The 72089-nt window shown below is 31.6% G+C and overlaps 4 protein-coding genes across 7 annotated transcripts; 3 read left to right on the top strand and 1 right to left on the bottom strand.

Annotated features, from left to right (window-relative positions):
* The first annotated feature begins 4456 nt into the window (after positions 1-4456).
* LOC120067109 (protein BPS1, chloroplastic) lies at positions 4457-7373 on the top strand. Of its 3 annotated transcripts, none has more exons than XM_039018525.1 (2): positions 4457-4611; positions 6056-7373. In XM_039018525.1, the coding sequence occupies exon 2, from the start codon at positions 6101-6103 to the stop codon at positions 7100-7102; it is 1002 nt and encodes a 333-aa protein (XP_038874453.1). In that variant the 5' UTR covers positions 4457-4611; positions 6056-6100; the 3' UTR covers positions 7103-7373. The 3 variants fall into 3 exon arrangements, with proteins under 3 accessions (XP_038874453.1, XP_038874452.1, XP_038874455.1); XM_039018524.1 differs by lacking the exon at positions 4457-4611 and adding an exon at positions 4619-4819; XM_039018527.1 differs by lacking the exon at positions 4457-4611 and adding an exon at positions 4829-5543.
* Positions 7374-19622: 12249 nt separating this feature from the next.
* On the top strand, positions 19623-24243 carry LOC120068255 (mitogen-activated protein kinase homolog MMK2). Its single transcript, XM_039019968.1, has 6 exons — positions 19623-20153; positions 21461-21590; positions 21950-22087; positions 22741-23073; positions 23235-23418; positions 23837-24243. Exons 1-6 carry the CDS (start codon positions 19999-20001, stop codon positions 24007-24009), a joined length of 1113 nt encoding a protein of 370 aa, XP_038875896.1. The 5' UTR covers positions 19623-19998; the 3' UTR covers positions 24010-24243.
* Positions 24244-31489: 7246 nt separating this feature from the next.
* Positions 31490-33369, top strand: LOC120068033 (probable receptor-like protein kinase At5g24010). Its single transcript, XM_039019703.1, has one exon. It carries the CDS (start codon positions 31658-31660, stop codon positions 33062-33064), a length of 1407 nt encoding a protein of 468 aa, XP_038875631.1. The 5' UTR covers positions 31490-31657; the 3' UTR covers positions 33065-33369.
* A 10870-nt stretch (positions 33370-44239) lies between these two features.
* LOC120092996 (guanine nucleotide exchange factor subunit RIC1-like) lies at positions 44240-60374 on the bottom strand. 2 transcript variants are annotated; one of them, XM_039051283.1, is made up of 23 exons: positions 59972-60374; positions 59617-59724; positions 57480-57628; positions 55297-55378; positions 54708-55123; positions 54042-54474; positions 53737-53960; positions 53254-53449; positions 52952-53094; positions 52702-52876; positions 51387-51440; positions 50609-50788; positions 49816-49928; positions 48767-48952; positions 47627-47684; positions 46707-46808; positions 46499-46623; positions 46220-46355; positions 46056-46133; positions 45598-45714; positions 45122-45184; positions 44934-45005; positions 44240-44807 (listed from the first exon to the last, which is right to left on the bottom strand). In XM_039051283.1, exons 1-23 carry the CDS (start codon positions 60116-60118, stop codon positions 44781-44783), a joined length of 3384 nt encoding a protein of 1127 aa, XP_038907211.1. In that variant the 5' UTR covers positions 60119-60374; the 3' UTR covers positions 44240-44780. The 2 variants fall into 2 exon arrangements, with proteins under 2 accessions (XP_038907211.1, XP_038907212.1); XM_039051284.1 differs by lacking the exons at positions 57480-57628; positions 59617-59724; positions 59972-60374 and adding an exon at positions 56998-57415.
* Positions 60375-72089: the final 11715 nt, after the last annotated feature.

Genomic DNA, 72089 nt, shown 5'->3' with positions numbered 1-72089 from the left:
TAATTTATTAAGACATATTAATTATCGGTTAAGAGGTTACTCTCACCTCCATACCACATGGCTTTGAGCTTAATATATATAAAACTTGATCTTGATCTTCTGATTCTAAATTTTAAAAAACACAGACTAGAAAGAAAGTTTTAAAATCTTAATATTTTAGTATAAATTAAATATTATTTTGAAATGAGTATAAATTAATTCTTTTAATTTAAGATAAATTAATCAAATAATTACTCCCTCTTTCTACATGGTTTAACTTCAAATGAGACCTTTTTGGATAAGGAGTTGATAATTATAGTCCTAGATTATTATAGTTGGGTTATAATAGTTTGTGTTTGAAGAGTAGATTATTTTAGTTTAGATTATAATAATATGTATTTGAGGTGTAAACTATTTTAATTTTAAAAGGAAATAGTAAACATTATAGTAAAAAATGATAAAAGTAAAATAGTAAATACTATAGTAAATTGGGGTTTTAAAATAGTGTTAATTATATCCGAGGTGGTTATTATAGTTTTAAGATAGTCCTTACTCCAAACGTCCCAAAAATGATATGTGTGTGTTTTTCTTTTACAATAAAAGTGGAAGATTCAAACCATATATAAGTTGATGGCTAAGACATATGTATGTCGATTGAGCTACATGTTCACTTCAACACCTCTGGCTCTAAGTGATATATTGTCACATTATGTTCTTTTTTTTTTAATCTAATATAAAGAAGAAATAATAAATAACAATGTTCAAAGAAAATGTAGTATATATTGAACATCACTATGGTGTGTATTTTTCCTTATATTTAAAGTTAATTTCTTGGATGAATCAAGTGTTAGTTGAGGAAAATATGTGGTTAATGGGTCATAAGTGAGTAAAGATGAGAATATCTTTCTTACTTTGAGATAATTGGAGTTAATATAAGATATTTGAGGGTAAAAGATCCATTTTAGTATAGGCTAACCTTAGTTTGATCTTTTGCAGGAAAACTGGATTTTTGCTTCAATGCATTTGTATTGTTTCAAAATCTAATAGGACTGCAGCGTGCTCAAAACTGGTTCAATGGGATTTTCATGGTCAAAACAAACTTGTTGATTTTCGGGTCCTAAGTTGATCGTGTTGGGTTGAAATCCCGAGCACAATGAAAAAAATTTAGACCATTTTCAGATTTTAATAACAAATTAACAGACGAAATAAAATCTTGAAACTCCTATTTTCATGGATGACTCTAAGGGTTTCACCAACACGATCTTGATTCTTCTATTGCAAAATAAGTGAACAGCACCAAAAAGATTTCACCAGTATGAGATAGAAGGAGGTGAGATCTTGGACGGAATTTTCTTCGAAGAAAAAACTCAGAAGACCAAAAACATATCAAAAACTAATTCTATGATTCGGAGAGACCTAAGAGAGATGAGGAAGTTAGGGAGAAATCTCTCTCCCACCTCCATATAACTCCCACGTTGGGGATTTGTTATAACTAATTTATTTAAAATTATTGTTCGTTTAATTAATAAATTAAATCTATTCATTAAAATACATTAAATAATTATTAATTAATCATTATTAAATATCTCATAGTGCATTAAAATCATATTCTAATACATCTCTCTCATAACCTATAGTTTTAATTAAATCAAATTAATTAATTGATTGATTCTCTAATTAATTAATCATTAAATTAAATGTCACATATTTAATTTAACTTTATAATTGAATCACATTCAATTATTTTACTCTCATATTACCTATAGTTTTAATGTGCATCTAATGCGCATTGACTTTAACCTATAATTTTAATCTGAATTCTATTAGTATTAAGTATTTGAACTCCTTCACATATTTAATTCTCTCATTAAATTAATTTCTTAATCGAATTCAAAATAAATTTATATTATAGAGTTTAATTAAAATATAAAGTTTATACTATAATGTATCACCCTACATTATATTCTTTCCCTTAGTAAATTTGAATATTTCAAATTACTTTAATTGCCTCAATACTTTTTTATGAGCTACCAGTGGAACCTAATGGACCTACAGATCAAAAGCTCCAACAATATGAGATTAATTGGCTGAACTCATTAACCAAGTTAATCAATATTCGTTAATTGTGGGTACACTCCATTATAGACCCACAATTGCACTCTTCTCACTACAAATATATTTCTATCTCCATGGATATTGACCAATAACAGCAAGTTAGTCCTTCACGAGTGTTCGTGACACTATTTGGGTCAAATTACCATTTTACCCATAGGTTACCTCTACATGCTTAAGTACCAATGCTCCTCTAATTAACATCCTGTTTGTGGTTCAACCATTAAATAGAAACTCCTATCAGACCAATGAGAGGGTAGAGTCTTTTGTTCAAGTCTCGAAGACACCACTTAATGGAATGCTCATCTACTTACCTAAAGTCAAGAAGGAGTGAATTCCATCTTGTGAAATTATGTTCCCAACTCTTCACTCGGTCTTGTTCCTAAAATGGTAGGCTTATTGAGCCAGCGAACTAACTACTCTCACCGACACAAATCAAAGGACAATCCCTCATGAACAGGAGTCCATAACTCACTTAGGATTAAGACGAAGTTACATAGGTCATCCTAGTGAAATAAAAACTTGACTAGTCAACAGAGTTACATCTAGTGGTTACTTTTTCGTGGTCCCATCTTATGCAAACTTATTGCATAGGATACCCCCTCGCATGTCCCCTACACAAATTCGTTTGATCATTGCGTTTGTATCAAATACAAAGTGGGTTATATCCATAGTACCACCAAGATAAGGTACCCAGCATTATCCATATAGTATAGACTCTTTAGGTTGTATCTTGAACACTGATTCCCTTATGTCTCTATATATAGCTCAAGACTCATACAACAGTCTAGGATATTAGTTTGTTGGATTGGATTATTTAGGCAAGATAAATACAAGATAAACAATAACTATTTATTGTAATAAACATTGATAACACTTTATTAATGATCAACCAAATGTTACATTTACTATCTACGAGTTTTAGGACATAAAACCCAACAGTTAGTCCACTCCAAATCCTCATAGGTCAGCTTTGAGCAAGAATTTCAGTGACAACTCAACCCTTTAAAGCCTATATAAAGGCTTTTTCCATCCATGGAAGGAATCAACCTAAGGACTATTTTCATACTTCCCACAAAGAGAGACACAAGTTAGACTTAAAAAACGAAAGTTTCTTTGAAAATTAAGGCTTCATTCTGTTTCCAATTCATATTTTTCTATTTTAGTTCATATGTCTTTTCCTTGTAGTCACAAATTCTTTACCAATGAATTTCTTTATATTATGAGCTAAACTCTTTGAGAGATTTGATTTTGTGGATACCCTAGACAAATGAACTAGCTTTTAAGATTGTGAAGGAATTGCACTACTCATTTTATGTTTTTTCCTTTGTTGATTTCATTGTTTATCATATTAATTCAAATTAGCCACTTAATTTAACATGTCAGTTGATTTTTAATGTTGAGAAGGTCAAAATAATATCATAGTTTTCATAAAGGAATGTGGAACTAAGAACCTAGACATAAGATGTCACGTGACCTTAGACATAAAACACAATATAGGACTAATGGGTTAGATGTATTAATCTCAATTTTAACTAGTCATAGACATATCGGACTAGGCTTCTAAGGGATTCTTAAAATCAAGGTTGAATAGTAGTTTACCTTAGTTTACTACATAAAAGGGCAGTGTAATTGCAATGTGGTCGTAATTTATTTCTGAAGATGGAATTCAACTAAATCCTTTATTTTACCATTACTTATTAACTTTTTAATTACAACAACCATCAAATCTAACTTATTTTGTTAGTTACCTTTGATCTCAACTTATTCATTTCTCAGTTTTAAATATGGATTTAACTATAGTCTCTTCGGAAACGATACTTGGAGTACTCTCCAATGTGTTATTTGTTAACGATGTGCATTTAACCATATTACTTTCTTACCAGGATTTTGAGCCAATTGAACACATACATATTTTCAGTCATTATTGAACTAATAAAATGTACTATATACTAATTTGATCACGATTTCAATTGTTAAACAATTACATTTCTTTATCGAAAAATTAGAAGCTCAAATTCAACCCCAACATATAGTATAAAACATAAGACGATTTCAAGAGATTTAATCAAACTATTCAAATTAAAACTTCTATATCAAACACAAAAAGCAATTAAAAAAGAAAAAAGAAAAAAAACCCAAAAGGGTCATTTAGAAAAGTTAGGCAAAAACAAATTGTCAAAGAAACCCTAATAAACAAATATCAAGTTTCCGTGTTTGTTTTCCTTGTTAGCATATTCCGTCTCTTTTCACACTGTATTATCACAGCCCTCACGTTTCAACTTTCCCAAAATACCCTTCCCATTACCACCCACCATTAAATAAAACCCTCCCCACCACCCTACCCAATTAAATCCCGCCACGTCATTACCACCGTCTCCCCTTCAGTCACCCATCAGTAACATTATCAAAGTCTCCTCATCCTCTCTTTCTATCACATCTTCTTCCTTCTACTTTTTCCACCATATACTGAAATTTCAACGCTGCTGAAATTTCCAGTTCCCTTCCTTCAACAACTCGGTATATTTCATTCCTGTTGGATATCTTTGATTCCTTGGCTTCATTTCTGAACTTGTTCAGATCTTTTTTTTTTTCGCTTTTGTAGTTTTTGTATTTTCGTTTTTTTTTTTTCTTTTTTTCTCTTTTCATGTTCAATTTGTCGCCGGCTGTTGAGATTTCCGGTGCTGTTCATCTGTAGGTTGTAACAGTTCGTAGATCTAACGCTTGGGTGAGCCATTTTTATCATGCTTGTTTTTCTTTTTTGGTTTTTTGTTTTATATTGTTTGGTTTAGATCTCCATGCGTGATTCTGGATATGATTCGCTTTTCCGAATGGTTTTTCAAGAAGAAGGTTTACAATCTTTATGTTATGTATGCGGTCAAATGTTAAAAGGCTTAGTAAAAACTTAGATCTGAAGATTTTGCATCTTAACATCTCAGTTTCCATTCTTGTTTCTGTGTGATTCCATGTAAAGGATGTACTCTATGAGGTCCAATTTGATTTTTGTGGATTGGATCTCTCAGGAACAGAACTACATATGGCAAAATTAAGATATTTATTTATTTATTTTACTGTTTTTGTATTTTGTATTGATTTTGATATAGGATCTGTAGATCTATGTTTTGTGAAGTTTCATAGATAATAAGAGTTTATGTAACGATCCGAGTCAAGAGGGGTACATGAATGAACCGATATCACATCCAAAGGACATGAAAGTATGGTTAGGAAAGGCTTAAAAGAATTGAAAGTTATTACCTATATCAAGAAGGTGCGCCTTCCTTTTCGGTGGCTCAATCATAAGAACTCCAAAGCGTGTTTAGCTTGGAGCAATCCTATGTTGGGTGACCTCCTGGGAATTTTCCTAGGATACATGTGAGTGAGGACAAAACATACTAAAAGGACCCGTGTTGGTTTGTGGGGACAACTCCCACTTCGAGAAGCATTTAAGGCATGTAAGGATGAGGCTCGAATCTTGGGCTTGGGGCATTACCGTCTATGTTTTTTTCCTGTAGTTTCTTAAAGCTGTATCCTCCACCCTGATATTTAATTTGCTGGCCTAGTTAGGAATTAGGGTGTGATGGGAATTTTTCAATTATGTTTCCTGTCTTTTGTTGTTCCATGCTCTGCAAATCCTGAAAAGAATTGGTTTGACTTTTTCTTCTATTGCTAGAAAATCTAAAATTTAGGAACTTGCAAGAAGGTTTAGACTTCTATGCATAGACTGCAATACCATTTCTCAATCTTCTATGTATATTCTAAAAGCAGGCTATGGAGATTTTGCTGCTGTTGATTGTAGATAAAATTTTTAAATCCAATATTCTAAGAAATGAACTTGCACGTAATTCGAACTTGATATATTTTGATCAATATGGTTTTATTTCCTGATATGTAAAACTACCGAAGCATTTTACCTCATTTGTTCAATGAATTATATCTCACGACGTGGTCTGATTTTTTTCTGCAGTCATTACGTAACAACAAGATCTCATAAATACCTCAGTGCACGATAATGAGCCACTCACAGGAACCACACAGACAATTTTTCCCCTTTGGGAATCCTTTCCGCATGAGATCTCCCAAAGGTTCGAATTTGCCTTCAAAACTTGTAGCAATTTTGAATGCTTTTGAGAGAAGCCTAGCTGAAAGACTAAGAAAGCTCCATCCGTCTAGTAAGGATGATGTTCTTAGCCTTTCATGGATGATATTAGCAATGGAATTGCTTTGTGAAACTCACAGTGATGTTAAAAATCTTATCAAGGAGTTAGAGCTCCCTGTACCTGATTGGAATGAGAAGTGGATCGATGTCTATTTGGACATCAGTGTGAAATTGCTTGATGTCTGTAATGCTATTAGCTCAGAGCTTTCACACTTGAACCAAAGCAACCTCATGCTCCGATGCATGACCCATAATTTGGATTCTGCTGAGTCAAAGCGACTTTCTCGAACTCGTGCTTCCTTAGAAGAATGGAGACTGAACATCAGCACCACAAGTTCTAGAATTAAGAATTGTTGTGTAATTTTAGACAGCCTTGTAGACTCACTTGATCTTCCAAAGGTTAAGAACTCTGCCAAAGGCAAGGTTCTGATGCGTGCTTTGTACGGGGTTAAGGTACAGACAGTTTTTGTGTGCAGTGTCTTTGCCTCTGCCTTCTTAGGCTCCCCAAAGCTCTTTGATCTGGATATAGCCGATATATATTCGTGGGGACAAACTTTTTCCTCCTTACAAAATGATGTAAATAATGAGATTAGAAATATATACACACATGGAAAGTTTACCCCTCTGAAGGAGCTTGAGGCTATTGATCAATGTGTAGGCAATCTTCATCAAATGATCCCAAAGAATCCAGAAGTCGAGGAAGTTCAACCGCTGAAGAACACCGTATCAGAGTTGGGAGGAAAGGCAGAGAAACTATCAGAAGGTCTACATTTGCTGACGAAGGAAGTCGACAACTTCTTCCAGATTGTTTTGGCAGGACGTGATGCTTTGCTATCAAACCTACGGGGTTGTTAAATCATATGGAGCCGGTCCAAGGAAACATAACAGGCGATTCAGACAATTATGGCGGAGCTAAACTTAAAACCTGTGTACAGGAATGGGTTGGCCTCTCTTGTGTTTCCACAGAAATATATATTAACTAACCATAGTGTAGTGTAATAATGTAGTCTTTAGTTATTTGCAAATGCTTTTGGGTTGTGTAACTAATTACGGTGTGGTGTAAGATTGAACTTTGAAATGGAAATGTGTCATATGGGGTTTCTATGTTTGAGCCATATGTTCTCTATTTTCTTCTGTTTCTCCCTCTTAATATATGATTATTCATTGTCTTCCCATTTGTTTCATTTTTTTTAAGTAGAAGAAAAAGAAATGTAATCTAGAACATTCAACTGAAAGTATCTAATGTAAAACAATACAGGCTTTGATGGTGGGACTTGGGAGGACCTGGAGATGGCACATGAAGGAACGAAAGCAACTGTTTCATTTCCATGGTATCTCCTATATTTCTGGTGGACGGAGGTTTAAATTGCAGAGTCGAATTTTAAGCATCGAACATCCAACTCCCCCATGCTTGTTTTCTGCCTACTGTTTAATTTTTCCTGGATTACGAACAACCTGTCTTAAGATCTTATTTTGGTCTCTTGTCAGTCATTCATGCAATGAGGATTAATCATGAAAAAAGATCTAAGTTTCATGTAGAGGAACATTTTCACGGAATACTGAATTTTCCAAAATATTATGGGAATAGAATATTGGTTGGAAGTTGAAGAAATTTTCTTGATAATCAAGACCCCTACCAATAACTGGATCCATCCGGTTTGGAATCCAATGAATCGATGATTGACCTTCGTTTTTTTAGTGATTGATGTGATACAGATACAAAACCGAATAAGGTGCCTCTTCATTCCGAAGTCTCCGAACAAGGCAAAACTTGGGTAAGGCTGCGACTACTAGGGCGCAATCCAAACTTGGGGCTAAGCCCCACCCTGCTATATTTCATAAATTTTCACAATTGCAATGGTTTAGAATGCAGGTGTCAACAATGATCCCATGCCTAGGCGTCTCAACGGTCCTACTTGGACTAGGCTTTCGTCTTTGGTTGTCTGTCTTGGAATCAATAGTTCGAAGGGTTGACTATGTATCAAAATGGATGGAATATATTTGTTCGAACCATGATGTTCTATCCTATGCTATTATACTCTAAACTGATTAGTTCAGGTTGAACTGATTTTTAATACACTAAACTTGAAAACCAAATCTATGTTATTATACCTCTTATCATAGAACGTTTAACCATTCAAAATTCGAACTTTAGTGACCTAATCTAAAATGATTTATAAAACACATAAACCACTCGCACTAAAACTCTCAAGCTTAGAGACCTCAACATATCAAAGAATTTAGACAAAAGTACCTCAATTATATTATGAGAAAAAAGAAAAAGGAAGAGAAAGAGATCCAACATTCGTGCAATTTAACGTTGTTGCAACGTCTTGGGTCTTCGGGGAAGCGTGGTACATTATGATTATTTTGTTAAAAATAAAGATCTATTTTTTCTTTCTTCTTAGTTCTCACTAAGGTTTTCAAAATTCTCCGCGGGGTCCTGTATCGATCGGGGCGAGGATCAAACTGGGGACCTCTTTAGGATCTTCGAACCGAGGATGGGGTAAGGATGGGGAAGGTAAATACTTTTCTTGCACCGATTAGATTTTTAAATACCTCTCTCTCTCTCTATATATATTAGGTATTTAATATTTTACATTTAGCCTAATTTGTTCTTTTAATATATAAATATTTAATACCTAATATATATATATTAAAAGAAAAAAGCGAAAACGGGGAATGGGTTCCTGCAGGGACCTGGTTCCATGACGAGGATGGGGTAAAATCCCCCATCGGGGACGGGGACGGGGAACCTTCCCCACCCCACCCTGACCTCGTTGTCAACCTTAGTTCTCATATATCTTCTTCTCCATTTCTCCCTCTCTCCTCCTACTTCTTCCTTTCTCCATTCTCTTCTTTTTTTCCCTTCTCATCTCCTTTTATCTTTTCTCCTCCCTTGGTACATTTTTTATGTTCAATTCATTAGATTCGTGAAACTGACCACCGTAGTTGGTTAGGCAGCATGTCCAACCTCTCGATAATTGACATGTCGTGGCCGATATTAGTTTGAGTCTAAAACTGACACTAATCGAACAGATGCTTACAACTACTCAAAAGATATAACCAATGAACATGGGTGGAGCCACACAGGGGCGAGGGAGCATGTGTCCTCTCAATTTATCCATCTTTTCTATGTTTAATATAAACTATAAAGTAATATATAGTAATATATATAAAAGTTCAAGTTGCAAAACTTCTTTTTATATTCATTTATAGATTTTTTTTTTGTTAGACTTGTACCTATACTTTTTCTCTATATAAAATAAATTGTAATATTTGAAATAAAAAAATGTTACATTGTAATATTTGCAACACCATCATTGTACTTATGAATATATTCAAATTAAAAGTATGTATATTGAGATGATCATTGACGGATTTTTTAATGCAAAAGTTCAATCAATCTATTTGTTAGGGTTTATAATATATTATTTCACAACTAATTGTTTAAATATAGTTTCAAAAAGGGGAAAGAAAACAAAGATCAATTAACTGAGAATATTTATTTAATGACAAATTGTATTATTCCTTTTTTTACATTATTTTCTAGAACCTGACCAACCATTAAATTTGAAATAAATAAATAGAAGAGACTTCCCCATAGTGTTCCTTTAGAAAAGTAATTTTTGTATAATATTTATTATGAAACAAAATGAATGAAATGTGAGGTTGGGACACGTGCTGTGGAAGCGTGTGGAGCCGGTGTTCTTCAAATGTTGGGTTGGCAAATAAACCACATTTTGGAAGTATTGGACCTTTCCATTTACATTATGCATAAAATAAAATGAAAAAGAAAATTCATTTCAACAGCTAACTAAAAAATGAAAAAGACAAAAAGAAAAATTGCAAGTGGGGAAAGTCATATCAAGATTTGGGCCTTTTTGCAAGTTGGCATAATGGAGAAAGGCAATAGAATTTGTGATCAAAGCTATTGGATTTTATCTTATATGGTTTTTCCAATATATGATTTGATGCCATATTTTGGTTGAGTTGTAACAAGTCATATATGATAATAGGAATGGGAATGGAACTCAGTAATAGTTAAAATATCACTTCCATCCATCTATTTTTTAGTTTCTTCACTTTTTTATTCTATATTTTCAAATATTTAATTTTTGTCTTTGTATGTTTAATAAATCTTAAATTTCATCGTTTAAATTGCTATTATTTTTTTTTTATCGAAATTGGTTGAATAATAACAATAATTTTCATACGATGAAATAACCTAATGAGAGACTAAATTTAATATTTATTGAAAGTACGGATACTAAACACTACAAGAATTATACCTATTTCGACGTTTTTTTCCTTAATTTTTCGTTGACATAGACCTGTCTCTTATACACATCTAGATGTGTATAAGAGACAGAAACTAAGCTGCACGCTACTCCAACTCCGACAGTTGCACGTTGTAAGTTTACCTATTGTGTTAACATAATATTTTTTTTGTTGATTAACATTGATTTTTCTTGAAAAAAAACAAGTTAAATAGTGGGTATTAGAGTGTCATTAACTAAAATAACGATTTAATTGAAACTTCTAAATGGTACAATAGCTCATTTCCAACAACTTTTTTCTCCTCTTTTTCAAATGTTATATTCAAATGATTAAAATGAATGCATTAGAAACGAAATGAAAATGAAAAAAAGAACACACTTTTAACATTACATTAGTAAGTTTTAACTAAAGGTTGTAACTTGTAGTTGAATATACTCTTTTTTCTCTATCTTACTTGTATTTATAGCATCAATTTTAAACACTTGTAATTGTTGTTTTTCTACAAATAGTTGAAAAAAAATGGGGTGAAAAGGTTTGAACTACATACATGAAGATTAGAATTTTCACATTCTATTATTTTATATTGATGGAAAAAATAGAAAGTAAGATTTATAAAGTTAAAGAGAGAAACTCAATTACTTATTTAACTAAATGTAAAAGGGTGTGTTTTGGAACTTAATTTGTTTATAGATTGTGGTTAGAGAGACTCCACAAGCATTTGCGAGTTCAAAAAGCATGTAAAAAAATATTGTATATTGAAAACATGTCAAAAGCTATTCTTGTGGACATGGAGTTACAAGATGAATTTCAATTGTTATCTAGTTTCTTTGGGTAATATATTTGTTATTCATACTTTTTAGAAACTTTTTAGGTTGCTTTAAGAGTCAATGTGTCATTTGATTACTTTCTAAAAGTTTTTTTAGCTTGGCTTTGAGAGTCAAAGTGCCTCTTAGATACTATTTAGGAGCTTTTAAGTTGGTTATGAGAGTCAATGTGACTTAAAGAAACTTTTGAAGTTTATTTGAGAGCCAAAGTGTCACTTAGACAAATTTTAAGAGCTTTTTAGTTTGAGTTGGAGAGTGAAACTGACACTAGAGAACTTTTTAGTTTGGGTTTGAGAATCAAAGTGGCACTTAGCCAATTTTAGATTATTTTAAGAGTGAAAGTGCTTCTTAGACACTCCTTAGAACCTTTTTTAGTTGGTTTTGAGAGTTGACTTTTAGAAACTTCTTAGTTTTTTTTAGAGTCAAAGTTTCACTTAGGTACTAATAAATTTTAAATTTGTGCAGCAAAAGAAGGAGACGAATAAGCATAGTAGAAAAGGTCTCAACTTCAACCATTGTTGTGAGTCAAAATCGTTTCTACAAGTGCAAAATGAATTAATATAGTGCAAATTCATTGTTGTTTTATTCATTATCTCATTATGTGTGACTAATAAATTTTTTTTATTGAACTATAGACAACAAAAAATGGTGAAGATGTCGGCCTAGTGGAATTGTTTCACGAAAGTCACTTCTCAGAGAAAAATGGGTGGGTAAGTAAAGTTGCCAAAGATGCATATGTACATAGTATTATATTATATATGTGTAAATTTATGTTAAATATGTGTGTTTTAGTGGATTTAGGAACTTGTTACATTGTTATCTGCAGCTATGGTAGTCAATATAGATACTTTTATTTCAACATTCTCTATGTTTTAGGTGTGTTTAAGACAAATTTATAATTTTGTAGAAATCTTTTTTTTTTTCTTTTGCTACTTTATAAGTTTCAAGAGAAAAATTCTTTTAGCTTATTTAGGAGGGAGGGGTTTCAAGACTTTTTAGGAACTTTTTTTTGGTTTATTTATAGCTTCGAGAGATGGACTATATATTTTTAGGACCATTGAGTTACTTATTTAGTCTCAAAAGTTGTATAAGTAGATTTACGACATGTTCGTAACATAGTAAAATGGTTGTTTGTATTATTTACGACATGTTCGTAACATAGTAAAATGGTTGTTTGTAGTGTTTACGACGCGTTTGTAGCATAGTTTAGGCTTCTAAGACGTATTGAATGATGGTTTGTCTTGAAAGAAATTTAGATGGATTTAGGAGGGAGGGGTTCACAATGTGGGAACGGGTATTGACACTTTTTAAGAACTTTCTTTTGGCTTATTTATAACTTTTGAGAGATGGGTTATATATTTTTAGGACTATTGAATTACTTATTTAGTCTCAAAAGTTATATAAGTGGATTTACGACATGTTCATAGCATAGTAAAATGGTTGTTTGTAGTGTTTACGACACGTTTGTAGCATAGTTTAGGCTTCTAGGACATTTTGAATGACGGTTTTAAACTTGAAAGAAATTTAGGTGGATTTAGGAGAGAGAGGTTCACAACATGGGGAGGGGTTCTGACAATTTTTAGGAACTCTCTTTTGGTTTATTTATAGCTTTTGAGAGATGAGCTATATATTTTAGGACTATTTAATTACTTATTTAGTCTCAAATGTTGTATAAGTGGATTTACACATGTTTGTAGCATAGTAAAATGGTTGTTTGTAGTGTTTACAACACGTTGTAGCATAGTTTAGGCTTCTAGGACATTTTGAATGACAAATCTAGTCTTGAAAGAAATTTAGGTCGATTTAGGAGGGAGAAATTTACTTCGACGCTTTCTATGCATTTGTTGCTACTTTGTGGTTTTAATGATGTTTAGGTGGAACTAGAACACGTTCGTAGCATTAGAGGGAGGAGGGAGTGAAATGTATATGCTGTAATTATTTTTTTAGATTATCTTGAAGCCTAATTGTGCACTTTAAAAGAACTTTGTTCTTGGCTTATTTGTAGGGATCCAAAAGTTGAGTTATATGCTTTTAGGACTATTGAGTGACGGGTTTAGCCTTGAAATAAATTTAGGTGGATTTAGGGGGAAGGAGTTCACTTCGACGCTTTCTATGCATTTGTTGCTACTTTGTAGGTTTAAATGGTGTTTAGGTGGAATTAGGATACGTTCGTAGCTTGGGGGATGTATATGTTGTAATTGTATTTTAGATTATTTTGAAACCTAATTGTGCACTTTAAAGTAACTTTGTTCTTGGCTTATTTGTAGGGATTCGAGAGTTGAGTTATATGCTTTTAGAACTATCGAATGATGGGTTTAGCCTTGAAAGAAATTTAGGTGGATTTAGGGGGGAGAGATTCACTTTGACGCTTTTTATGTATTTGTTGCTACTTTGTAGGTTTAAATGATATTTAGGTGGAACTAGGACACGTTCATAGCTTGGGAAAGGGGATGTATATGTTGTAATTGTGTTTTAGATTATCTTGAAGTCTAATTGTGCATTTTAAAAGAACTTTGTTCTTGGCTTATTTGTAGGGATCAGATAGTTGTGGAGATTTAAAGGGTAATTATGTATTTGTTTAAGTGGATTTACTACATGCTTGTAGCGTGGGGAGGGGTTCATGTCTTAATTATAACCATTTTAATCACTTTTTAGATAGTAAAATGGTTGTTTGTGGTGCTCATATTTTAATTATGAACATTCACGACATGTTTGTAGCTTGAGAAGGGGATCATTTCTCATAACCATTTTAAACATTTTGTTTAAGTCTTTGTGCGATTGTTAAGATCTTTTTGTGTTTTTTTCTTGGTTGATTTTAAGAAATCTTTCATAATATTTGTTTTTCCCATTCCAGGTCGTTCTTGTAAGTTCTTAAAAATCATTTTTGGAGATTGCGAGAAGTTTGGTTTAGTATCTCATTTTTTTTGGGTTTAAAGTATTTTGGCTTAAGGACGATTAAACTTTTTTGTATAGGGGATTTGTAAAAAAACTAAAAATGTTCAAATTTAATTGTATACACAATTTTTTTTTTTTTTTTTTTTTTTTTTTTTTTTTGTAGAATTTTATAGCTTATGTATTGAATATTAATCTTATTTTAAAATATAGAAGCTTACTTTTGTTATATTTGTCCTCAATTGATTTGTTTGAAGACTAATTTTTGTTTGTGCACAATTAGGTATTCAGGAAATAAAAATTTGGTTATTTGTTTGTTACAAAAAATATATAAAATTATAAACAACTTATGCCGATGCAAATAAACATTGGTAGAAATCTGTCTATTGAACTAAATGTTTTATTGTTTAAAAATATGTTTTTGCCGACGCAAATTGTATTTTGTTGGAAAAACACATATGCCGACGGAAACAATTGTGTTGTCAAAAATGATATTTATGCTGAGAAAATAGTTTTCGTTGGGAGGCACTTCTTCCGACATGGATACGACGGCGATTATGCAGACACAAAAAAATGAGTTGACATAACCTATCCCGACGTTTTTAATACTTCGCCCGATGTTGTTCTGCATGCGGAAAGGTGAAACTTCTTATAGTAAAAATTGAACAACGTCACACTATAAGGACTAAAATGGTATTTTAAGACTTACATTTTACCTTTTTTCTAATAGGATTTTTCCAATAGAATTTTATGACTTGGTCGTGATTATAACAATAAATTGATTGAGTTGCGATGTGACAAGTCGTATACTATCACCTTAGTAATGCAAAATCATATATCATGTTTTGGAGACTTTTTGGGAAGTTGGAGTAAGATGGAAGCAATATTTTTAGTGACAATTCGAGGTTGAGATCAATATAGCAAAATTATGTCCATGAACATGCTCACTTACATCAAAGTCAACTCACATCTTATATGTAGCGGCTGACTATAGCCATTCACGTAATGTTCTCTACAATGCATTGTCACACTCCAAATTAAAATTTTCAATTTAGTAACTTTGTATATGGTCTTTTGAGAAATATTAAGCATATTTGTCAACCTTGAACAACTGTAAAAGAAACCGACCAGACTCATTGTTACATTAAAAAGATCCTAAAGACAAACATTTTATGAATATTCTACCACACTTCGACTCCTTCAATATCTTATTGACTCCCTAATTTAAATTAAGAATCACTCTCAATTGGTTAAGGTAATTTTCATTGACTAAGGTATCGGATCTTCAAATCGTTTCATTCCACCTTTAAATTTATTTTCTTATTTAACTATTAATAAAAATTTGTAATATTTTTTAAAAGACTCATTGTTTATTTGTTTAACAGAGTAGCAATAAGCTTACTTAAATAAATTTTAGAAATAATTAAAAGTATATAATCTTAATTTTTAAACAAAAATTCTACAAGTTCAAGGTCCACCTAAAATTTTCCAGGAAAAAAAAGAGATATAAACATAAATGAAGACCTCTTACAAGCGAGATTTATGACCCACTTATTTTTCTAGATGATCTAAAATTTCAAGTATTTTTTAAAAGCATCCAGACTCGTAATTAGGTTCACAAATGATATGATACTTTTTCAGAAACAAAAGGAAGAAAAATTACATTTGATCTCAAATAGATATTAAAAGAAAAAAAAAAAAGTAAACAATTCACATTTTATCCCTATTTTTTTAGAATCACGCATAAAAGAAAAAAAAAAAATCAAATTTCATTCCTAATTTTGAGCATTACACCTATAAATAAAGAGAAAAAAAAATTGATATTATTTCTTTTTGTTCAGAATCATATATAAATGAAAGAAAAAAAGTTTTAAAAAAATCACATTTTGTTACATTTTATCTGTAGTGAACATTAATTTTTTTTTAAAAAAAAATCACATTTTATCCCTAATTTTGAGCATAACACGTAAAAATAAACAAAAAATAATAATAAAATTTGATACTGCGTTTTTTTTTTTTTTTTGAGAATCATGCATAAATAAATTTAAAAAATAAAAAGAAATCATATTTTATCTCTAACAATAATTATTTTTAAAAAAATTAAAAAAAATCTATTTATCAATTATTTTTCTAAAATAATTTCAAATCTAAATTTTCTCCGTAAAGTTGCGTTAAACTTTAGTTTCATTCAAGTTTTTTTTTTTTTCTTTTTGTGTTTTAATTTTGATAACCCACTCTCTTTTTTTAGCATATATATATATATTCAAATTTAAAATTTGTTTAAGTGTTATTGTCACATTTTGGTTTTTTTTCCATTATTTTTTAACATTTTAAGTTTTTTCAGCTCCTAGACATCACCTACAATTTTTTACTCCAGGTATCACATTTTTCAACGTTTTGATTTGACAACTAGTAGTAATTACGTACCACACTTCCTTTTTATTTTTTTTTAAATTTAATTTAATTTGTTTAAGGTATGTTACATTTTTCAATTTTTTTTTTCTTTTTCTATGTGAATTGTGTTTTTTTTCTAAACTCGTGTAGAATTGAGATTTAGATTGAATATATATTTTTTTTAAATAAAAGGATAGTACTTTTTTAAAGGAAGTTAAATCGTAATTATTAATATATCAAAAATAGGTTTTTATTTCTAAAATTATTTAGTTTGCTCAAGATTTAAATTAGATATAAAGTTCAATCAGAAAACTTTTGAAAAATTAGTCTAAAAAGAACATATTAATTCAAATTTATTTTGAGTTAGTTGAAATTTTTTAAAAAAAATATATAAAAAAATGATTATTAAATATAAGAGTCTTATTTCAATTTATATTTATACATTTCATTTTCATCATTATGAAACACGTGCAAGACATGTAGTTTCAACTAGTAATTTTAAAAATATCCAAACATTAAACTATTTCACAATTAGATTTTTTCTGAATTTTTGGACCATTCTAACCTTCATCTTAAGTAATGTTCACGTATTTAAATGATTTGGTTTTTTGTTTTATACGATGATAATTAGGGCATAACTATGAAAAGAAGCAACGAAACATAATTCAATTCATGTTCTCAAGTAAGATAACTCTTAGAACAATAATTGTAGGAGTGGAGGATCGAATCTCCTACCTCTAAAATGGAAGGTTATGCAATTGCCGCTGAGGTAAGCTTACTTTAGATCCTCATATATATATTTGATGTCGATTGAGTTGTTCTATTTTTTTTTTTTTTTTTTAATTCAAACTTAAGAAACCCTTTAATTTTAAAAGCCTAAGAATAAGAATATGAAAGGATGAATATTATGTTTAAGTAGTAGTGGAAGTTTCAATAGAGACCAAAGGGGAGAATTTGATTAAAAATTACTTAATAGTACTCAATTCCATTCCAAAGAAGTGAAATTTCAATCAAGCTTCCCTTGGTAATTTCCACAATACCAACTCCTTTTGTTGAATTCCAACTTTTTATTTTACAATTTGGTCTCTACCAAAATTGGTCAACCATTTACCATTGACCTTATTCCACTACTTTAATAATAACATCATTATTATATTCTTAAAGAATTTCATTTTTAATCTTTATTACATATGCTATAAAATATAATTCCATGCTTTCTTTTTCTCCACTTTTGGTTTGTATTTAAAAATGATGGGATAATTTGAATTAAAAGAAGAAAAATACTTAGATAGCCACACCCAATAAAAATTTACCATGTAGTAGTTATTATTTTTTTAATGATTAATTTTTTTTTTTGTGTAGAGGAAGGAAGAACATGTAGGCTTCGTTTGTGATTGACAGTTGTACTTTTAGAAAAGTAAGTCGTGAAAAGAATAAAATAGTATTTGGTAAATTTCAGTTTAAATTTAAAGAATAGGTTGTAGTGTTTTATAAATAATTATAAAAACATCTTATTTTAGATGTAATAACTAAAATTGATGCATTTAACTCAGGAAAAATAGAAAATAGATTTGATACGAGAAATAGATAAATATATAATTTTTTCTTAAAGTATAAAAATTGAAAACTAAACATTAATAAAAAAAATTCTACCTGAATTTAAGAGAATCTAGTAGGATATTACGAGAGATTAACGTGTTTTTAAAAGTGATTTTAGCATATTTAATTTAAATCTATTTTACTAAACATAAACGATTTTTTTTCGATGATTTTTTCACACAACTAATTCGATGTCAATCGTAACCGTAATTAGATTGGTCTTAAAAGTATATAAAATATAGATTCTTTTAAAAATTTCTTCAATTTGTACCAAATAAAGTTTTAGAAGGGAGATATAAACCTATAAATTTGTTAAAATTATATGTACTTTACTTTAGCATATTTTTCCACTACAGAGTACAGAACAAATATCTTAAACAGTCATGTCGGCATTAATTAGTTCAATTGATCTATCAACTCCATCATCTCAATGTAAACCAGAAAAAACTTTTGTTTATTAAAAGACAATTATTGATTGTTAATTGCTAATTCTTCATTATTAATTAACTATGTTGTTTGACAATTATTAATTGCTTTACTCTACTTATTTTCAGAATTCAAATGGGACTTTAAGTCAACTATAATTGACATGTATTATCTCTTTAGAAGTCGTAGATTCAAATTCTCATGCCACTTAAAACCAAGGAAAATTCATACAATATTAAATAGCACATACAAAAAAGTTCAAATTAAAAATTGAAAGTTTACGATTCTATTATATATAGAATTTAAATTTGTATCCTTAAAAAATTTTAATTTCTCAAGAATTAAAATTAAATGTTTCGCGACCTAATAGACATTTTTGAAAATTCAAAGATCAAATAGACATAAATTTCAAAGTTCAAGGATTAAACTTGTAATTTAACTTTTCTATCTATATAACTTAAAGTTTTTTAGAAAATAATCATTAAAACAAACCACTACAAAATAATATCTCGAGTGACAAAGAGATTAAATCATTATGAGTAAAGGGTTTGAAGAAGAGAAGAAATGTGCTTTTCCAATGCCTTGAATGCAAGGGAGTGAATGTGCTGACATTGTAAAAGAATCTTACATTGGAGAAGGAAACATCGATCATCTCATGCACAATCCTCACTGGCTCTTTAATGAAAAAAGAGACCTCCATAAGATCCACAGAAACATCATTTATCAAATTAACCATTTCTAGATGAATATTGAGTTGAGTAAGACTAAGAACTAAAACTTTGACCACATTGCATCTTGGTATGAATGTATAACCAGTGGTGAACACTGATCCAAGCAAGATAAAGAATGTTATATATAAAATAAAAAGGAAAGAAATTCCAAGCAATCTAAAGTAAATTCAAGGTCTGAGTCATCAATCAATCAAAAAAGAGAGAGGACAAGAAAAAAAAAAGAAAGAAGTCAAGTCTGTTCAAATTAAAAAAAGAAAGTTGATCGAAGTCGTCCATGGAAGTACGAATGAGAGAGCATATATACACACACAGGCCGCCCAGTCTCCTCGAAGTCGTCCAAATGAAAGTGCGTATTTGTTTCAACTTCTCCCCATATTCCTCTCTTTCAACATCTCTCTTTTAACTCTAAACAATCCTCAGACAAATCTTCAGCTACCTTTTCCTGCTAATTTCAACACACCCCTCTTCAAATTTCTCCCATATCTCGAACACCCAATTCACTTTTACCCTTAATCTCAATTGGGTTATCTTCCTTTCCCAGTTTTCTATTTGGGGTTTTCCTCAATTTTGATTTCTTCTCTTCCTTGAGACCTCGGGAGTGTTAATGGAGTCCAATTCTTTTGATCAGAACATCAGGGGAGTCCCTACCCATGGTGGTAGATACATTCAATACAATGTGTATGGGAATCTATTTGAGGTTTCTAGGAAGTATACTCCACCCATAAGGCCAGTTGGGAGAGGAGCTTATGGAATTGTATGGTATAAAGTTTTTCTTCTCTGCTTGTTCCTTTTGCTGGTTATTGTTTGTTCTTCAAACTTGGAAATTTTAGAGATATTTCATGAAACTTTTCGATTGTTTCTATGGAGATGTGTCGATTCATTTGAAATAATGTGTTTGACTTGTGTTGTTTGAGAATTGAGTTGGACTAAGATTGACCATTCTAACTTTAAGTAGAATTCTTGATATATATGTTTAATTTTGTTTTTGTTGATTTCCTTGGTTCTTTTGAGTTTATGTGTTTAGTAGAATGCGCTGATTCTGAGACTGCTTTGAGTTTTGATTCACTTCTTTTCTTTTCCTCCATATTTGTCCAATTTCGGTAGTTGTTCGGGCCGAGATTAAGAAAGTCCAAAAAGTTGATGATTTGAATGTGCTATTAAATGAAGTTAAAGTTTTTATTTTGGTCTCGATATCATTCATTAAAACAATTGGCCAAAAAGGGTGCTGTTTGTAAAAGAGAACTTTTTTTGTGCTTTTTGTGACAGATTTCCCCAAGTTCTTCCTTTTATCTTGTTTTATATTATTCAAGCATCCCATCTTCTCTGTCTTCTGCAATTTACTAGGTTCTATCTTGGTAAGATCAATTTAAAATTTTTTAAACATGTTTAGGTAATCTTTATAGACATTTATGCTTTCTGTTTTAACGATCAATATGAGATTTGATCTTCTGCTTGTATGTACATTGTTTCTTATTCCTGCTCTGCTGTATCACATTGTCTTGTTTAGATGTATTTCTCATCGAAGCTTTTGTTATCACCTATACACCCAAATTTTAAAGTCAGTATTGATAAATTAAGGTAAATTAATCTTTTAATACATGTGAAGCTTTAACACTCTCCATGCTCCTCACTTTTGTACTCAAGAATTAACACGAGAGTCTAGAAGTGAACTATCAATATGAGTTGGGAAGGGAATAACATTGCAGGAGTTTGAACTCATTACCTCCTAGTTATCACAAAAACACCAACAAGCTTAAACTAATAAGTTAGTAAATTTAATCCTTTAACCATAACAGCTTTTAGCTTTTACTATATATATCTGAGTTAAAGAATTTTTAATAATTCTAATCTCTTTATTATGGAACTTGCAAGATTCTTCTTGCATACAAGCATTAGAATTTCCTATAGCACATGAATTTCATAAGGTATATACTCTTTTGGGACTTTTTGCGGACTTGTGTTTTGTAATGCCTTTGTATTTTTTTCATTATTGTCGATGAAAGTTTGGTTTATAAACAAATATTATCAACAATTAAAGCAACACATTACTTCTTTGTCTCGTTCAGCGCTGCTTCGAACTCAGAAACAAATGAAGAGGTTGCAATTAAGAAGGTTGGCAATGCATTTGACAATAGAATTGATGCTAAAAGGACCTTACGAGAAATCAAGCTTCTTCGACACATGGATCATGAAAATGTAAATTTCAGCATCTATGTTACTTACTTCAAATCATTAGTTACATTATCTAACTTGTTTATTATGCTACTTTCTTGATCTTAATGTCTGTTACTTATATGTATTAGTTTTCTCCCTATTGGAGTATCCATCTCCATATGAAGTATGAGCATTAGCCGAAGGGATTTAACAATTAATTGAAGAAGTCTATTTCATATTCTCAGTTCGATATTCTATCAACCATTTTTTTTAATTCTTTTTTTTATATAATTACTACTGTAAATTATGTGCTAAGGTATTTTTCAAAACATGATATTACTTCTTCAATTATGTGGTGAGGCTAAACCTTTTTTTTTTTCTCTTTTTTCCCTCAACTGCAGATTATTGCTCTCAAAGATATTATAAGACCTCCTCAGAAGGAGATTTTCAATGATGTATACCTTGTTTATGAATTGATGGATACAGATCTAAATCAGATAATACGGTCCAACCAGTCGTTGACTGACGACCATTGCCGGGTTGGTACCTTCTCATCTTCTTGCAATTACAGTACTATAAACATTTTAATTAGACATTATCCTGTTTATGAATTCAACAACTAAATATGTTACTTTAAAAAAGATTTACTCACTTCATAGTTCACTTTCTTCTTTCATTCACTCATATTGAAAAGTTTTTCACGTCACAAGATCAAAGTTATCAATGCCAATAATCATAATATGCACCTCTGTTAATTCTAGAAATTCTTACCAGTAGGAAATTGCTACTCCATTCAGCTGTACACATTTCCATCAAGAGTTGACTTTCAAATATCATTTGAGGAACTAAAGAAAGCCTCCAATTTGAATGGTCCCTACAATAACCGGTGGTCTAAATATTTTCAACTTCGTTTCGATCTTAACATCTAACTTTTTCCTTTTAATTTTTCTGTAAGAGGAAAAATGATAAATTTACACCCTTTCCCATTGGTGGGATATGATACTTCTTGACTAAAGCTGAAACACTTACATAAAGAATTAATGATTGTTAGATTTTATCTTCTTTTTCCCAAGTAGTGAATTTCCTGTGGGGTGAATTGGGATTCTTTTTAATGTTAAGCTACATCTAAAAGTATGAATTTGTTGATGCTTCGTTGAATCTTATTAGTACTTCAATTTGTATCCATATGCAGTACTTTCTGTACCAGTTGTTACGAGGGCTAAAATACGTACATTCTGCTAATGTTCTACACCGTGATTTGAAGCCAAGCAATTTGTTCCTCAATGCAAATTGTGACCTAAAAATTGGAGACTTTGGGCTTGCAAGGACAACTTCTGAAACCGATTTTATGACCGAGTACGTTGTTACTCGGTGGTATCGTGCACCTGAATTGCTTCTTAATTGTTCAGAATATACTGGAGCAATAGATATTTGGTCTGTTGGCTGTATACTTGGTGAAATTATGCACAGACAACCATTGTTTCCTGGAAGAGACTACGTCCATCAGCTGAAACTTATCACTGAGGTATGTTTTCCAGTTATCAGAATCTGCCTTTGCTTCCTATTTTTCACTCTTTCCCCAACTCTTGGTACTGAATGACAGTAAACTATAGACCAATTTTGTGGCACAACCTTGAGAATGCCTCTAATCTGACTTCACACCCGTTTTCCTTTTGGTTTGTGAAGCTCATTGGGTCACCCGATGACTCGAGCCTTGGATTCTTACGAAGTGACAATCCACGAAGATATTTTAGACATCTTCCTCAGTTCCCCAAGCAACAGTTTTCCACTAGATTTCCCACCATGGCTCCTGCTGCTATTGACTTGCTGGAGAAGATGCTAGTCTTTGATCCTACTAAGCGCATTACAGGTATAGTTCAACCCAGTGACTTACATAACTAAACCAACTCTTCTAGCTCTGTATTTGGAAAGTTATAGCCTAAAACACTGTACAACAAGGTGAGATTTGGTTTTTGTCTGCTTGATGAAAGATAATTTAACTCCGAGGAATATAAGTAAACCTTAGACTCTGATCCCTCTTCTGTTATAGCTTGGGAAAGCTTGTCAATTTCTCATATTTTTTTGGGGATTTACATTTAAATGGTAGTGCATATAATAATCACAGTGGTAGTACATATATTCCTTACGATGCAAAAGATTATGTATTCTTTTCAACCTCACTTGAACAGGATCGGTTCTATAGGTTGTACAACTATGTCTTTGAGTTCTAAAGATTATCTATTCTTTTCCTTCTTTGGATGATCACATCAAACCTCGATGATCTGCAGTTGATGAGGCATTGTGCCATCCATACTTGGCACCTCTGCATGATATCAATGAGGAGCCAGTATGTCCGAGGCCTTTCAGTTTTGATTTCGAGCAACCGTCGTATACTGAAGAAAACATCAAGGAACTTGTATGGAGAGAATCCGTGAAGTTCAACCCCGATCCCGCTTTTTGAGGATCATGTCTGTTGTATTCCTTTAACTGATGAAGAACAAGATCCATTTAGTGTTACCGAGAAACCAATTTGCGGTAAATGTCTGTAGTTTGAAGAAAATACTGGGCAATTTCAGCTCTCCATCCTTTTCCCTCTTTTTTTGTGTTGCATTGTTTTGGGATGTAAAATAGATCAATGAATCAGTCTTTGGACATTCTTGAAAACTCTCTTAATCAATGCAGTTGTTATATGCCATTTTGTCTACTTAAATGGAAGATAGAATAAGTTTTTAACTTAGTTTTTTAGCTTAAAATAAAGTTTAGAAAGTCCTTCAGTTTTATTTATAGGTTCTAGATTATTACTTTTTTTTAGTCCAACAATTTGAAGATGAGAACTCAAATTTTTGATCTCTTGATAAAAAGTTGTATGCCTTATGTCAATTAAGCTATATTCGTAAGTGATTTCTAGTGTTAGGCATGTCTATTAGATAAACATGGATAAGGGATGGAAATAGTTATTAGTTTGATAAATCTTTGAAAAGTCAAGATTGAGATACTGATTTGAATAGAATGTTGAGAAAAATTAAGAGGTTGTTTAGTAGGTAATTTGAAAATGGTTGAAAGTGCATTAGCCCTAAGGGCATATTTGTCTTTTCCTTTATGCCTACTAAAATTAGGGTTTCCCTCATTCTATTTAATATGAGTTTAGGGTCTCTTGTATGTATGACATTAAAATAATAAAACCTTTTCTATCGTGGTTTTTCTTCCCTGAATTAAGGTTTTCCACGTCAATCTTGTGTTGTTTCTTTTTCTCTTTCTATTTCAATATGGTATCAGAGCAAGGCGATGAAACTCTAACCCCGATAGAAGAAATTCAATAAAAACAATGGATTCAATGAAAACGAGGTTGTATTTTATGTTTTCAAATGTGTTGCTAGTAAATTTAGAATTGAATTCCAATTTAAACAATGGTTCGAAATGTGTTTACTAATATATTTATAAATCATATAAAACCTAATATAAGCTACTATTAATTATTTTATGAATATGTTTTATGCTAAAAAAAAATTATATATGTTGTAAATTTGAGGTACACAATGAGAACATGGATTGTAATAAAATATAAAATTAAAATAAATATAGTATAATAATAAAATAAATAAATATTACAATAAATCAAACATAATATATAAATTAAAAAAATAAAATAACTTAACAAAATAAGAAATGAGAAAATTCTCAAATTTTTCCGTTTTACATGGACACTAAGAATGAGTATTTACAAGACACATGGATAATACTTTGGAAAATGGAGACATGATACATGGTCAATGACACTAAGCATGAGCATCTAATGACCATCTATTTTCTATAATATTTATAATACTCCCGGGATGCCCATTATATATATATATATGAAATACACATCATTAAAACCTTACTAGGAAAAACCCAATGAGAAGAAAAACCCAATGGGAAAAAAACCTAGTGAAGGAAAAAGAGTACATATTTCATATAATACATACTCCTAAAAAAAATACAATATATTTGCTTCCCTCACGAAAATATCACTTAAGATCTTTGAGACGCTGCATTCCAATGTGCACAAAATTTTTAAAAGTTGCGGTTGGTAATGTCTTTGTAAATAAGTCTATCAAGTTATTCTTCGAACACATTTGTTGTACAGTGATGTCGCCATTTTCTTCAAGATCATGAATGTAGAAAAGCTTCGGTGAAATATACTTTATTATATCTCCTTTAAACTGTTTTGTCTTCGTATAATATTGTTGAGAGATTTTTATTAGAAGACAAGTTACATGTTTCATGAATATGCTGAGTCATTGACCTTAGCCATACACATTCTTGACTAGTCTTGTGAATTGCAAGAATTTCAGCATGATTTGAGAAAGTGACCGTTATGGTCTGTTTCACGATTGCCATGATTTAGAAGTTCCTCTATATATGAACAGATAACCTGTTTGAGATATAGTTTTGTGTGGATCAGATAAATATTCAGAATCTGCATAACCAACTAGATCAAAATTTGATTTATTTGAACAAAAAAAACTCATATCAATTGTTCCTCAGGAATAACGAAGTATACGCTTGATTTCATTCTAATGTCTTTTTGTTGGAGAAAAACTATATCTTGCTAATAAATTTACTGAAAAATGCAATATTTGGTCTTGTATTATTAACAAGATACATAAGTACACCAATTGCACTAAGATATGGTATTTCAAGACCAAGAAGTAGTTCATTATCTTCTTGAGGTTGAAATATATCTTTCTTTATATCTAATTAATGAACTTCCATTGGAATATTTAATTGATGTGTTTTGTCCAAATAAAATCTTTTCAAAATTTTTCAAGTTACTGAAGAATAAATATTTCATTTGCTAAATGCTCAATTTTTCAAACCAAGAAAATTTTTTGTTTTTCTGAGATCTTTCATCTCAAATTCTCTCTTAAGATATTCTATTGCCTTTGAAAGCTCTTCAAGAGTTCCAATTATATTCAAGTCATTAACATATACCGTTATAATAGCAAATTCTAATCGTGATTTTTTTATAAAAACACACAGACATATTGGATTATTTTGATATCATTCTTTCAATAAATATCCACTCAAACGATTGTACCACATTCGTCCTGATTGTTTCAATTCATATAGTGATCTCTGTAACTTTATTGAATACCATTCCCGAGAATTCGATGTATATGTTTCAAGTATCTTAAATCATTCTAGAATTCTCATATAAATATCATTATCAAGAGATCCATATAAATATATTGTGATTACATTTATAAGACGCATATCTAGACTTTCATGCACAGTCAAGCCAATTAAATATCTTAATGTAATTATATCCACCACCGGAGAATACGTCTCCTTAAAATAAATACCGCAACTAGTCTTGCTTTATATCTTGTGACCTCATTATTTTCATTTCTTTTCCTCACAAATACCCATTTGTATCCCACATGTTTAACACCTTCTAATGTTCAGACTACTAGTCCAAAAACCTGATGTTTTGAAACTGAGTTTAATTTTGCCTCGATTGCTTCTTTCCACTAAAGCCAATCTTTTCTATGTCGACATTCTTTAACAGATTTTGGTTCAGGATCCTCATTTTCAAATATAATATCAAGAGCAACATTATACTAAAAAATGTTGTCAATAATTACATTAGTTTGATTCTATCTTTTTCCTGTCATGACCCAGTTTATTGAAATCTCATTAATATCTTTAAGTATTTTACCTTCCTCACTAGTCATGTCAAGGATTTTTTTCATGTGTATTTACATCCTCAACCAAGTCTTTTTCAATATTAATTATTTTTCGTTTTCGAGGATTTTTATCTTCGGAACTCACTGTTCTACTACGCTTCTGGCGTGTTCTAGACTCATTAGTGAAAACTTGTAGTGTTGGGCTATCAATTTTTTATGGAACATTTGCAGTTGGTATATGTGACTTAGTTACTTTTTTTGCATCTATAAATGCATTTGGTAATTGATTTGCTATATTTTGCAAATGAATTATTTTCTAAATTTCAAGTTCACAATGATCTGTACAGGGATCTAAATGAGATAATAACGATGCATTCCATGTAATTTCTTTTTCTAATTTCTTAATTCCTCCCCCTAATATTAAAAAATTTAGCTAATTAAAATGATAATCAGCAGATCGTGCAGTAAATACATCACCGGTTAGGGGTTCAAAACATTTAATAATTGATGGGAATCATATCCAATATATATTCCAAACCTTCTTTGAGAAGCCATGTTAGTGCGTTATGGTGGAACAATTGAAACATATACTGTACATCCAAAAATTCTTAGATGGAAAATGTTTGACTCATGATTATAAGCTAATTGTAATGGTGAGTACTTATGATAAGCTACTAGCCTAATGCGTACAAGTGACGTTGCATGCAAAATAGCATGTCCACACACAGTTGAAGGAACCTTAGCTCTCATAATTGATGGTCTTGCAATTAATTGCAAACGTTTTATAAATGATTCTGCTAAACCATTTTGTGTATGAACATGAGCTACAGGATGTTCAACATTTATTCTAATTGACATATAATAATTATCAAAAGTTTGGGATGTAAATTCATCAACATTATCAAGACAAATGATCTTAATTATATAATCAGGAAATTGTGCTCTTATCTTAATTATTTGAGCAAGTAATCTTGCAATTGCAAGATTTCGACTTGATAATAAGCACATGTATGACCATCTACTTGATGCATCTATTAATACCATAAAATATCTAAATGTTCCACTTGGTAGTTTAATAGGTTCACATATATCTGTTGGGGTTGATGCCCTAAATCTCGTAAAGTCCCATAGTCTATAATTGTAATGTACAAACATTTTATTTATGTAATAAAATATGTGATGTTTTATTTCAAAATTAGTTGCATTAACCACAAATCAATAAAGTAACATCCAAGGTTATCTTTGTAGCTTAAACATTTATGTAAAGACATACAAGTGTATCACGTTTAAGTAATAACCTAAACGGTTTGTAGTAGACGAATAAGGTTGGATATCTTATCCTGGTGACACTACGAGTATGACCCGCTTTGTAGATGTTAGAATTGTTGTAAAGTGCTACAAATGATCTGATCCTGATTATTTCATGTGGAGATATGTGAGCGGAAATATTCTATACAAAGGAGTTTGTATAAAATCAGACCACAAAATGTTTAGTCTCATTATATAACACTGTTCATAACAGAGACTTTCATTTCACCAGGATAACTATAGGTAACATGACCTGAATCCTGAGTGAGCTGTGAACTCCTGCCTATGAAGGCGGTCATTTGATTTGTATGGGTGAGAGTGACCAGATCGCTAACTCAACAAGTCTACCATTTTGAGGATTTATCTGATTAGGGAGTTATGAACATAACTATGCAAGAAGGAATTCACTCCTTTCCCAATGTCGAGGTAAGTAGATAAATTGCTCCCTTAGGGACTGATTTCGGGGCTTGAACAATGTGGTGCCACAATCTCTCCTGACCTGAGAGGGGTTTGGTCATAGTTGGACTATGATTTATTGTTCATTAGAGGGATCAGTGGTACTTAAGGAGTTAGATGTAACTACAGGGGCAAAACGGTATTTTGGTCCAACTGTACTTACGAGCAATTTGTGAAGGGTCAATGTACTGTTGTCTGTCCAATTGGCACATAAATATATCTGTAGTGTGAAGAGTACAGCTATCGGTTTTTAGTGGAGTGCCCGACAGTTAACGGATGGTGAATAATTTATTTAAAAGAGTTTAATTAATTATTCATGTACCATTGGAGCTTTAAGCTACAGGTCCATGAGTCCTCTTTGTAACTCAACGAGAATTAATGAGAATCAATTTTTGGATAAATTTGAATTGTTCAAATTAATTGAGAGAATTAGTTATATGTGATATAATTAATTTAATATAATTATATATGATATAATTACGATAATGTATTTTGATATATTATAATATAAAGTTTATGTGATAGGAAATAAATATTTGAATATGATTCAAATACTATTTATATGAATTTAATTATACTAAATGTCATTGGTGAGAGAATTGAAACTATAAGTTATATTGTATTTGATACAATTTAGAAACTATAGGTTATGTGTTATATTTGATATAACATATAGTTTAATATATATTATATGATAAGGTAGTTATCATATAAATATATTAAATCGGTTTATAAAAATAAATTAATTTCATTTCATTTATTTTTTTAAAATCATTTTGGAAGGAAGTTACCTTCTTTTCTCTCTAAAAAACATGGCAGTGAGGAAGAGAAGTGAGGTTCTTCTTCTTCCTAGTGTGGTTTTCACAAGAGTGAAAAAAACACATAAAAGTTTTGTGAGAAAATTGGAACATCATTTCTTCCTCTCAACACTCTCAAAAACCCCTCTTCCAAAATAGTCAGAGCCCACAAAACTCCTGGATTCTCATCCAGAAAATACAGAGGAATCTTTTTTGGTGGTGTCGTTGTAGACGGTTAGAGAGTTCGAGATTATTCATGACAAGATTCAAAGAAGGAATCTCGTGAAGAGTTCTTCAAGGGTAAGGTTTCTTAAACCTTTTTTCTTTTCTGTAATCTTTGTTTTAAAGCATGCTGCAATTTTCTTTTAAATGCATAATCTGTATGTTTTTGCAATAAAATTTATGTTATGTAAATTTTGGGTATTTGGTCCAATCTTATATTTTCACTCAAGGACCTTCAATTGGTATCAAATCCAGGTTTCTGGTCCAAAATTTTCCAAAATTTCAGATTTTACAGTGTTCTGGTAGGATTTTGCATTTTGTAATTCATGTGATGAATGTTCTGTGGAATGTATGATTTTTGCAATTATTGGATGTTTTCGGGATTGGACTGTATAGACTTATCGCTTTCTTTTTACAAATTGGTTTGTAAGGGTCCGTGTGTTTTGGGGTGTTTAATTGCGATCGAGTCTGTGTTTAAAGTTTCAAGTCGCTCGTGCTGTTCCCGGTGTATTTTCTGGAGAAAACGAAGTCTCCTTTGAAAGAACAAGAAAGCTCGTTCAATCGTTGTTGGGTGATGCCTGCTGTGCAATGACACTTGGCGTGAGGTGCTATGTGATAGTGCCCTGCGATCATGGCTATACGATAACACTGTGCAATCGTGGTTAAAAATTAAGAAATAGGAAACAAAAAATAAGAAATGAAAAACATGAAATGAGAAACAAAAACATTATCATGGAAAACAGATCCAGAATTGTCCATTCTTTAGTTGTGCATGATCACTCTTATTCTAAAACTATTAATCACATGCTAAATGACTAAGAACATGAAAGAACTCTATTCTCCCTGAAGTCTCTTGATTTACCTCCATGGTCTTTGATTTTTTATTTATTTATTTTTTTTAAAAAAAAAAACCTTATTTTTAGATCAGTGACCAAATGTAGTGTTTGGAAATTCACTAAAATTTAAACCTCATTTAAAAAAAAAAATAGAAACATTTCCAACTAACATCATTGCATTACAATTTTTACCAATTTAAATATAGTTGAACCAGTCAAAACATACATTATTGATCAAAAGGTTAAAGGTACATCCCTCATCGTTCGCATATAGTTGAACCTATTTTTTTTTTCTTTTTTAAATAATTTATTATATTTCAAATATATTGAGTACAAAAATACACCCGACTTTTTGTGATCGTAAATTTGGAGAGCCTCACTCATAGAAATGGAAAAAGTTGGAGTGGTCAATTTTAAAATGATACATATTAAGGATTATAGAATTGGCTTAATGTTCATTATCTAAAGATATATAGGTCTGTATTTTGTCATTTCTACGAGTATCCCCTCCCAAATTTATGATAAAAAAAAAAAAAAAAAAATTAAGTATACTTTTTTTCAAGAGATTCGAACCACATACCACTAGATCGTAACACATACCATGTATGAGACATGTTCATTTTGTCATTTCAAATATATGGAGGCAGAAAGAGAAAATAATATGAATATTGTAGTGTAGCAGTGGACTTCGTCTTCAAATCTTAGCTGTATGAAGTGATTGGTTGGTTCCATTTGTATCCCATTAATTCAAACGCGGCTTTCTCTTCTTCTTCATCATCATATTCTTCTTCTTCTTCCTCTCAACTGTCAATCCTCTTCCAATGGAGTTTCTGAAGCCAATTCTCTTTGCTTTCATACTTTCTTCATCAACAATCCCTATTCTTTCCTTTTCCCATTTCTCTCCCATCGATCACTATCTCGTCGACTGTGGGTCAACCCTAAAGTCCACCGTCGATCATCGCATCTTCCTCTCCGATTCCTCCCCTTCAAATTCACCATTTCTCTCTTCTCCCCGCTCTTTCTCCCTCAGAAATGAACACCCATTTCAGGGTTTGCCCCCGATTTACAGTTCAGCTCGGGTTTTCGAGGTGCCATCCAAGTACGAGTTTCAGATCAGAGACAAAGGCACACATATGGTACGTCTCCATTTCCAAACTTTTAGTTCTTCCAATTTGGATCTCATTCGTGCTCAATTTCACGTTCTGGTTAATGGGTATGTGATTTTGAGTAATTTTAGTGGGGTCTCTGCTGTAAACCCTAGAATCAAGGAGTTTCTTATCTGGATTGAAACTGAAACTCTCGAAATTACCTTCGTCCCTGTTAAGAAATCGAATTTCGCTTTTGTTAACGCGATTGAAGTTATCTCTGCACCTAAAGATCTTGTTGCTGATTCTGCAAAATATTTGAGTTATGAACGTAGTGAAGATGTTAATGGGTTGTCCAAGGAAGGGCGTGAAGTCTTGTATAGAGTCAATGTTGGAGGGCCTAAGGTGACTCCCTTTAATGATTCTTTCTGGAGAACTTGGGTTCCTGATGATGAACACTTTGAATCAACTGAGGGATCAAAGAAAGTGTATTCTAGTGGAAGAATTAAGTATCAGGAAGGTGGAGCAAGTCGTGAAGTTTGTCCTGATAATGTCCATAACTCTGCCCGAGTGATCAAGAGTACTAATTCTTCAATTCCAAACACGAATATGACATGGACCTTCCCGGCTATTGATGGATACAATTACCTTGTTCGCTTGCATTTTTGTGATATTGCAAGTATGTCAATTGGTTTTCTGTTTTTCAATATCTATGTTAACGGGTACATGGCATACGAGAATTTCGATCTCTCAACCGCTACAAATTGGGAACTTTCTACGGCGTTCTATGTCGATTTCATGGTCAGTGGTGATCAAGAAGGGGTTCTTAGAATTGGTATCGGAAGCTCTAACCAGAGTGTTCCATATGCTATAGATGGTCTTCTAAATGGAATTGAGATTATGAAGTTGAATAACTCTTTTGGTAGCTTTGCTGGTAACCTGTCTGCGGATATGGTTTTGAAGAGATGTCAAGGAAACACTGTTAATTTAGTTCCTTATATAGTGATTCTGTGTTTGATCGTAACTGTGTCGCTGATGTTCCGTCAGAAGGTAATCGGGAGGGACGATTCTTTCTCGTGGTCGAAACTGCCCGTGGTGGATAGTTGGAAAGTTAAATCTAGCATGGGAATAGTCAATTCCTAGTTAAAGCCTGTTCAAACTTAAGGTTACATAAAATTTTATTCAATGTCTAAATATAGAAGTTGGTGGAGGAGTTATTGTATTTGAAAGCCAGTAAACTAAATAGAAATCTGTAACATAAAGTTTCTTTTGAATGTTAAGTTTGTTTCTTTAGTCTTTGTGATACATTGTTGTTATCTGTAATGATTCTATGGAAGTTATTGAGAGAAAACAATCTGAAGGAATTGGCATATCCATGTATACTTGTAAAGTTCTTTCATTCTCTTTTCATATTGGATCTTTAGACAAAAAGCACCCTTGATTATGTTCATGTACTTGTATACTGATTACCTCCTTTTCTCTCCCTCTCACTCTCGATTTTATCTCTTTCTCTCTCTCAAACCGTCCCCAATCTCCCACACCGTCCCCGTTCCCTCTCTGTCCTTCGTAAAAGGATATTCCTTTTTTCTTAAAAAAGTAATTATTATCATTATTTTTTTAAAAAATAGACTAATTTGAGTATTGAACCTAAGATTTGAAAGTGTATAATCATTCTCACGAGTGTCCTTAATACCAATAGGCCAATTATCATAATATGAATACCAAATGAAAACAAATTTGAAAGAAACTACTTTTGTTAGTTATCAAATTTACACATTTTTTAGAAATGTTTTTTAAAATTTAGAAATAAGAAACAAAATAATATTTATCAAACAAATTTGTTTCTCAAAAAACGAGAAATGAGAACATTATCAAAGGGGTTCATAATTTTTGTTTTATTTTTCTTTTTGTAGGACTTTAAAAGTATGAAGTCTGCTAGTAATAAAGTATTATCATTGATAGCCTATAATACTATCAGTGATAGGCTTCTATCACTGACAGACTACTTTAATCCGTGGTAGAAGTCTATTACTTATAGACTCATATCAACTAATGTATAATAATTTATTAATAAATACTTAAGATCAAACTAAAAGTCTAAAACTTATAAAATTTATTAGTAGCTATGAGTGATATACTTCCATTTTTATGACATAATAATATAAATCTATTACATTATTATGACATAATAATATAAATCTATCGATGATAGTCACTAATATATTAAAGTCCTATTTAAAATGTGAAAAATATGAATTTGACAATTCTAATGTTTAAAATCGATGATATTAAAGATATAACTTAAGTAGATATCAATGATATTCACATATTAGTGATTTGACTTAGGTATATATCAGTGACATCAATGATATTGGCGATATTGGTGATATGACTTAGGTAACTATCAGTGATATCCACGTATCAGTAATATCAATTACCAGTTATATTAGTGATATAAAAATGATTTAGATAGATATCAATGACATCAATGATATCAATGATATTCGTGTATCGGTAATATCAATTATCTGCATATTAGTGACTTGACTTAGGTAGATATCAGTGACATCAATAATATGAAAGGATTCCACTTACAGTTTATTAATCAGTGGTGAAAATGGAGCACCGAACAAATAGTAAACCTGGAAAAATGGTAGCCCGACCACAACAACCGTATTAGTGAAATTTTCGACTCTAAACTCTTGGGTAGTCGGGGTCCAAACTTCTCTAAAGCCATATTACACCAGTTTCTTCTAGGCCGACTTGATGGTTTAAAATGAACATTGACAGAAAAAACCTGAGGTCAATCAAGTCGTCTTCTGAAGAAAAGATTATCTTTAGAAGGAAAAAACCCTAATTAATTCCAATGGACAAAATCAAACAAAGAAGAAGGGTTTTGTTTGGTTGTTTGCTGTTTTTACAAAAGTGCCCTTGAGAGTATCAAAAAGAAAATGGACCATACGAATGTTTGGAAAGGACAAGGAAATTGACAATGAGGTGATCAATAGCTACCATTGATAAAAACTACCACCGATAGCATGTTATCGGTGATTGAAGCTAACACTGATAACACGTTCTTGGTGATAGAAGCTACCACTAATAGTACATTATCGGTGATAGAAGCTACCATTGATAACATGTTATTGGTGATAGAGAACTATCACTGATAACATGATATCAATGAGATCATTAATAGCATGATATCAGTGAGATCATTGATATCATCTTATTAGTGATGTTATCTGTGAAAGAAGTCGTCACTAATAACCATGATATGAGTGATATTAGTGATAGAACTTAGGTGATATCTATATATCGAGTTTCTTTCTGTTGGGAATGTCCTAAGCTCGTTGTTCGTAAATGTTATTAACATATTTTATTTATCAATAAAAATATTTTTAGTATTTTGTTCAATAAATTATTATTGATATTGCATTCTTTTATGAAAATCCAATAAACAAATTCATGGCGATAACATGAATACTTTAACTTTATGTGATGATATAAAAGAGGATCAAGTTTTAGTATGTAGCCAAAATGGTCTATAAGTATATGGATGAGATTGGGCACCTCATCCTAGTGACACTATTGGATGCGGCTCATTTTATATATTGATACAAATGATGTGATAAAAAATCATTCATGTGAAGACATGTGAGTGGAGGCATCCTGTGCAATGAGTTTGCATAAGACCAGACCTGGAAATAGTCACTTTTTTTTTTATAACAACCGTTTACTGTTAAAACTTATTATTTCAAATTCAACGACCTAGGGTAACTCAATCTTAATCTTGAGCTAACTACGAACTTCTGTTTATTCGGGATTATCCTTTGATCTGCATAGGTGAGAGTAGTCCAATAGCACTGCTCAATAAGCCTCCCATTTTGGGATAAGACTGGATAGATAGTAGGGGACATAGCTTTGCAAGTGGAATTCACTCCTATCCGACTTAGGATTAGCAGATAGGTTGTTCTCTTAAGCGTTGATGCCTAGTCTTGAACAACGGGGTCCTGCCCTCAAATGAAAGAGAGGGTTATGGTTTATAAGTTGGACTATAAATCAATTGTTCAATGGAGGATCAGTGGGAGCTTAAGGAGCAAGATGTATTTACAGGGGTAAAACAATAATCTTTGACCCAACTGTAAATACGAACGACCTGTGAATGGTTGACTTATCGATTATAGTTAAAATGAACAGAAATATATCATAGTAGAGAGAGTGCAACTATCGAGCTATAGTGGAATGTCTTGATAGTTAACAAATAGTGATTAATTCGGTTTAAAGAGTTTAACCAATTAATTGCAAATCGTTGATCTGTAGGTCCATAAAGTCCCTCTACTAGCTCATAATTTGGATTAGTAAATTGAGTAATCTTGATGAGATTTAAAATTAGGGTTTAGAATTTACAATGTTCAAATTCAATTAGGGTTTTTATTAATTGTATTCGATACAATTGAAATGTTTAATTTATCAAAATTAAACCAAAATGGAGAATCGATTAATGTTTAAATTATGATTTAAATATTAATTATATAAAATTAAATTCATTATAGTGAAATTGGTGTTTCATTAATTTAATATTAGATATTAAATTAATAATAGTAATGAAAATGTTTAATTACTTAGTTTTATCTAAAATTAATTAATTAAATTAATTTTATAAAACTAATAAACAAATAAATTAGTCTATTTATTAAATTGATTTTAGAAATCATTTTTTAAAATACTTTTTGACAAACAAAATGAAAATTTCCAAAAGTTGGAAATTTCCACTATGGGTGAAAGCACCTTATTCATCCAATTTCACTCAATTCATGAAGAAGGAGTTGGCCTTAATGCAAGTTTTGAGATTGCATGATGAAAGCTTTTTTAAATTAGAGTGTTGGGCTGAATCATTACCCAAGCATTCAGAATTTCTACAACAATTCTACAGAATTTGAAACCCTTAGCAACCCCTTTTCAGCCTTACCAAAACCAGTTCAATTTAGTGTTTTCACCACACAATCCTTGCAAGAGAATAGTAAAGAAGATCTTTGTGGTGGTCAACTTGTAGATTGAAGCATCTTTTTGTGGAGCTCAGCTGGTTGTGAAAAAGTTTCATCAAAGGTATTGTGTTCAGCAAACCTTCTTATGAAACAATTTTTCTAAAGCATGTTTTAAACTCAAATTAAGTGTAATATAGTACTTATTGATTATGATTTTCTCCGCTGCATGTTAGTGAACTCCATCACTTTCAAAGTTCATAACCAGTAATAGAAGTCTATCATTGCTAGTCTTAAGTGTTAATATTTCAAAGTTGTTCTAATTGATGAAAATCTATCAGTGATAGCGACTATCGGTGATAGCCATGATAGAAGATTATTAATGATTGCTACTGTATTAATCTTTCAAAGTTGATAGTCATTAATGAAAGTCTATCAATGATAGCCATTGATAATTTTCCATCACTAGTATAGCTCAATCCTTTAAAGTTGTTGGTTTTCTTTCAATGTTGACAACTACTTATAAAAGTCTATCGTTGATAGCCACTGATAGCCTTAAGTGTTAACATTTCAAGGTTGATTTCAATTGATAAAAGTGTATTAATGATAACCACTGATAACTAATAGGAAATAAAAAGCTAATATCACAAGATTGTATTAATATTTCTTAAATTGAAAGCTACCACTTATAGCAACTATCAGTGATAGCAGCTAATAACAGCTATTAGTGACTATCACTGATAGCCTTCAATTTGAGAAAATGGAGAAAAAACGAGTAAAATGGTGGTTAGGCGTGGGCTTTTTAGTCTATTACTATTTTATGTTCTATATATGCAATTATTTTATCCATGTACTACATATTCTATTATTTTTTACTTGAATTCCATTTATGCAACTAGCCCAAAGATATTGTTGTCCCTTGGCTCTTGAACTTCGAGTAGTTTGCAACTTTGCATACAAGGTATTTATGAGTCACCTTTGGGTTTAGGTTTTGGAAATTATATTTAAGAGCAACATGTATTAGAGATGTCTATTTAACCCATGGGTCCCGTTCGAAATGAGGTAGGAAATCCCTAATTAAATGGAAAATGGGGGAAGGAGCAAGAGCAAAATTTTTCTGTTGGCTACATGGGGATGAGGACGAAAATTATATCCCCATCCCCATTATATATAATATATATATATATATATATAATGTATATATATATATATTTGTCAGATATGAGGGAGATATTTAACTATTTAAGTAAAAAATTGATATAGTGATTAAGTTAATTATTTTTTTTCAAAAAAAATCTAAACGGGAAAAAATTTACCTCGAGGAATCCGATTCCTGTGAATTTTCTTATGAGAAATCTCCATCCCGATCCCGTAGAGAATTTCAAGAAGATGGGAAATAAAATGAGTAGTGGGGATGGGAGTCGACAGGAAGCCATCTTCGCCATTGTCCCGCGCCACGGACATCTCTTGATGTACACATGGTACCAATGGGAACGCAATTGGCATACCTAGCAATAGTAGGAAGAATTGTAGGTTTCCTCACTAGTAGAAAGAATTGTAGGTCTGGTTTAGTTTTTAATGTTTAGATTGACATGTCCACCTTATATTTGTGTCTATGGTCAGAGTTTTAGTTTTTGGTATTCATCTATTTTAGAAAATAAAGTCCAATTCTTTAAATTTTTTAATCGTGTCTTTATTAATTTTTTCCCAAAAAAAATGTTACTAGCGTTTAGTTTTTGTAATAATAATTCTGCGATAGTTTTTGTTTTTGTTAGTTTAGATTACAATATTTTATTTATTTTTTATTCTATTTAATTTTTTTTAATTAGATTTTGTTTTAAATACCTATAGATTTTTCAAGAGGGGAACATTTTTATGTTTTAAAATTAAATAAACTAAAGAGTCAAGGCATAAACGTTTTGTTGCGTGAAAATAGGATAAAACGTTTTTAAAAATGGCCAATGACCTTTTTTTTTTTTTTTAATCTTTTTCTTAAGATACAAAATAATTGTGTGGGTATTTATATTGTTTTTATAGTTTGAGATGGGGGTTTAAAACTCCAACATTTTGGTAAAGAGTCTATGTCTAGCTTTTAGAGATTGAGTTTAATTTCATTTTAATTAGTATTGAATCTAAAACTTTTGAATTGTACATTCTAATTTGATTTTAGTTTCAAAATTCTAAATTGCTCTTTATGTTTTTAGTTCAATTTAATTTTTTTTTCTTTTGCACAAATTTTACATTTTACCTCTAATTATCAATTTCCATAACCCCACTTAATGTCATTTATTAAAGAAAATTGATAGATCGGTCATAAAAATGAATCCAATTTCAAAATTTTCATAAACAACGTTGCATCAAATAATTAAAAAAATGAATTTTCATTATCATTTCTAATTGAAGTATAATTGGGACTGAAACGATTATATTATATTTTTTTCTATAAAAAATGAAAGCGTGACATTTTTAAAGTTAGATAGAGGATTACAACGTAGATCTAATAGAAAACAAAGCTCCAATTCCTAGAAAAAAATTGCATAGCGTTAGAGTAACAAATATCAAAATTATAGAGAGGTGAGTAGTTCAGTTTGAATTGAACCGACAACTTTTTTCCTTGAACCCAAGAACCAAGACAAACCGATGGATTCCTACAAATTTGAAGTTATTCAATTCAATCCAAATTAAAATCGATTCTAACTCAACTCAATCTAATTCGTATATTTTAAGTTGGGTTGGTCGGATCGATATTTTTGGCTATAGGGTTTGTTGAACCCTAGTATAAATGATATGTAAAATCAGAAAAGAAAAATAATGATCTTAAAATTTATATTCACTGCGTCTCAATTCTTAATGGAGATGAGGATGGTCTAGAGAGCACCATCAACCCAATTCATTATAAACTGACTCAAGCTTTTGATTTGAGATGTAGAAATAAATAAAGGAAATTTTTCAATTTTTCCATGAACTTTTGGGAAAGCGAGTCAATTTTTAACTTTTTCATATTCTTCATAAAATTAATTGTGTAAATGGTTACTAATTTTATTGGACTTTGTTTGAAGAACTTTTAAAAAGATCATTTTAGAAAAGAAGGTGAGCCTTAATAAGAAGGATTGGAGCCTTAGATTGGACGATATTTTGTAGGAATACCATATCACCTACAAGACATTTATTGGTATGTCCTCGTATAGGTTAGTCTATGATAAGGCATCTCACTTGCCCGTATGATACAAGAAGAATGGAGTTTAATTAGGTAATTAGGTAACATTCTAAGTTAATTCTGTAGGATTGGTATATAGCAACTCTAGAGGGGTGAATAAGGTTTGATCAAACTAATTAAAAATTTTTACTAATGTGAGCCCAATTAAACAAATTAGCAAACTTTTTGCTAACAAGTAATTTAAACAATAAATTTATATAAATAATTTCACTTTGAATTAAACAAGAAATTAACCATCACACTTTAAAGCACAATTTTTAAATCTAATAAAAGGATTGGTAAATGATATATAAATTTAAGGACTACCAATCAAAAGAAACATATATGAGCAATTAAATTTAAGAACAAAAATTGCAAATAATTTCAAACAATAAAATTTAAGAACAAATTAATTGCAAAATTAAATAGTTGAGGGATAGAGAAATTGATATCGAGAATTTTATAATGGTTCAGCACAACCAGCCTATATCCACTTCCCAAGCTCTTAGAGTTGAGTCGTTATAACGTTCTTTTTTCAGATGCAAAAACAAATCCGATCTTTTCAACGATTAAGGATCAAACCGTTACAACTTTTTTTCCAAGATCAAGAGGAAAACTCTCTCCAAGAGTAGATTTACAAATTAAAGCTCTCAATGAATCAATCCTCACAACTTAAAATATCTCTCTCAAAAAGAAGATGAAAAGAATAAAATTGAAGCTTGGAGAGAAAGTAACAATGGTGGCTTAATGAGTTATGAAGGATTGAAAATAATAAAAAAATTTGTCATGATTTGGAGAAGAAAATGAGTTTAAATAGAAAGGAAAAATTGTTAAAAACCACATCTAATTTGGACTATTGGATCTTGAAAATGAAAAATAAATGGTGGAGGTTTTAAACTCAACTAGTCGTTAGACACAAAAAAAAAAATAATATAATAATATATATGTTTTAAAATCATTTCTTTTAAAACCCAACAAAAAACAAATGACCACCATGTGTAACACAAACATAAAATAATATTAAATTCATTTTTTTTTAAAACCAATCCAAAAATCAAATGTTCACCATGTGTCACTTCTCCATTGCTTCAAGTGGCACATTGTAATTGATCCACTTTGATGAGAAAAATTCTGCCACGTCTTCAGCTCAGGATTTTTCTATTAAGCTTATTTCAACTATATCTTTTTCGTTTGACGTCCAATTTAGGTGATTCAAAATGTGTTGGAACCGTTGTTCCGAGCTCTATGCAATAGACACTTCAAAATACTCAATTTATCAATAAATAAAAAACAGGTTTGTTATCATCAAAATATTAATTAGTTAATTAATTATAATTAATTAATTTGGGATTAAGGGTTAAAAAGCCAGTAAATTTCTTTTTTACCCTCGTTTATAATCAACTCTAGAAATAGGAGTCTTCCCCTTGTTGTATGAAACAATTTATCACTTTAATAAAAGATTGATTTTTGGATGTTTATTCCCTTAAGCTAACTAGGCCAGGTCACCGTAGATGTCGAGCATAAGGCATAAGGCGATGAGAGGTGCAACTTAGATTTGGAAGCCACTGGAGAAGCTGGACTACTACATCTCCAAGAATTAGAAGAAATGAGAGTTGAAGCTTTTGAGAATTCTAGAATCTATAAAGAGAAAAAAAAAAACCAAACTATTCAATGACAACATGATCGCTCAGAAATAGTTTGAAGTGGGCCAAAAGGTTCTTTTGTTTTATTCTCACCAAAGCTCATGTTTGGTAAGCTTCGTTCTAGATGGACAGGTCCCTTTGTTGTTTTTAAAATATTTCCTTAAGGTGCTGTTGATGATGAGTAATGAGACGAGCCATACGTTTAAAGTGAATTGGCATCGATTGAAGATCTTCGCAAGGGTGATTCCACCCAATGTTATGAAAGCTCCTTTATGCAAGAGTCGCCCATCTTCTATTAATCTTTGTTCTCAATCAATTGAAAACCTAAAGATATATCGACAGAGGTGACCGGTTCGATTCAGTTTGAACTAATAATTTTTTTTTTTTCCTTCTACCCCAGAGTCAAACCAAACTGGTTGATTCCTACGAACTAAATCTAATCCAACCCAAATTATAATCATTATAACCCAATCCAACTCTTATACTTTGACTTTGATTGGTCAGATTTTTTAGGTTGTAGGCTTTGTTGAACCCCAAGTAAACACCATATTGTAACAAGATAAATAACAATGTATAAAACAAACAGTAATTAAACAATAATAAAGAGACACGGAGATTGGTTAGTTCGGTGCAATATCACCTACTCTAGGGAGCAGTGTGCCCAAAGGAAAGAGATTTCACTAATGTAAAGTTAAGCAATTACAATGTAATACTTATTTGTTGAAAATAACCTGAAACTAATGAACAACCTAGCTTTTAGTAAACAACAACTTAGGCCCTCCTAAGCATGAGATTTCCTCTCAATTGTAGCCACAATCTTTCCTTGTCTCATAAGAAGAACGTAACCCTTCAAACCAATAGTTTAAGTTCCCTCTAAGTATGAGGGTCCCTCTCACCAAAAACTTTGGTTCACGCCAAGATAGTTGAAAAGCACCCAAAAAAGTGTTTTCTTTGCCTGATGCTTTTATTGGTTTTTGTACTTAAAATATGTTATTTGATGTGTTTTAATATTGAATTGAGCATTTGAGTGGAATTTGAAGATTAATTGAAGAAAATAGGCTTAGAATGGGAAAAATAGTCCCATGGTATGACAAGAGGCCAAAAAGAGCCGAAAATGATGAAAAAAGAATGCCTCAATGCTAGCCTTGGCACTAGAAGGCCAAGGCCACAAAGCATGGCAAGTCTCACGTGAGGGGGTTTTTTAGACAACGTCGTGGCGTTGCCTTGCGACATTGCAATAACTTCCATCATTAAAAAATTTATTTGTTTCATTGGTATCAGTTTTGGAGGTTGGGAGAGAGAGGTTTGAGTAGAATTACCTAAAATCAATGGGAAGCAATTGACAATCGATTCTACCTCAGAGACTGGATTGGATCGTCAAATAATGATTTATATACTTCTCATCTTTAATTTTCCTTTAAGTTTATGAAAGCTATGTTTGGCTAATTTTCCTATTGTTCTAGGTGTAGGTGAATTCTTTGGATTATTTCTAAACTCTGTGTGGATCTTGAATTTCAATTAGCATGGGTACTTTTTTGCATATCTATGCTTATTGTTTTTAATCGTTTGCTCAACAAGTAAATTATTTCTTGATCTATAATCTTGTTATAACAAGAAGATTTAGGTTAGATCACGCGTGCTAGATTATTTTTTGAATATACCAACATAATAGGATAACAATAGCGATTGTTGATGAAAGGTTCTAGTGTTTTGCTTATTTGACTAATTTCAAGACATTAGGAATTAGTAATTAAGTGGTTGACCTCGAAATGGATCCTTCGGATAAAAGACTTCTAGATCTAGATGTGTTAATTTATTCTAGAATGAAAGCAATTGAGTTTAGATTCATTAATGAAATATATACTCTAGGACATCTCTTTATTGAAAATCCCCACAATTCATCATTTTGTTTGCTTCCTTAGGATTAGATTACTTTATTTACATTATAGACGGTCCCCTAAATAAAATTAGAACTATTTCTAAAATAGTTAAAAGAATTATCAAACTAACTCTTTGAAGACAATACTTGGCCAAAACTATTTTCACTATATTATTCTGCGTGACATCAAGTTTTTGACCTTTTTTTTATTTATTTATTTCTTTCAATATTTATAAGATTTGACTGATCTTAGAGTATACATTAATCTGACTTTGATTGTCATGTTTTTGAGTCTCTACTTGGTTGATTTGTTGCGGTGAATGCATGCTTATTGGTGTATGTGAATTATTTCTTGGCTTATAAAAAATTATATATGACCTTAGGTGTTCCAACCCAACGAAGGTTCAACACCCCCAACATTACCCTTCAATTCTTACCATGTCAGTAATCCTTCTCATGATCTTATGAGTTGCAATCATAACCTAAGTGAGGAAAAACCTTCCCTAGAGGACCAATCAAAAGAGTTTATCCTAAAATACAAGGTAAAGAATTTCCTGGTGGGTTGAAGAATTGATTATTTATTGAGATATAAATAGTGCTAAAAAACTCTTACCCCGATATCTTAACATGAACCTCAAATATTAATTATAACCGACTCAAGCAACCCCTCCTAGAGAACTCCATTTGTCATGGTTGCCTTTACAAATATTTTACAGTTTATGACCAACATTTAAGTAGTACAAGCTCTAAGCACTAAACTATTACAAGTTTCCCCAAAAAATATATTTAAATAAGGAATATTGCAGAAATAATACTTCCTACAACGTGACCACTTGCAGTAACTTTACAGATTCCCTTGCCAACATTACTCAACCACCCTCACCTAACAAACCCCAAAAAAGAATACTCTTCACAAAGGGGGAGAAAGCCATATACACAATATTGATTGAATTGGGATCATAAGGAGAAGAAAGAAAAAGTGCATTTATCAGCTTTTGCAGAGAAATGTAACCTCCTCCCAAACCTGCAGGCTGTTTAGAATAAGCATGAAGATTTTAATGAAACTCTACCCGTCATCTAATGCTTGTGTTGAAAGGGGTCGATTGACAATTACTACTACTTTGCTTTCCTCTCTGTTAACATGTTGATGCTCACTCGATCAAATGTGCTTCGATCGGTCTGCGATCTGTTACCAAAAACCAACAAAATAATCCCATTGGACATGGAAATGGAAATGAATGACCATTTCATTTGGCGACAGATGGTCGATGAAGATGAAACAATGGTTAGAAGCTAATCTGCTCTATTACACCTCCAATTTTTCCGCTGACAGAAGTTTTTCGTTTAAGTCCTCAAGCAGATCGTGATACTCTACAAATGATGACTGGGGAGCACATGAAACATATCATTATCAGAATAGTATTCAGCCGTCTATCTTTCAATTACTCCAATTAACATGAAAGATTTCAAGCAGTCGTAAGAGTTCAGAACAAAATTTACCTGTAGGGTGCTCTTATACGCTTCCCACAACCGCAGATCATGCCGAAATAGATCAGACAGCACCTTTGAAGATTAAACAAGAAACCAATTTGATGAATTTCAGTGATATTCATAAGTTGAGTCACATCACAAAGTGGTGTTATCTTTCATGCTCTACTCATTTTATTGGAGAAGAAAATGCTTCAGATAGTTTCTTTCGAAAGAAAAAAAAACGTGTGATAGAATGATACTTTATGACTCTGTTACATAAAAATGCACCAAAGGCTTCAAATGGAGAATTCTTTTATTTCAAGATGTAGTAAGTAAATTGGTTTCATAGATCGAAGAAAATATGTCCCTTAATTTCTCTCGTAAACTATCTTTGGATTTTCCTAACTTCTCAAATTGAACTAAGGTTATTAAATTAAAATCTTATGAAACAGCGATGGATGAAATTGCCTAATATGTACGAATGTAGTCAACAAAAAAGTGCGTACTTCAGACCGTCTTAGAAGAGTGGCCAAAACAACAATCCATTCCTTAAACTTAACAGAGCACATATGAGCCAAGAGGAAATCTGCATCCAACCGGCTTTGAAGTGTTTCCATACGAAGCTGGACAAGAAAGATAAACACTACAGTAAGAACATTCCAACCACCCTAAAATTTGAAAACTTGTATGATGTATGAAAATATTAAAGAATAAGTTACAAAATTCCACAAAGAAGCTCAAAATATGAAATGTCTTATAAGTATTACAACCTTATCAAGTTATCACTTTATGGATATAGTGGGAACTAATTTCATTAGCAACTAATTTCACGTGATAATAGAAAGATAGCGAGAAGACAGTTTCTGCCAGGGAAGTAACATAACTGAAACTGGTGACAATGAAAAGAATTGAGAATTCTTATACCAAAAATGAGAGTTCAGAATTTGATGACCATATATATTACCTTCTCCCCAATTAGTTCAAGCCCTGATGCAAAATCCTTTAAACGAGCACTTCCATATCTCTCCCTTTGGAGATATTCCTGAAAACATTGTAATTATAACAAAACTCTCATATATATAAATCAACCTGACTATTCAGAATGTACTACAAAAAGCTTTTCCCCACCACTAAATCAAACTGAGTTCCTTTGACAAATGCTACAAGCTTTGATAATTCCTTCCCAGACATCAAATAGCTAGCATGGCTTTCCAAAATGGTTTTGACAGAAGTAACATGTGCGCTTGGCTCCTTGAATGATGAACTGCAAATGAAGAAGACAATGTGAGTTAACTCCATTACAAAGAGAATTTTCATTTTTTTTTTTTTTTTTTTTTTGGTCAGGAAACAAATTTCATTGATAGAACATTGAAACGTGCAAAACAGCTCATCAATATATTAAATCACCTTCTATCGAAGGTTTGGTTCCTGCTAGAACGAAAAAGAAAATAGCCCAAGAATCGAGGTGATAGTTTGTCTGAATCTGCCGATGCATGATCGTAGTCTCTTCCAGATCTCAGCAGAAACCTCACCTTCAATAGGAAGAAAATTATTAACTCAACGATATTAAACTAGCATACCCAATTAAGAGAAACAAAAATATGTTCATTATCACCAGCTCTCCAGCAAGCTCATACAAGGACTCGTCTAGTGTTGCCTGCAATAGGCGTGAAGCACAGTATTGACTAACTGCGGGGCCTTCGAGTTTTGCAATCACCTGTGATATTCAAATAAAATATATCCTGTTACCTTCAAGTTTGGGCCATAGCCCATATTTCATGGGGCTAAAAGCTGCTCACCATCTTCAAGATGTGCTTTTCGCTTCAATTCACTAGGTTGTGCATAGATTTATGTTATGCAACTCAAATAGAACATACTTATGGGACGTTTGGGGCAAAGGTTATCATCAAAATATAATAACCACCTCTTGCTACAGTAAAAACTATTTCAAAACTTCCAATTAACTACAGTCAACGCTATTACAAAATTCCCATTTGCTACAATATTACCTATTTACTACAGTTTTTACTATTTTACATTCATCATTTTTTATTATTTACTACCTTGTTTACTATTTTCTTCTCAAACTAAAATAGTTTACACCTCAAACAAAAACTATTATAACCCAAACTAAAATAATCTACACTCCAAACACAAACTATCATAACCCAACTATAATAACCTAGGACTTTAATAACTAACTCATTTCCCCAAACGTCCCCTTAATAATTAGTTCTTGAGCAAAAGAACTAACTACGAGTTTCCAGAGTATAGAAACTTCTTATTAGTCTTCGTATAATCTAATAGAGCCACTAGTTATTTCTACAGAATTCCATCAATTCTAAATGAAAATTCAAACCCGATAATAAATTAAATTCTTCTGGACTCTCAGGCTTAGGGATCTAAATATATGTGATAAAGTTCAAAGAAGAATCCTTTAACGTGATTTATTATGTGTGAGCAAAGTAATTTCTAACAATTTTGAGTTATTTTATGATCTTCACCCTGTTCCAGAAAAAGGAATCCATCTCTTACAAGTATGTAGCAGGCTGCCGTGCGATACCACCTCCGTTGGAAGCATTCTTCAAACAGCCTGAAAATTGAAAGTGTCAATAATAAATAACACACCACTTATAAAAGGAATATAACAATTAGTAAAACAGTCAAAAGATATGAGGTGGCAAAGTGTATGACATGAGTACATTAAAAAGTGCATATGCCATAGCCACACATTTGATTGAAGTAACAAAGTGGCCAAATGCCATGAAATAAAATAATAAGAAAGATGCACACAAGTTAATTATTTTTAAGAAATCTTTAGATATATGAAAACTGGTAGCTTTTGAATGAAAGACTTGTTAATAGAAGTCCACATGCTCAGAAAATTTTGGTAAAAGCTGTCTGATTTTATCAGGATTCAATTAATCGAAGAGAACAATCTGCATATGGAAACATCAACTTTTCATATTACTTTTAGACAATAATATAAGAAATATTCTTAGTTTCCAGGTAAAATTAAGCAATTAATTAATTAATAAACACATATAAAATTTTACATATCAGAGAATGAGAAAAGACAATTAAGACTACACACTGTCGACATTCTTATAAAGCATTAACAAATCCATCATAGATATTTGCACGTTTTCCTTCACATAGATCAAAGGAAAACTTAGTACAGCAGGAAGTCTTCTTCCTCCAAAAGTAAACGAAATTTTTTATTCCTTTCAAGATTGAAGTCTCAATACATCTGTGGAAGAATTATAAACAAGAGATAACTAAAATAAATTCAAGAATATGTGCACTTTTAACAATTAAGTGCCTTCCTCTATCCCTTTTCAAGTCCATTCATTAGTCAGTATACCACAATTAGCTTCCTATTTAGATGTTCCTAAACTATATCTTTTACATGCAAACCAATAAAACTATAAGTTAATGAATCATGTTTCAAAAATGTCTTAGCTAAAGTCTAGGTGCCCCGGTCCTACTCCCATCCAGAAAATGCAGGGTATAGAGAAACTATAGTCGAGCAGGCCCAGGTTCTAGGTATTGAAATCATTAGTAAATGCCAACAAAAATGTCTTATCACCTATGCACGGAATTCTGCATGCATTTATCTTGTATTGAAAGCATTGAGTACAAGAAACCAATGTGTAAACAGTATAAAAATTGTACTCTGTTGATCTTCCGGCAGCTGAGAACAAATCGGCCCAATGTCGAGCATCAGTTTTTCTTGCAACACTTACAACTACATCAAGATACTCGGAGAAATTCTTTATCAGCTCACATGTCTTCTCCAAAAGTGAAAGCTTGTTGTTTGCATGTTTAGCAGCTGAATTTTGGTTCTTGTTCACATTTTGCCTACAATCAAAATCACGATTCATGATGTAAAGTTCAACGTTAAAGTGAATACTACACGCTCAGACATAATTACGTCATTGAATTTTATAAACAATACAGTAATTGAAGGTTAGAAATCGGGTAAAATTGAATTCCATCCAGAAGTGCCTGAGTCAACACAAAGGACCTGAGGTGTTTCCTCTTCTATTTCTTTTTATTTTCAAAACTTATTTTAAAAACTTCTCCTCATGTTATATCAACTTCTTTTTGATATCTAAGTGTCTGATCTAAGCTAGCTTGCGAGCCTTGCAACTATACTCACAAGACAACTATCTAACTCTACTACATTTAGTTGTTAAGGTAAATTGTAGGATGTAACTAGGTGATCACCTAACATATCAATTTTTCTTGCCAAATGACTTTTCCAACACAGGTTAATATTTTCTCTTTAAGTGTCTCTTTGCTTAGAGGTTTAAAAGGGAAGGTGTTTAGAAAACTGTTCCTAACCAAATTTCTTGAAAGAAATATGTTACTTCCAGGTGACAACTTTTATGCACCCTCTCACATTTAGACAAGCCAGAAACTTGTAGCCTAATAATATTCCATTTGCCTCAAACAGTGCGCTACAGATTATGAGAAAATATAAAAGTAGAAAAAGAGAAGATGCACATCGATATCACAAAATCATGGGAATAAGTCAAGTTCATTTCTGAATTTGACAACTGGAAATTTATTATAAATTTAACAAAATAAGAATAAATGTACTGAAAAATTGAAACTACAAGATAACAGCTTTGGAGGATAAATTTATACAAGGAAAATCTAAATGGTATAAAGAAGGAATACATGAATTGAATTAATTCCTTTCCTAAGGACATAAATACCTGGATATTTCTGCATCAAAAACTGTAAAAAGAAGCCATTCTAGACAATGAGAAAAGTGAGGCTTCTCTGCTGATAACTGTGCCAACCTCAGAGCTTCCTCACTTTTGTCCCTCTGGCAGATTTCCAATCATAATAAGATTTAAAGCTATATTGGATATATAGTAGCAAGAGACTATTAGATATAACCTACAAGATAAAAAGCAATACAACTGGAACACACTGACAAAGCCAGGAGATAATGATAGGGTATAAACAAGAAAGAACTTTACAAATGCACTCTGACTGGGAAGAGAGTTTGTTTAGAATGAAGTTTATTTTCTTCTTTTCCTTCCAATGGAAGTTCTTTCTTCAGAAGTGGGGGGGGTGGGGTGTGGGGCGGGGGGGCGGATGATGCATTTCAGAAGATTGAAATACTGGGAAAAGGGGTTAGGAAGAGGAAGGGAAATCATGTATCGGGAACTTGAGTGGCATGAGAGTTTGTTATAAAAGTGGGCGCAAGTTAGTAACTGTGGGCATAGTCAGTATTTCCCTTGGCTTGTGTTCTCTCACCCACTACCAACAATGTTAGATAGGTTCAAACAGTATGTCTGATTAGCTTCATATTTAGTAAAAGCGAGATAATGAAGTTAGAACCATCAATATAGTTACAATTCTAGGTAATATTCAATTTGTTCCTTTGAGGAAGCTGAAGCCTGAAAGTACCAAGTTATAAGATACAGTCCCCAATTCCATGCATTCTGGAACCATTGGACTCGAGGAAGCTTCAATAACATGAGAAGAACGATGAGCTACCTGTAGAAGATGCCGTAATAGGCAGTGCAGTATGGTCTGAGCTTGAGGTGATGGCTCAAAACATGGAAATTCTGTGCTTGCAGAAAATGACATTCTTTGAGATACACCTACAACAACACCAGCATTTGGGAGAAGTCCAAGTGGGTATACCTCCCGATCAAATTCCAACTCTGGATCCAGCTACAAGCAAGTTTATAACTTAAACAAGTCAGGGAACGTTCTACAACTATTTTGCATTTAGATTACTGAGGTTAACCTAACGATTACGTTTTCTCATACATAAATTTAAAGCAGCAAAAACAACCACCTTGTACAAAGTCTAAAGAAACTTTTTTTTCAATATTAAATTGAAGTACAAGGATATCTGAACCAGTCAAACAGAAGGGCCAGTAAAGAGATGACAGAATATCTAAACCAAAATGTTATGCATCAATCTTTAAGAATAGGACTCATAAATTCTCTCTTTTTTCTTTATAAGAAACAATGGACTATAATACTCACAAAATGAACAACCTAAGGGCAGATTGGCAAGGTGCCAAAACTGCCAAAAGAACTAAATCATCAACGCTTCCCAACTGTCGAGGATTTGTTTGTAGAGAAAGAAAAAAGTAGAGCATACAGTAACCTCAAATGAACAAATAGAGTTGGAAGAATCTTACAAAATGGGAAATATTTGTGAAGAACCAGAAAGAATAACACTTAATTTTCTTGCGTTGCTTAGGAAATTACAAGGCACAACTACGTCATTATTAATAATTTAGTAGTCACAGGCACATACCTGCAAGAAATCTTCCTGCTTAAAGGAGTCGACGCCCGGAGAAGGATACCAAACCTGTAAAAAGCTTCCAACCAGAATAAATATCAGCCAATCCCAAATAAGAGACGAGAAAAATTAAGTGCACCAAATAAGAACTGATAAGAGTACAGAAGAAAATCCCCTACAAATTTTGGGGTAAAATTTTATGTTATTCAAAAATGTGCAAGAAAGTTCCACTACAACATAAGGTACAATAAAGACTAAATGTTTAACAACTAACATCTACACACAAATACAACCTTACTTGAACAATATACGTTCTATATGTTGTACATTTGTGTCTTTGAGTTCTAAAAGAATATCTACACAAATATTTATAAAGACTACAAAGATTCCTTCCATAGTCAGTTTTTCTAGTCCTTTGTCAAATTGCTTCTTTGAAAGACCCTTAGTAAGCACATTAGCAATTTGCTTTTATCTTTGGAAGTACATATTACACTTGTGTCAATCTCCACTTTATAAATGTGTGTATTGTTCTATAATGAAGAATTGGATTATGAACAATAAATATTGACAACCTTTATTGTCACAAAAAATCCACACAGGTTTAGTTTGAGGAAATTTCCATTCTTCAAGTATCTTTTTTATTCATATACCCTCACAAATTTTATGGGATAAAACTCTAAACTCTGCCTCATCACTACTCCATCGCCACCACTTTTTCTTTTTCCTTTTTTTTTTTTTTTTTTGCTTCACCATATAACTAGATTTCCTCCAACAAAAGAACAATAAACAGAGGTGGATATTTCTAAAGATAGCACTTTCATAACTAGACACGACGTTGCCAACCTACCTAAACCACTCACTAGAACCAACTATTTTATCCATATACCCTCAAAAAAATAAATATAAGGCCTAAAGAGAATTCTTTAGTAGCAACACTTTGTTGTACTCAAATTCCTTTTCAAAACCTAGTGCTAGGTACATAAAAACTTTTTCCTCAAGATCGTCATTGAGAAAAATAATTTTCACATCAAGTTGGAGGATAGACCACTCAGAATTAGATGTGAGAGACAAAAGAATTTTGATAGTATTAATTTTAGCAAGAACGAATGTTTCCTAATAACAATTTTATAGGTTTGAGTGAAGCTTTTAGTTACTAGTTGTGTATCTCTCAATACTACCATCTGCTTTACATCTTATGTTGAACACCCATTTAGGGGAAAGGCCCACTACAGCATAAGAAAACAATACGGACAAATAAAGACTACAATATTAACAGCTAATATTTACACACAAATATTGATAAATATTAGAAACTTCAAGCATCCTTCACCTGAAGTCCTCGATGACCATAATCTAACCAAGAAACTTCCTCAATTAGATTCGTTTTGTCCTCCGAATGACCACAGGTGACCCAGAATAACTCAACAGAGTCAGTAAGCTCCCTTTCTCGCCCGTCATCTAAATCCAAAAGAGAAAGCTCTCCATTTGCTCTCAAAATCAAACATCTAGCAAAACACATCAATCCTCTTAGAAGTATATCAAATGAAGAATACCAGTTTACATAACATGTTGACAAATACCTTGCAGGCTCTCGAACTAACATAGTAGAAGAAGAGACATGACTGTTTGAAATGCCTTCCCTTGGGAATTGTTCAGGAACAAATCGCATTGATGCTGGATGGCTCTTTGCAGTCATAATTGACAATTCTCTTACTGTAGAAAGCTGTTTGTCATTTTATCACTTAAAAAATGAATGAAGAATTAAGTAATCGAAGTGTTGTCACTCAAGGGCAACCGAACACTTGAGAAGAAAGCACATCGGGCAAGTACTACCATTCTCGAAGAAATTCTCAAATCAAAGCAGTTTAAAGTCTTCTTTTACCTGTAATTCTGGGGTACTAGATAACGTCAATTCACCAAGTAATGTCAAATGGAAAATGTGAACATCAAATGGTCGATAGGTGACTAGTATATATTCTTGATTTACATCCATCACCACAGGTTTGCCAGGCAGTGGTTTCCGACACAGTAATGAACTCTGGTCAAGGTGATACCTTGGGAAGAAAAGTAACTCGTACCTAAAATGGATTAATCAGGATTAAAAATGAACATAAATATGTGCTCAAGATACAAATAAGTATAACAAAATTTATACATAAGATTGTCTACCCATAAAAATTATAGCCGAACACAAAAATCAAACAAGAGCATGGTGAATGCTCCTGCCTAAAAAATATAGCCATACAATTGAGTAACTCCTAATAGCCCATTTAAGCAAGGCAATGATACTGGAGGCGGAAAACTGAAATTTCAATATGAATTAGTTGTGGCCAGAAGAAGAGAGTAGTTTTAAAAGGTTTCTTACATGTTAGAAGATTCAGTGTAGTTGCAAACCACTATAATCTTCCCCATCCATAATAAACCTTCACACTGAATTTTTTGTTCTTGAGTAATATCCCCAAATACGCGCCACTTTTTCAACCGAATATCATATAAGATTAGACCATGTAGGCCAGCAACTGCTAAATACATACCATCCTCGCTAGCTGCAACATGTTGAATAGGCCAATTTTGAGAAATATAAGAGACCTGGATCAAGATAAATGTTGTCAGAGATACAAATATAAAAACAAATAACCAATTAAACTAGCTGGTTATCTGAATGCCTACCGGAAGGTTAACATTAAGCATTTTAAGTTCATCACTATCTTCTGATTGCACAATGAGGATTCGATCATCACCATATATAATTTGCCGTACGTGTGTTGTGCGAGAAACACCTCTGTTAAGGCAACATTTCCCAAAAGAAAATGCAAGTATTCTTTCTGATGTTTTTTCCTCGACAGCATAAATCTTATAACCATATTCATCCCACTGGATCAGCGAAGTACCACTAATTAAAGGTTCATATTTGCAGTCTTGGTTTGGCTTAACCATTGGAGACGACACAGAACTTAAACCAACTTGGCGGATAGTTGACATCAAACGGCAACCAGAAATGGACCATACAGCTAGCCCTCTTAATTTCCACCCAACTGCAAAAGCAGAATTATCTGGTGTCCAGGCAATGCAACTAACATAACCAGTGTCCTCTACAGAATATCTGCATGATGTCAAAATCATCTTAGATACAATGAATTAGTGTGAGCAAAGACATTCTTGAATCCCTCAAATTCATGGCCGTTAAACCAGCAACATTAAAGGAGACTCCATCCTTAAAGTAATTAACAAATTTTACTAGCAAAGAAAGTTTTAATCCTGATACCCTACAGAAATTGACATTGGTTCTTGACGGTACAATTTCTTTGTTCTGGAAAAAGATAACTCCAGGCTTACCCCCAGTCATGCAAAGAAACAGAACGAAAGAGGGAGGCAGAATCTGCCAGATCATATAATTCAACAACCCCTCTTCTGGTGCCAACTGCAAGAATTTGTTGGTTTGAAGCTACCGATGTACACACAGCATCTACAGTACCAAGTGTTTTTTCAGCCTTAATAGCATCAGTGTACTTTAAGCCTTTCTTGCTTACAGAACATTGCACTAACTTTCCATCAGAATAAAGCACAAGGAGCATCCTCAGAGGTAGACAAAGGTCCAACTTTATGATAACAGACTTTTGGCGGACATCATGATTGTTCTTGAGAATCCTTGGAGAACTTTTATAAGCAAGACCATTATCCAGAGGAAGAGAAGGTAGGCCAATTTCATTGTGATCACAAGGATGAAGATCAATATCAAAGGCCCCATAGAACTGTTTAAGAAATGTAATCAGAAGAAAGATATGTAATCAGAAGAAAGACAGATAAAAGACAAGGGAAAGATAATAGCAATTCAGCGTATAGGACCTGATGATTGGCAAAACTACGCATATGAGAATGAATTTGAAAAATATTTGATAGCTTTCCAAGAAAACCTTTACATTACCTCTCCCTTCCAGGATATACTGTACAAAGAACCACTAGAAAGCCCAATCAACATATGCTTGCTGTCACTTACAATATTGCTACTGCAAAAACAATGTAAAATTCAAAATTGATAAATAAAATATAGATATCATACACACATATATATACATGAATTAGTAGATACTAATATAACTAACATTGAATTCTTATAAGTTAGTTCAAAAGAAAAAGGGATGCAACTATTCCACAGTTGTCATTCCATTTAAGGATATTGGTGAAACACTTCTACATCTAGAAGTGTGGATTGTAAATTACATTGCCTATCGACAGCATTCTGGTGATCGGGTTCCAGACTTATGAAAGTTTTTAGAAACCAAGTCTCAATGCCTGCTATCATGTGATCACATCTTTTGTTAAAGCAATTCACTAATCTGACAAATACATTTTTTCATTGAAGAAAGAGAAGAATAACTATTATTGAGATGGGAAGACATTTGAAGGGGAAATCTTCCCCTTTTTTGATAAAAAAAAATAATTTCATTGATGTATAAAATTACGAAAGCAAGGAAAGAAGCCTCAATACAAAGGAGTTACTTTTTGTTTCTCCTTTCTTAGTGTGTAAGGTTATTGCTTAAAACTACTCTTTCTCATGTTTTAACCTCAAGTTAGATACAACAATTTGCTTTAGCTTCATCAAAAGTCACTCTAACTGTAAAATGATCCAGGAGAATAGAGAGAAAATTTATGAGGATAATCCTAGGTCAATGTTAGATATTTAAGACTTTCAATAGGTATGGTGGCTACTGAAGTCTTCATCACATTATAGCTTACTCTTCACAGAAGAAAGCAGTTATAAAAGTCGAAAAGAGAGAAGGAAAAGAAAACTTTAGATTCCACTCTAGCACCTAGCGGATCCAATAAAGCTATTGAAAGCAGTTACATATTTATGTTAGATGTCCACAAATCTTAACATAAATATGTATTCAACAAGTAATTAAGGCTATACTTTTTTATACAGGAAACATAACAGCAGCCATACAAATGAACCAACCTTAACTAAGAAATCTACTTGCTTAAACTACAATTAAAAAATCTTTTTCAAATATGGATTTTCGATATACCAAGAAGCTACTAGAAAAAGAACCCTAAGTTATTGAAACTGGTCCTTAAAGCTAGGAATACTAGTTTAAATATCTAAAATTGGTATAAATAGAATGAAGTACTATATGTGACGAAAACATTCCATAACACCAAACACTATACTAAAAAGCAAGGATAGAAACCACCCTCTACAAGCCAGTGGGCTTATAAAAAGGCATCCCAAACCACAATGATCAAAGGACTCTGATACTAAACGGTTTAGCAAGAATACACCAAGTCAAAGAAAAAGAAAAACAAAGCATAATAAATCCAACCATCTTTAGTATTTGACTCCCTATTTTAGTCCCCAGAATAATGTAGCTATCCTACGTGAGATTGTATTTATTTTGTAAACATCAAATACAGGAATAATCTAGACTCATATATTATTTTCGAATCCTCCGTGATTGATTACTTTGCATCTACTCACTTAACCTCCATTTCTTAGAATCATCTGAAAAATCAAGTTCCTAAAACAGATCTAGCACTTAGCTTGGTCTGTAACTACAAGAAGAATAATGCTAATGACTTCATTGAAGAAAGAACCCTTGCTAATTTTTTTAATCTTAATAAAGTAAACCTTGCAAGAGTTTGGTTGGGAATTTAAATATCCAGCTTATTCATCGGTCTTCAGAAATCCTTTCCACTGAGCAACATGTTTAAATATCATGCCATCGACAAAATATTCCCATCGTAGTGATATCTTGAATAAGTTTTGCAGTGCAGCTTACTCATGGAGATAAACAAGATTGATGGCGGAAATGAACCTATGGGCCTTTGGCCATACTTAGTGTGATTGGTTGAAACTATATAGATGCATCTTTCAAGAATGAAGCTTGATCTGATACAGTTGGAATTTTTCTCCACCTCTCAATTGTACCTCCTTCATTAATGAAAGTCTATCATTGCCAAATTGAGGATTTAAATCATTCGACATAAAACACAACAAAACTTTTGCCAAGTTCCAAAGTGTGCTAAATGGTTTCTCTTTAGCAAGAATGGCAACTCAGTTGCATCAAAAACAAGAGATAGCCCTGTTTTCAAAATTAGAAGAGTGCATACACTGTCAATTCCCTCGCTGCAAAAGGCACCTGCTCACTAAGAACCAAAGAGATGATGGCAAAAGATAAACCAGAGGGCTGTTTTCCTCCAATGTGTATCTTTCTATCTGTGAATTGAACCTTAAAGATGTGGAGAAAGAAAGATGATGTCTGCAAGAAAAATTATATCATGAGATTGAAAAAGCGAAATATTTAAGTAAAAGAATTAAACATCTGCATTGTTTAAGCTTATTCTAAACACAATAATAAGTAACACAATCTTTTCTCCATGTCTTTGAATGAGAAACTGAACTCTCATTGAGAAAAAGGAAATAATATACAACCATACAAAGAAATCAGCCCACCAAAAGGAGTTTTAACACTAACTAAGAAACAGACTCCTATCCAAACTAATAATTACAAAGATAAATTAAGTGCTTACACGAGCAAATTCAAAGATGGACAAAAAAAAATATAAAAAAGTGAGGTTTAAATATGAAAGGCCAGAAGTATTTTAGCTTCTCCAAAACCTTAATCATGCCATAATAGCCATAATCAGATATCTATGTTGTATACAAGTCAAAAATTAAATATATATATATATATAAAAATAAAAATAAAAAACGATCCTATATTCTCAATATAATAAAAGCCCAATATGCAAATAAAGCAATAACATCATATCTGAGGATATCTAATTACAGATTGGATGGATATAACCTCAACCAAAATCCATTCGAAGCACCATTCTCAACATGCAGGCTTAAGTCCCTCCATATGCTATTAACATGAGCTCTACAAATGCTTTCTTTATAAAATATCATAATGTGACTCAGCGTTTTCAGCTTTTTTGGGTGGCCTTGGTATTAGAAACATTAAGCATCATAATTCTGCTCTTCTTGCAAAATGGACTTGGCAATTCTTATCTGAGCGTAATGCTTTATGGAGAAATATTATAGTGGCTAGGTATTATTCCTCTAATTGTATTTGGCCTACATCTATCCCTCATATTTCTTCTAAAGCTCCTTGGAGGTTTATTTGTCAGTTTATTGGTTCAGTTACTACTTGTGCTCGTCATCAACTTTGTGATGGTGTTGCTACATCTTGTTGGCATGGCCTTTGGCTTAGTTGTGGTGTTCTTTCAACGACATATCCAAGGTTTTTACTTTTTTCATATTGCACAGCAGTCAGTGGCTACTGTGGCTACTGTGTGGATTTCATATACCGATGTTTGGGATTTAAACTTACGTCGTAATCTTACTGAGTTGGAGATTTTTGGAATGGGCCTCTTGATCACATCACTTGGCTTCTATCAGCTTGTATTCCTTTTCTGATTCTTGGATGCAGTCGCTTGATCCATCTTCAGGTTTTACTGTTAAATCTCTTATGGCTGTTTTGGTGGGCCCAATGGATTCAATTATGTATGATCTTTATTCAATGATATGGAAAGACAATTATCTTAAAAAGATTAAAATCTTTCTTTGAGAGCTTAGCTGAGGTGCCATTACTACTGTTGAAACTACGATCCATTTGTTTTTGCATTGTCCTTTTCCTGCTAGTTTTTTGGATATTGTTTTTCCAGATTTTAGATGGTAGTTTACATCTGTGATGCTTTGGCTTCTTTATTGGTGGCTCATCCTTTTGGTGGTACTAAAAAGATGGTTTGGCTAGCTCTCATGCGTGCCTTCTTTTGGAGTTTTTGGGGCAAAAGGAATAGATGGCTATTTAGTGACCCTTTTTCCTCTTTTAATTGTTTTATGGATTTGGTTTTGCCTATCAGTTTTTCTTGGTGTAAACAATGCACCTTTTCACTCATTTTAGCTTATCTTTTTTAGTCAGTAATTGTCACTCCCTTATGTAATCACCTTTTGGTGTTTGGGGTTCTCCCTCAATTTCATTCATCAATAAAATGTTTATTTCACCAAAAAAAAAAAAAATCATAATGTGACACTAATGTGTACATTAAATTAACAGGTGCTGGTTGGACATGTAAAGAAAAAGGGACCAAAGGTAGCTAAGCTCCTAATTGCACATAACAAAAATACAGAACCTAAGTTAACTAACAATGGCATTACAATTTACGCAAGAGATATTCACCCCGAATCAATTTAGAATAGAAAAGGAAACATATATATATTCAAAATAGGCGAAACACTTACAAGAATGGCAATTAATTTGGTATCAGGACTCCACACGGCCTGCATATTCTCTCCTTCCCTCTGCACTGAATCCGAATCCCGCTTGTACTTCCCCAATCTTATTCTATGCTGAGGTCCAGACAAAGCCAGATATATTCCAATGTCAAAATCCAAAATTCACAATTCCCATTACCAAAACCAAAAAATGAGCAGAAACCGTAACCAGCATAGCCATCATATAAATTCACAAACATAAGCATAGCAATCAAATGTCGAAAGCAGAAACCGCTCCGTCAGGTCCAGTGGACTGTGGACCAAAAATTCTTCAATTGACAAACATGAACGTAATTACGTAAACTAACAGATGAATTGGTACCTGGGCTGAGCTCCAGAGCTCGAGATGAGTGGGAGAAACAACGAGGAGTAAACGATTGACGACCTTAAGGTATATGATCTGCTGAGAAGATGGGCAAAGGGCAGATTCGAGAGGGATGACCTGGGGCCATCCATATGCCATATACATCTTGCTGTGTTCCTTAATGTAGACTTGGATTGAGAGCTGGAATGAAGGATCAAAAGAGGATAGAGATCGAATGAGGTAGAATTAGGGCTTATGGGAGAGATCTGAATCATGTGTTGAAGAAGAATGTTGAAGCCATTTTTGCCCAATTATTACCGAGTTCCGATGTGGATCTCAAAATCCTTTGAACAGCAGCGAAAATCTGTTTTTATTTTACGAAAGTGATTGTTTTTTCTTTGAGCTTTTTGGCACTTGGAGAAGTCATGTCATACACAGCTTATTCCCCCGACTTCTACCCATTTTTAACTACTCTCAATTTTTCAAAAATGAATTATTGATCAAATGTTGATGCCCATGCAATTATTAAATCAATATTTTAGACACTTTTACATAACAAAACATCTTTGGGTTATATAAAATTTTTCAAAGAATGATTCTAGTGTTAATTTTGGTCCACTTTACCCTTTTTCTATTTATTTTATATCCCTTTTTTATGTATATTTCCATATTTACAAAACTCTCTAGAAAATGTATTTATTATGGTGAGAAAATGCATTTAATATGTTTTTTTTTCCATTTTTTAATTGGAGAGAGAAAATACATTTAATATGTTTTATTTTTCATTTAACGCATTTCACGTATCGAACAACTTGTTTTTCTAGCGGATTCATGTTGTTTTTAAATATACCTTTGAAAATTGGCAAATATTCTAACTAATATATGAAATTTACTAGTAAATATATTTGATATGTACCCAAAATTTCAACAACTTGTTGGTTTTTGTGGTGGATTATGGTTATTTTTAAATATATCTTAGAACGTTGTAATATATGTTTGCAAATATTCTAAGTAGTATATTGAAGTATAAATGTACTCAAATAGGTAGTTGTGTCATTCGAAAGTTTTGATACTTAATGTTCAATATGAATCACACTATATATCATATTCCATATATATGACAAGATATAAATCACAAATGGTCTCAATTTTCAACATAAATCATAACATATATCATAAAAAAATTTATATAAATCATTGTATATATCATACATAGAGTTAAAAAAATAAAGTCCGCCGATTCCAAATCTGCTCACCAAGTCCGTCGTTCATAGTCCAAATCTACTTGTCATCTGTCGTCCAGTCGAGTTCGCATTTGTCCAACAGATCTACTCGCCACCCGTCGTCCAGTCATCCTCCACGTTTCATTGTTTGTCGTCTGAGTCACTGGTGAGGATATGAGAAGGTGTCATCATTCGTCCATCGTCCGAGAAGCTATCATTCGTCATCATCCTTCGCTTGCGATATCGTTCATCGTTCATCGTCAATCTGTCATTTGTTGTTTATTTTTGCCAGCTTGTTTGCCGTCCTCTGCTTGGCAGTGTGGTCATCAGTGAGGACCTAAGAAGGTTGGCCTGACAAAATTGAAGATTTGAGAGAGGATTTGGCCGAAAAGATCTCAAAAATAGGGTTTCAAAGATTGAGAGAAATTGAAGAAGATGAAAACTTATGGGTATTTGAAAAATGGAGGAAAGAGAATGAGGGAGACAAAAATTTGTAAGACCGGTATGGAAACCCTAGAGAGGGGTGAATAGGGTTTAATCGAACTAATTAAAACTTTTTACTAATGTGGGTCCAATTAGATAAATTAACAAACTTTGTTAACAAGTAACTTAGACACAATCAATTCATGTAAATAAATTCAACTCAAAATAATCAAGAAATTCATAATACTACTTTAAAGTATCCAATTTGATTCTAATAACAAGATTGATGAGAATGTAGAAATTTAAGAACTACTAATCAAAATATACAAATATGAGTAATTAACTTCAAAAATAAATAACACATTAATTGCAAAATTAAAGTAGGAGTGAGATAAAAGAAATTAACACTGAAAATTTTTATAGTGGTTCAGCATAACTCGGCCTACATCCACTTCTCAAGCTCCTCTTAGGTATGTCACTACGAACTTGACTCTTTCCACAGCTTAAAGTCGAACCGTAATAATGTTCCTTTTTTTTTTTTGAGCAAGAATGAACTTGATCCTTTCCACGGTTGAAGATCAAACCATTACAACCACTCTTTTTAAGGATCAAGAGCAACCTTTACAATGAATTTGGAAATTAAGAACAATGTGAAAAAAAACTCTCTTGGAGAATAGATTTACACCCTAAACCTGAAGAGTAGATTGTTCACCGTATGCGTGCGTGCGCGTGTATGTGTGTGTGTTAGTTTGTTATAACCAAATTATTAATTAATTAATTAATTTAAGATTAGGGACCAAAAAGTCAACAATCTCCTCATTTTTTATGATCACAAAGAAGTCAAGAAAAATGGAATTCAAATAGGTGTGTGATATGAAATATGTTTTTGATGCATAATCAACACACATATAATTTCAATTCACTTGAATACAAAGAGTATATTCAATAACGACATCTTTCATTTTTCTTATTACCTCTCCCCCTTTGAAATTAATCAAAAAAGGACAATAAAAACAATATAATGACATGAATGTTTATCCTAAAATCATGAATACATAATTTTTCATTTATCCTATCAAAATGCTTTATATAAAAAATATAACAAGCAACAACATTGTAAATTCTAGAGGTATCATAAAGAATCAACCAAGTTTAGTTTAATTTTATTTAAGACTAATTTCACAAATTTCTCCCCCTTTTGAAATCAATTGTACACTCACCTTAATAAGGGACAAAAGGACATTAGCACATAATTCATTTGGAGGGTAGAAATATCAAATAAATTTTCAAAACATAGACAATAATTCCTCCTAAAAGTATAAACAATATGCATAAGAGGGGCACACAACAATAAAGAAATAAGGAAATCAATTTCATTCAAACATGAAATTCATATATAAAAAGATATAAATGTTTATACTCCCCCTAAAATCAAGCATTCTCCTTTTAATAAGAAATCAATAAGAACCAAGGAGATAAAATCATTCAAGTAAAAAACAACCAATCGAGATACCAAAATATCAAATATTATAAAATAAACACTAATTGTTGAAAAATAAAATATTGATACCAAATAATAGCAAATCAGCATATCATCTACTTGTTGGGTTTTATGTCCTAAAACTCATGGTTTATAAACAATAAACTTATTTTAATAAATTCAATAAAGTTGTTATTGAAGTTTGATTCAATAAAGTTGTATTGAATATATGAAGTGCTTATTTCGTTTTTAGAAATAAATCCAATAAACTAAAAAATCCATGACTATTACATGAGTACTTGAACTTTATGTGGAGATATAAGAGTGGATCAGGTTCAAGTAAATAGTCTAAATGATCTATAGTATATGAATAAGGTTGGGTGCCTTATTCTGGTAACACTATCGGTTGCGGCCCACTTTGTAGTTGTTACAAGAAATTGTAAAGTGTTATAAATGAAGTGATCTTGATTCGTACATGTATTGACATAAGAAGTGAGAGTGTCCTGTGCAATGAGTTTGTGCAAGATCGAACTAAGAAATAAGTCACTCCTACTTTATAACGTTGTTTACTATTTAAGACTGACTATTTCACAATGATGACCTAGGTAACTTAACCTTAATCCTGAGCTAACTACAAACTCCTGTTTATTCGGAATTATCATTAGATTTGCATAGATGAGGGTTGGCTCAACAGCGCCGGCTCAATAAATCTCCCATTTCAGGGGTAAGACCGAGTAGATAGCTGGGGACATAAGGTGCAAGATGAAATTCACTTCTACCCGCTTTCATTTTCCCCTAAGTGCTGATTCCGAGTCTTGAACAAAGGGTTCCACCCTCTAACTGGCCCAAGAGGGACTCGGTTTGATGATCGAATCACAAACCAATTGTTCTTTAGAGGATCAGTAGAACTTAACGAACAAGAGGTAATCTCGAGGGTAAAACAACCTTTTGACCCAATCGTTATTATGAATAACCTGTGAAGGGTTACTTACTAATCATGGTTATATCAAGTGGACACAATATATCTAGGGAGTGCAACTCTGGGCTTTAGTGGAGTGACTCGAGAGTTAACGAATGAGGGTTAATTTGGTGTAAAAAGTTTAATTAATTAATCTCGGATTGTTAGAGCCCATGATCTATAGGTCCATTAGGTTCCCCTACTAGCTCACAAATGGATAAGCCTTAGATTAGCGTGATAAGTTGATTTGAAACGTCAAATTCGAATTAAGGGAATTAGTAATTATATGTGATATAATTAAACATTTAATTTAGGAATTAAATGAAATTGGAGAATCGATTAATATTTTGATTTAAATATTAATTTCATGAAATTGGTGATAAATTAATTTAAATTTTATATTAAACTAATTAAATTGTTTACTTCATTATTTGTTATTAATTAGAATTAACTTTTGTATAATTAATAAAATCTCAATTTTAATTAAAGAATTAAAATTGGAAAAAATTTTACTTTTGAAAGTCAAAATTAAAAAGGAAAAGAAGAAAATTGGAAATTGGAAAACTCAAAAGTTGGATTTTTCCACTTTCTAACCAAGCACCATATTCACTTCTCACTACCAAAAATTGGAGTTGAAGGTGGCAGAATTTGATGCAATTAGATATCATGATATTCCAGTATATCTTTCAGTTTAAGCTTCAGCTGAAAGACTCCTATGCAAATTGACTGAATTTGCTGAGAAATTTTAAAGGTTGAAGAAGTTTTCAACCTTGGTAAACCAGTACCTCCTCTCCATTTTCCCCTAATTCAAGCTTGTTTTGAGTCCCACAACTCAATCTAAGGTTCCAAGAGAATAATAGGGAAGACGTTCACAATCAAAGGAAAAGAAGATTGTAGCTAAATATTAAGATTCAAGAGGTTCTTCAAAGGTATATGTTGAAATCCTCTTAATTCTCTGTGAACATGCTTCTTCTGATGTCAAAATTAATGAATTAGAATGTTTAATAATCTTGTTTTCTTCCACTGCATGTATTTGTTTTCCAACACTACTATGCTACAAAGAGAATATTAAAACAAATATAGCATTTATAGCATTAGAAATAAAAGGATTATACCAATTTTTAGCAAATCAGAAATGGGAATTCAAGAAAATATCAATTTTATACATACTCCCCCTATGAAAAAGAAATTAAACAACTTTTCCATGCAACATTACAAGCATACTTTTAAACGCAAGACAAACACTATGCATCGAAATGATTTTCATTCGACAAAAATGCACAGCTCATGCTCAAAATGCATTTTAATAAAATTTTAATCTATTTCAACCTAGAACATAATAAAACATATATCTTAATCACAATTGCAATCTTTTACAAAAATCAATATCCTTTCTCTCAATACTTTCCAAGGAAAACACAAGGATAGAATAGACATTTAAATGGCCAAAAAGCCAAATATTAAGCAATAAAGAAGCCAAATAGATAGATATACAGTTATTTTTCATAACAATGTAATTTTCAAGATCTCAAATTCTAACCCGTCAAAACTATTAAAAAGAGATATAATTTTTATAAAAATACCAAAGGAATAATTATCTCAATAATTCAAAAAATAAAAAATAAAAGTTATCAAATATGCAATTTCCTTTGTTGGATTCAAGCAAGCCATAAGAGTTGCTCAAATTTGAAATAATTTCTCATTTGAAGTCCAAGCAACAATTGCTTATTGAATCATACCTACAAGAAAAGCTCATATAGAAATTTTCGTACCCATTTCTTAGGTCCTTCATTGTCATTGAGCAAAGACTTTGGAACCCATTTAAAATTAGTTCTAGAATTATTAGCATTCATCTTTGTAAAACAACAAGTATGATATTTATGACCAATTTTACCATAAAAATAACAAGTGACGTTAGGCAAGAATTTCTTTTTAACTAATTGATTTTTCACAATATTTTTCTCAATGAAATTCTTTTTTGGAACATTTTTCAATTTAAAACAATTTGGTCTAATATGACTTTTAACTCCACAAAAATGACAAGTAGGTACAAATTTTGATTTCACTTAGATATCTCTAGCCTTTTCATGTCTAGGCACAAACTTAACACTATTCATGCAAGTAGTTTTGGCATGGGAATGTTTAGATACAAACATTGATTTTTCAAGCATAGGCCTAACTTTTCACGTTTATTCACAAATTTTACATTATGAACACATTTTGAACTAGCATGAATTTGTTTATGCACCAATTTTGGATTCCCATGACTATGTTGAATTTTTTCATGTTTTAGTACAAATTTAGAATCAACAAAATTATGTACATTGGACAAAGCATCTTGAGACATACAAGGGGTGGCTTTAACAAATGTAGTGCTTTTAGAAGTAGATGAACAATCTTCATTTATATAGTCTAATCCCTTTGCAAGTTTAAGCTATTTAGTAACAAGTAATTTTTTTCTCTTTTAATCATTTGCAAAAGATCATTTTCTCATGACTATCACATTCAAAAAAAAATTTAATCTTATTAACGGAAGAAATTTTCTCTTTTTCTAAAGAAGTATTGCTATTTTCTAAATCAAGAATTTGATCTTTCGAACTAGCAATTTCATCTCTCAATTCCAAAGAACAAGATCTTAATTTCTCATTTTTATTTTTCAAGTCATTCACTTCAAGTTTAAATTCACAAGATAAAGATTTAAATTCATCATTCTCTTTTTCAAGAAAATTGATTCTATCATTTAAGGCACATTTATCATCATCACAAGATTTATCATCATGCAAAACATCATTAGTTGCTCTATTTTTCAAACATGCATTTTCATCTATTAAAGATTTATTTTCAATAGATAATGTCTTATACTTCTTTAATAGTTTTACATACTTAGAGTTAAGTTTTTCTAAATCAAGCTGCATATCTTCAAACACATCATATAATTCATCGTAAGAAAGGGATTTATGAATTACCTCATTTGCATCACTCTCATCATTGGAATCTTTATCTGAATGGACCATTATGCACAAGGAGGATCCGTTACATTTTTCTTGGGTTTGGTGTGCTTGGTCTTATCGTCCTCGCTGGCCTACCTATATCACTGCGCTGAAAGTATCTAGCACTAAGCTGAAACCATTCATTGTTGCTAATACCGAAACTCTGATGTTATTTTGAGAATTATAGTTCTCTTTCATATCAAATAAATCAATAAGAGTACAAAGAGAATTTTCTATACTTCATATATTGTCAAGAAATTTTCATATATCATATGCATAATCAAATTGTTCAATGTTATCCCATACTTTACTATCTAAAGCATTACATATGATATTTATGGATTGAGCATTAAAATAGAGTAATTATCATTCAATTTTAATTTTGACAAATTATGTTCACAAACATACAAGATGTTAGAATCAATAGCAAACCAAAATGTTTTCATTCTCTTTTTCTAGATATCAAAATTTTTACCATTAAAGAAACGAGGTGTACCAACACATTGACCTTTTAAAGTTATCATAGCTCTAGCAATTAAACTTTCAAATAACTTTTCAAAATATTAATAAGATACTTTATGTATCAAAATAATATTTGAAAAATAATTTATGTAGAAGTCTCCTCGCTTTGATACCAATTATAGGAGTGACAAATTCAAACAATGGGTATCAAGCTAAAAGAATTTATGAAAATGAGGTGAATGGGGTTTAATCAAACTAATTAAAACTTTTTACTAATATAGACCCAATTAAATAAATTATCAAAATTTTTTGTTAACAAGTAATTTAAACACAATTCATGCAAATAAATTCAACTCAAAATAATCCAGAAGTTAATAATAATACTTTAAAAGCACCCAATTTGATTCTAATAACAAGACGGATGAGAATGTAGAAATTTAAGAACTACCAATCAAAACATCAAAATATGAGCAATTAACTTCAAGAACAAATATCGTAATTAATTTCACGTAATAAACTATGGTAACACATTAATTGCAAAATTAAAGTAGGAGAGGGATGGAGAAATTAACCCTAAAATTTTTTATAGTGGCTCAGCACAACCCGACATACATCCACTTCCTAAACTCCTCTTGGATATGTCACTACGAACTTGACTCTTTCCACGGCTTAAAGTCAACCGTTACAATATTCTTTTTTTCAGGAGCAAGAACGAACTCAATCCTTTCCACGGTTGAACATCAAACCGTTACAACCACTCTTTTTAGGGATCAAGAGCAACCCTTTCAATGAATTTGGAAATGAAGAATAATATGAGAAAAACTTTCTTGAAAAGTAGATTTACAAAGTTAGTACTCAATGAATCATTCCTCACAACATAAAATATCTCTCTCAAGAAGAAGATGAAAAGAAGAAAATTGAAGCTTGGAGGATTGATTCATTTCTCTCTAACATAAAATAATACAACACAATGGTTGCTTATTGAGTTCTGGAAGATTGTAAATAATAAAAATTGTTGTCATGACTTGGAGAAGAATATGAGTTTAAATAGAGAGGAAAAATTGTTGAAAACCATATTTAATTTGCGCTATTAGATCTTGGAAAAGAAAAATCAATAATGGAGATTTTAAATTTAACTAACGGTTAGATAAAAACAAAAAAAATAATATAATAATATATCTTTTTAAATCATTTCTTTTGAAATCAACAATGTTCACAATGTGTCCAAAACTAGCCGTTAGGCTCAAATATAAAATAATATTAATTCAATTTCTTTTTAAATTCATTTTCATTTTAAAATCAATCGAAAAATCAAAAGTCCATCATGTGTCATTTCTCCCATGTCACGTCATCAGCTCGAGATTTTTCTGTTAAGCTTGTTTCACCTATATCTTCTTCGTTTGAGCTCCGATTTGAGTAATTCAAATTGTGATGGAATCGGCGTTTCGAGCTCTAAGCACTAGACACTTCAAAACACGCAAATTGTTAATAAATTAATTTAGGTTTGTTATCATCAAAATATTAATTAATTAATTAATTAAATTAATTTGAGTTTAAGGGCACAAAACCAACAAAATTAATAGGGGAGAGAGCGAGGGAGAGGAACGGTTTTAGAGAGAGTAAGTGTTTGAAAAGGATTGTTTTGTCTTTTTCTTCTTATTAAAAAAACAAGGAGGATGGCATAATAATCATAATATTGGTGTAAATGATCAACGAATTAGGTCATTTATGAAAGAAGAAATAGATGATATTGTTGTAATATGGGTCTATAATAAAGATCTTTTACGTAGAAAGCCCAATATTTTACACTTTATTATTATTTTCTTTTCAAAGGTATTAGATTTTTTGACAAGTATAAATATTATATCATTTGAACTAATTGAGTTATGTTTATTTTGACAAAAAAAAAAGTAGAAAATATATAATAAATTAAAATACATTTGTATTCTTTTTATGATATTATAGAAATGTTGATTTACTCTTTGCGTTGATGTTGAATCCATTGACATGTTAAAATATTAATAAAAAAAATTAATATTCGTCTTAATACTTTGAATTATTATAGGTCAAACAAAATGTCAACTAGAACCTAGCTTGATGGATAAAAATGAAATTTGTGGATATCATGAAACTTTTATAATGCTACTTTATATAGTTTATGTTATTAATTAAATGAAGTAGTTTGTTATGTGTTATCAAACACCAACATTAGTTAGATAGGTATAATATCACACAAAAATTGGTAGAAGCAAATACAAAACTGGATAAAGTAAAGCAACAATTTGATGTGTTGATTTAAAGGTAGTAAATTTGTTGATATATATATTGAACTGTCAATGACTACTTTTTAAGTGTCACTAAAGGAAACTTGAATATGAATTATTGGAGAGACGTGTCTTGATGAATTATTCAAAAAGAAGATATAAGAATAGTTGGTTGAGAAATGGATAATAGAGAAGACGTCAAAGATTTTGAAATTAAATATTGAGTAGTATTGGAATAAATGGTATGTGACCTTTCGTTAAGGTTGTATCCTTTCAATTTTATAAGGTGCGTTCTTTTATTAAGAGATGCATCTTTTAAATAAATAACTAATTTGAAGAAAGACCACAATTATTCGAATGGTCGCAAATTTGTCTATAAATATGATCTTTCTCTAAGACATTTTAGTATGTTATTTCTAGGTGTATATGTTGATAAAATGTATTATTCCTCACATGTATATTTTGTTAGTTTTGTTGTTGATTTAGTAAATTTCACTAACATATATGTTTAAATTGTAGCTTATGAACATCCAAAAAGAAGTGTTCCGTGATGAAAAAGTTCAAAAGGACCCAAATTTTGGCAGGACGATGTCCCTAATGTCTTAATGTTGTTTGTAGTAATTTCATAAGAGTAGCATCTTGACGCTATAAGTTAGAGAAATCATGTCATACTCAACGTCCTTCTGTTCAACACTTGAAAATATGAAGAACTTAAGTAGCATCTCAACGTTGTTATGATTCTTATAAACAATTTTTTTTTAGCCGTATACCCTAAATTTTGTGTTTTTGAAAGACTTTTAGAAAAACTTTGTGGAACCAAAAAAGATTGTGAAGACTTGGAGAACCGAAATTATAATATAAATGAGTTTCGACGTTCTTGAATTTATGGTTTCTTTTATGAATTTTCTTACCACTCTAGATATTTTTTAGTCATGTTGAATGACTAGATCTGGAGATTTGATGTAAACCTTTGAATTTAGCATTAGTTTAATTGATTTCAAACTCTTATGCAATCCATTCATTGCTCCTAATGCTGCTTGTTATATTTGAGCCTAAGATTGCATGTTTTCTTGGTTAGCTTAGTTTAGACCGGGTGAGAATAAAATTTTTCAAAAAAAAAAAAGGTTTGGGAAGGATTACCTATCATGAAAATGGTTAAGATTAATCGTTTAAGGTTTCATAACAACTTACATAAAATCGTGTTTGTTATTAAAAACTAAATGTTTAGTTGGATTGACTAAAGAAAAAATGTTTTTTTTAAAAGTTACGTTTATTTGAACTCTTTTGACAAGAACGGTTTAAAATACACTTTGAAAGTGTTTCAAAATGTATTTTAAATTGTTGTCAAACACTTAAATTGTCTAAAATGATTTATTTTCAAAATTAAATATTTAAAAAATAAACCAACACATCTTAGTTAAGGACATTAATTTTATTAACATGGATATGAACTGACTTTTTATGAAACGTAAAAGTTAGAGAAAAGATTTTTTTTAATCTATATGGAATGAACTTGGAGTTTCAATTAATTGGAATAATTAAATTGGTGATTTCAAGTTAACCAGTACCTTATGATTCGACTTTTTGTTCAGAACAAAAGTTTCTACTATGGTAATAGTTTCTGCTAGGGTAATATTTTGAATTGAAAGACCAATTTTATGGATCCCAATATCACTATACTGACCCATACGCTTAACACTTTGAAACCCATCACATCCATCTCCAAGGCAACCAATGCTTTCGGTAATGGAGTCGAAAATTTTGTGTCCAAGAAATGTTGTCATGGTTTTCGACGTGTGGGTGTTCTAATGTTGTGTGAGTCATATATTTTGAAATTGTTATTAACCGACCATCTTGATAATGCAAAAGAGATTAAAAAATTTGCTCCTTGTTAGAGATGTGAATATAAGCAATAAACATAATCTAAAGATATCGATTTGGTTAAAAAAATCTAGAGATAACGATATATATATAGTACTTTTGTCGAAAATATAAAAAATTCCTTTAATTAATTGAAAATATATCATTTTAAGTTTCAAACTTAAATCAAATCTATGACCAATATTATTTGTAAATATCTTTTCATAACTACCTAAAAAAACAGATCACACCTCCTTTTTAGGAATTTGTAGGGATAAATATAGAATAATTTAATGAGTAGTGGATCTCTCAAAACATATAATAATGGTCATATATATTCAAAATATGGACATCTTTCAAAATTACACTCACATTTTGGCCATTTACCCCAATTTCTCAACTTTGGGATGTTGGGTTAATTCGGTAGGCACAAGGAAAACTAAAGAAAGATAAAGAAGGAAAAACATGTCCAAAAT

Source organism: Benincasa hispida, chromosome 12 (genome assembly GCF_009727055.1).
Source record: "Benincasa hispida cultivar B227 chromosome 12, ASM972705v1, whole genome shotgun sequence".
Lineage (NCBI taxonomy): Eukaryota > Viridiplantae > Streptophyta > Magnoliopsida > Cucurbitales > Cucurbitaceae > Benincasa > Benincasa hispida.
Note: the sequence above shows the minus strand (reverse complement) of the source record. Positions and strands in the feature narration are given on the sequence as shown.

Excerpts from the sequence above, each read along its gene's own strand:
- LOC120067109 (XM_039018525.1), top strand. The coding sequence starts at position 6,101 with ATGAGCCACTCACAGGAACCACACAGACAATTTTTCCCCTTTGGGAAT.
- LOC120068255 (XM_039019968.1), top strand. The coding sequence starts at position 19,999 with ATGGAGTCCAATTCTTTTGATCAGAACATCAGGGGAGTCCCTACCCAT. Across the intron at positions 21,591-21,949 it reads GACACATGGATCATGAAAAT|ATTATTGCTCTCAAAGATAT; the intron begins GTAAATTTCAGC and ends CCTCAACTGCAG. Across the intron at positions 22,088-22,740 it reads TGACTGACGACCATTGCCGG|TACTTTCTGTACCAGTTGTT; the intron begins GTTGGTACCTTC and ends ATCCATATGCAG.
- LOC120068033 (XM_039019703.1), top strand. The coding sequence starts at position 31,658 with ATGGAGTTTCTGAAGCCAATTCTCTTTGCTTTCATACTTTCTTCATCA.
- LOC120092996 (XM_039051283.1), bottom strand. The coding sequence starts at position 60,118 with ATGTATATGGCATATGGATGGCCCCAGGTCATCCCTCTCGAATCTGCC. Across the intron at positions 46,134-46,219 it reads GAACTCAGTTTGATTTAGTG|GAATATCTCCAAAGGGAGAG; the intron begins GTGGGGAAAAGC and ends CAATGTTTTCAG. Across the intron at positions 45,185-45,597 it reads CTCTTCTAAGACGGTCTGAA|GTGCTGTCTGATCTATTTCG; the intron begins GTACGCACTTTT and ends TAATCTTCAAAG.